General features: G+C 39.6%; 2 protein-coding genes across 2 annotated transcripts; both read left to right on the forward strand.

Moving 5' to 3' along the window:
- Window positions 1-3503: 3503 nt before the first annotated feature.
- LOC138879544 (uncharacterized) lies at window positions 3504-4550 on the forward strand. The gene is made up of 2 exons (XM_070159161.1): window positions 3504-3725; window positions 4116-4550. Exons 1-2 carry the CDS (start codon window positions 3504-3506, stop codon window positions 4548-4550), a joined length of 657 nt encoding a protein of 218 aa, XP_070015262.1.
- A 44181-nt stretch (window positions 4551-48731) lies between these two features.
- LOC104235802 (zinc finger CCCH domain-containing protein 6) lies at window positions 48732-58778 on the forward strand. Its single transcript, XM_009789625.2, has 4 exons — window positions 48732-49106; window positions 53958-54167; window positions 57244-57368; window positions 57510-58778. Exons 1-4 carry the CDS (start codon window positions 49047-49049, stop codon window positions 58576-58578), a joined length of 1464 nt encoding a protein of 487 aa, XP_009787927.1. The 5' UTR covers window positions 48732-49046; the 3' UTR covers window positions 58579-58778.
- The last annotated feature ends 13311 nt before the right edge of the window (window positions 58779-72089 follow it).

Here is a 72089-nt window from a genome sequence, read left to right on the forward strand (position 1 = left end):
GTGTTGTTACCTTCCATAAGTTCTTATAGTTTCACTTCCCTGTTATTTTATTTTATCATTATATATTCTGCTTGATTTCTTATTATTTCCAGTAGGGCCCTGACCTAACCTCGTCACTACTCTACCGAGGTTAGGCTTGGCACTTACTGAGTACCGTTGTTGTGTACACATACTATGCTTTATGCACATGTTTTGTGCAGACACAGGTACATCCTATTAGCCTCGATATTAGAGTGTTGCATTGCTGCTCGGAGACTTCAAGGTATACCTGCTCGTGCCTGCAGGCCTTAGAGTCCCTTTTATCCTGTTCTTTCCTTATTTCTTTACATTTATTAGACAATAATGTATATGAGCATCCCGTACTGTATCTAGAGCTTGTGGCTTATATCTTACCAGGTTTTGGGAGTTGTGTATACACTGAGTTGTTGTTCATTTTATATAGTTGTTGCCCTATTGAGTCTTAAGTTGTTATTTAAGATAATACGCATATTTCGTTAGGTTTACCTAGTCTTAGAGACTAGGTGCCGTCACGACATCCTACGAAGGATAATTTGGGTCGTGACAAGTTGGTATCGGAACTCTAGGTTCATAGGTGTTATGAGTCACAAACAAATTTAGTAGAGTCTCACCTACCGTTACGGAGACGTCTGTACTTATCTTCGGGAGGCTATGGAATTGTTAGGAAAAGCTTCGCTTCTTTGATTCCTTGTCGTGCGAAATTTTTGACTTCAGGATTCTAAACTTTTGTCTTTCTATTCTCTCACAAATGGTGAAGACACGTACAGCTAGATCAGATGACCAGACACTCTCCCCCCTGCTAGCTCCAGTTGAAGCGCAAACACTTGTACTACATGCTTAGTGGAATTACCTTCTTTCTTGATTCCTTATTCATTATTTAATTATGGATTCTTTACTTGAAATTACAATCCTTGAAATATCATTGTTTTATTTGTTATGTTTTGGTTTCCGTGATTATTGTTGAGGTGATTGTTTGGTTGTTGCACGAAGTTTCTGTCATGCGATTGTTATTGTTGCACGAGGTTTCTGTCGTGTTGTGGTTATTATTGCACGAGGCTTCTACCATGCGGTTGTTATTGTTTGCACGAGGTTTCTCTCGTGCTGTTGTGATTAATTATATGTATGCGGTGGTATAAGGTCTAGATGTTGAAACGCATGCGGTGAGATAAGTTGGGCTTGAAACACGTGTCTAGTAAGAGATCTACTAGAAGTCATGTGGTGTGATAAGGTGGGCTAAATACGGGATGATATTTCAGAAAAATGATTTTCAAAACTAATTATAAAGGCTCCCGCCGTGATATAAGGAAAGACTGTAAGATATTTTACCTTTGGGACTACGAGGCGGTACCTCGGGAGTGCCCTTGTTGATTTCCTCTATTTGCTGTTTTTTTGTTGTGGTTTCCTTAACTTGTAAGATTCTTGCTTCTTTTCGTGTTGTAGTTGCTTTTCTTTTATTCTGTGTTGCTACCTTCTGTAAATTTTTATTGTTTCATTTCCCTGCTATTGTATTATATCTTCTACCTTGTTTCTTATTATTTTTAGTAAGGCCCTGACCTGACCTCATCACTACTCTACCGAGGTTAGGCTTTGCACTTACTAGGTACCGTTGTGGTGTACTCATACTACGCTTCTGCACATGTTTTGCGCAGATCTAGGTGCATCTTATCAGCCTCGGTGTTAGTGTGTGGAGTGACTTGCTCATCGGAGACTTCAAGGTACACTTGCCCGCGTCTGCGGGCCTCGGAGTCCCCTTCTATTCTGCCTTTTCCTTATTTCTTTATGTTCTAGATAGAGAGTGATGTATAGGATTGTGAAACATTGTATCTAGAGCTTGTGACTTATTTCTTACTGGGTTTTGGGAGTTGTATATACTTAGAGTTACATTTTTACCTTATACAGTTGTTGATGTTTAGAACTTTTAGATTATTAATTCAATTATTTTGCATGCTTGTTAGGTTTACCTAGTCTTAGAGACTAGGTGTCATCACGATATCCTACGAAGGGAAATTAGGGTCGTGAAAAGTTGGTATCAGAGTTCTAGGTTCATAGGTGTATGAGTCACAAGCAGGTTTAGTAGAGTCTCACGGATCGGTACGGAGACGTCCATACTTATCTTTGGGAGGCTATGGAACTATTAAGAAAAACTTTGCTTCTTTGTCGTGCGAAATTGTTGACTTTGGGATTCTAAACTTTTGTCTTTCCATTCTCTCACAGATGGTGAGGACACGTACAGCCAGATAAGATGACCAGACGCCCGCACCCCTAATAGAGCCTCGAGATGTCGGGGCCGGGGTAAAGGTTGAGAACGTCTATGTGGTGCAGCCAAAGCACCCGCACGAGCTACTACAGAGGAGCCACCAGTAGCTCCAATTGGAGCGCACACACCTAAGATGCTTGTTACTGGAACAAATCTCTGGGAGACCATTGCCCAGTTTCTGAGCTTATTCGGCACTTTAGCTCAGGCAGGGTTGATCCTACTTGCTCTTGCCACATCTCAAAACATGGTAGGAGCACAAAATCTTGTCGCCCGTACCCTCGAGCAGCGGGTTCAGGTCAACCAAGTTCTAAAGGTCATACAAGTGCAACCAGTGGCCCCAATTTAGCCCGAGGTTCACTAGTTTTTGAGGGGGAGCAGCTCAGGCTCGAGAGGTACAAGAGGTACCACCCTCCTACTTTTAGTGGCTTGGCGTTAAAGGATTCCTAGGGATTCTCTTGAGGAGTGCCATCATATCCTCTGTACTATGGGTATTGCAGAGCCTAGTGGGGTTTCTTTCATTACGTTCCAGCTTAAGGGAGCGGCTTATCAGTGGTGGCAAGCAAATGAGTTGGGTAGTCTGACTGAGGCAGCTTCACTCACTTGGACTCAGTTCTCGGATATGTTCTTGAGGGGGTATGTTCCCAGAGTCTTAGAAATGTATGGCGCACAGAGTTTGAGCAGTTGTGCCACGATTCTATGACCGTATCAAAGTATGTGATTCGGTTCGCCTATTTGTCTAGGCATGCACTAGCCTTGGTTACTACTGTTAGAGAGCGGGTCCGTCGATTTATCAAAGGGCTCAACCACATTATCAGATTTAGCATGGCCTGGGAGTTATAGATGGACATCGTATACCAACAAGTAGTGGGGATTTCTAGGAGATTGGAGGGTATACTGACTCAGGAGAGAGAGGAGAGAGAGAGGCCAAGATGTCTCGAGAATCTGGCACATATGGTGGTACTCGTGCCCCAACTGCAGCTCGTCATTGTAGGGGCTATGTGAGTCGCCTTATTCATTCAGCACTTCTAGTTGCTAGTGGTATATCGACACTCCTAGGCCTCAGGCTCCCTATTATGCACCGCCACTGTGTAGTGCACCTCCTACACAGGGTGCTTTCAGCGGTCAGTCAAGCCGATCAGGCCCGAGCTAGCCACAACAGCCACTCCCTTTAAGAGCTTGTTTTGAGTGTGGTGACACTCGTCATATGGTGAGGGATTGCCCCAGACTCATGAGGGGTGCGCCTCCACAGACTACTCAGGTTCTGCGTGCTCCACCAGATCCTCAGGCTATGGTTACAGCACCAGCTACCACTCCACCTGCGCATCCAACTGAAGGTGGAGGTCGAGCAGGTAAAGGTCTCCCTAGAGGAGGAGGCCAGGCTAGATATTGTGCTCTTCCCGCTTTGACGAAGGCAGTTGCATATGACTTTCTTATCACAGATATTGTTCTGGTCTGTCATAGAGATGCATCAGTCTTATTTGACCGAGACTCCACTTATTCATATGTGTCATCTTATTTTGATCCGTATTTGGGTGTATCCTGTTATTCTTTAATTTCTCATGTCTATGTGTTTACACCTATGGGAGATTCTATTATTGTTGACCGTATGTATCGGTCGTGTTTGGTTATTCCTAGTGGTTTTGAGACCAGAGTCAATCTATTATTGCTCAGTATGGTAGACTTTGATAATTTTTTCGGCATGGATTAGTTGTCACCCTATTATGCTATTCTTGATTGTCATGCCAAGACCATGATGTTGCTATGCCAGGATTACCATGGTTAGAATAGAGAGCTACTTTAGATTACCCCTCCCCCCAGTAGAGTTATTTCATTTCTAAAGGCTCGGCGGATGGTTGAGAAAGGGTGTGATACATATCTAGCATATGTCAGAGATGTTAGTGTTGATACCCCTATCGTCGAGTCAGTTCCGGTAGTGAGGGATTATCCAGATGTATTCCCTATGGATATTCTGGGCAAGCCGCCCAATAGGGATATCGACTTTGGTACTGATTTGTTACTGGGCACTCAGCCTATTTCGATTCCTCCATATTGTATAGCTCTACCAGAGTTGAAAGAGTTAAATGAGCAGTTGCAGGAGTTGCTTGATAATGGCTTCATTTGGACCAGTGTGTCGCCTTGGGGTGCTCCAGTCTTGTTTGTAAAGAAGAAGGATGGTTCTATGCACATGTGTATTGATTATTGCCAGTTGAACAAGGTTACAGTGAAGAACGGGTATCCATTGCCACGTATTGATAACCTATTCGATCAGCTATAGGGTGCTAGAGTGTTCTCCAAGATTAACTTCCATTCAGGCTATCAACAATTGAAGATTCGGGAGCCAAATATCCCGAAGATTGCCTTTAAGACTCGACATGGTCATTACAAGTTCCTTGTGATGTTTTTTGGGCTGAGCAATGCCCCAGCAACAATCATGCATTTGATGAATTATTTATTCCAACCCTACCTTGACTCATTCATTATTATGTTTATTGATGACATTCTAGTGTACTCCCGGAGTCGGGAGGATCATGAGCAGCACCTGAGAACTGTGCTTCACACCTTGAGAGAAAATAAGTTATATGCAAAAACATTTAAGTGTGAATTTTGGCTAGATTCGGTGGCATTTTTGGTCATGTAGGGTCGAGTGAGGGGATCAAGGTAGATCTGAAGAAGATTGAAGCAGTGCAGAGTTAGACCAGACCATCCTCAGCTACGAAGATCCGGAGTTTTCTTGGTTTGGCGGGGTATTATCATCGATTTGTAGAGGGTTTCTCATCTATTGCAGCACCTATGACCAGGCTGACCCAGAAGGGTGCTCTGTTCAGGTGGACAGATGAGTGTGAGGAGAGCTTTCAAAAGCTCAAGACTGCTTTGACTATAGCCCTAGTATTGGTATTTCCTATTGGTTCGGGGTCTTATATTATGTATTGTGATGTGTCGTGTATTGCTATCGACACGGTGTTGATGCACAATGGTAGGGTGATCGCCTATGCGTCTAGAAAGATAAAGGTGCACGAGAAGAACTATCATGTCCACGACCTTGAGTTAACAGCTATTGTTCATTACTTGAAGATTTGGCGACACTACTTGTACGGTGTCCCTTGTGAGATCTATACCGATCACCAGAGTCTGCAACATCTGTTCAAATAGAAGGAACCTAACTTGCATCAGCGGAGGTGGTTAGAGTTGCTTAAGGACTACGATATTACCATTCTATATCATCCCAGGAAGGCTAATGTAGTGGTCGATGCCTTGAGTCGTAGGGCGGAAAGTTTGGGTAGTTTAGCATATCTACCAGTAGCGAAGAGGCCATTAATATTAGATGTTCAGGCCATGGTCAACCAATTTGTTATATTGGATGTTTCTAAGCCGAGCCGAGTTTTGGCTTGTGTGGTTTCTCGGTCTTCTCTTTATCATTGTATTAGAGAGTGTCAGTATGACGACTCCCATCTACTTGTCCTTAAGGACATGGCGATGCCAAGGAGGTCACTATTGGAGTTGACGGTGCATTACGGATGTAGGGAAGGTTATGTGTGCCTAATGTAGATGGTTTGTGTGAGTTGATTCTCTAGGAGGCTCACAGTTCGTGGTACTCCACTCATCCATATGCCGCGAAGATATATCAAGACTTGAGGCAGCATTATTGGTGGAGGAGAATAAAGAAGGACATAGTGGAGTATGTAGCTCGGTGCCTAAATTGTCATTAAGAATCAGTGGCTAGGTGGATTTCTTTAGAAGCTAGATATTCTAGAGTGGAAGTGGGAGCAGATCACTATAGATTTTGTTGTTAGGCTCACATGGACTCAGAGGAAGTTCAATGCAGTTTGGGGATTATGGATAGGTTGACCAAGTTGGCTCATTTCATTCTAGTGGTGACTACTTATTCTTATGAGCAGTTGGATCGAGTTTATATCCGTGAGATTATAAGGCTTCATGTCGTGCCAGTATCCATCATCTTTGATAGGGGTACACAATTCACATCACAGTTTTGGAGAGCCATACAACATGAGTTAGGTACTCAAATTGAGTTGAGCACAATATTTCACCCTTAGTCGAATGGATAGTCCGAGTGCACTATTTAGATATTAGAGGATATGCTCCATTCATGTGTGATGGAATTTGGGGGTTCTTGGGATCAGTTCTTGCCACTTGTGGAGTTTGCCTACAACAACAACTGCCGATCGAGCATTCAGATGGCCCCGTATGAGGCTTTTATAGTAGACGGTGTTGGTCTCTAGTGGGTTGGTTCAAGTCGGGCGAGTCTAGGCTATTAGGTACAGACTTGGTTCAGGATGCTTTGGAAAAAGTTAAATTGATTCAGGATCGACTGTGTACAGCCCAATCAAGACAGAAGATTTATATGGATTGGAAGGTTCACGATGTTGCATTCATGGTTGGGGAGCGAGTCTTGCTCCGGGTTTCGCCCATAAAGGGTGTTATGAGGTTCGCGAAGAAGGGCAAGTTGAGCCCTAGGTATATCAGACATTTTGAGATTCTTGAGAGGGTTGGAGAGGTGGCTTACAAACTTGCACTACCACCTAGTCTAGCTGCACTTCACCCAGTATTCCATGTTTCTATGCTCCAGAAATATCACAACGATCCGTCTCATGTGTTAGACTTCAGCTCAGTCCAGTTGGACAAGGATCTATCATATGTTGAGAAGCCGGTGGCCATTTTGTATAGGCATGTTTGAAAGTTGAGGTCGAAGAATATTGCCTCAGTGAAGGTTTAGTGGAAGGGTCAGCCAGTCGAGGAGGCGACTTGGGAGACCGAGCATGATATGCATAGCCGTTTTCCTCATCTTTTCACCAGTTCAGGTATGTCTCTATACTCGTTCGAAGGCGAACATTTGTTCAAAGAGGGGGGATGATGTAATGACCCGGTCGGTCATTTTGAGAGTATTAGCCCTAATCCCTTATTTATTTCTCCCTTTGTGTCATTTTATGGTTACGTGACTTGCCGGGGTTCTTGGTGTCGGGTTCGGGAGCGTTTCGGAGTGGAATGAGACACATAGTCCCTAAATTGGAAGTTTAAGTTGTAGGAGTTGACTATAGTTTGACTTGTGTGAAGATGACTTCTGAATGGAGTTTTGACGGTTCCAGTAGCACTGTATGGTGATTTTGGTCTTAGGAGCATGTTCGGACGTTGATTTGGAGGTCCGTAGGTCGTTTCAGCATGAATTGGCGAAAGTTGGAAATCGATAGAATTTTGGGAAGTTTGACCGGGAGTGGACTTTTGATATCGGTGTTGGACCACGATTCCAGAAGTTAGAATAGATGCATAATGTCAATTATGATTTGTGTACAAAATTTTGGGTCAATCGGACGTGATTTAACAGGTTTCGGCATCGAATGTAGAAGTTAGAAGTTCAAAAGTTTATTAGGCTTGAATCGATATGCAATTCATTGTTTTAGCATTGTTTGATGTGATTTGATGGCTCGACTAAGATCGTATGATGATTTAGGAATTTTTGCTATATTTGGTAGAGGTCCCGGGGGACTCGAGTTCGATTCGAATTGTGATCGGATCATAGTTTGGACTTGTGCAATTACTGAAGCTCCCAGCTGCTGGTGCCATCGCACCTGTGGAGGTTATGACCGGAGGTGCGGACTCGCATAAGCAAGATTTGTGTCGTAGGTGAAAAGCTGGCCTTGCCCATCAGTGGTCGCAGAAGCGGGAATATATTCGCAGAAGCGCCTTCGCTTCTCTAGTGGCAGGTGCGCAGAAGTGCCAGTGGTCGCAGGTGCGATCCTTTTCCTGCAAAAGTAGTCTCACAGATGCGGGCCCTTATCTGCAGAAGCAGAAGCCATGGACTTAAGTGTTTTCCGCAATTGCGATAGTTTTTCCGCAGGTGCGGCATCGCAGAAGCAATTCTTGGGTCGCATATGCAGTTTGACTGGGCATAAAAAGGAAAAATCGAGGGTTTGATTTCATTTTTCACTTTGGTACTTTGAGAGCTCGGATTGAGGCGAGATTTTGAGGGATTTTCAGAGAAAACATTTGAGTAAGGATTCTTGACTAGTTTTATATTCTATTCCACTAAACTATCTTCGATTTCTTTATTTAATTAAGGATTTGGGTTGAAAAATTGGGGGAAAAGTGTAAAAGTTTTTAGACCGAATTGTTGAGTTTTGAAAGGCGAAATGGGATTGGATTTGGATAATTCTTGTATGGTTAGACTCAATATTAAATGGGTGTTCCGATTTTATAATTTTGGTTGGGTTCCGAGACGTGGGCCCGGGATGACTTTTTGGGGTGATTTTCCAATTAATTGCTAAAATCATAATTTCATTATTTAGATTAGTTTCCTATAGTTATATTTATATACTATTTTCAATTTTTGATGCATGTTCCATTTACTAGCCATCGTTTTTGCTTTGCATTTTTCTTCTGCATTTTATGTTCCTATTTTTCCTATGATCTCCGTGATGAATCTAATATTCTCTCCTTTTGTCTTTTTATTATCTTGAGCGGAGGGTCTTTCGGAAACAGCCTCTCTACCCCTTCGGGATAGAGGTAAGGTCTGCGTATATACTGCCCTCCCCAGACCCCAGTTGTGGGATTCTACTGGGTTGTTGTTGTTGTAGTAGTAGTTATATTTATATATGTAATTATTTTTGGCTAGATTTGAGTCATTCGGGGTTGGAGAATCGAGAGAAAGGCCTTTTTATTGATTGATTGAGCTTGGTTTGAGGTAAGTGACTTGTCTAACCTTGTGTGGGGAAATTCCCCTTAGGATTTTGTACTGTTGTGACAATTTGTGAAATGTAAGGGTCGTGTACACGAGGTGACGAGTACGTACACGGGCTAAATGTTGAAATTCCGGTTTTAACTAAGTAGTTTCATTTTTATGCCTTAACCGAGTTGCTTTAGCATGTATAGTCATCATGTTTACCCTAATTTCACAAGTCTACTGTGGGATTCTTTACTTGAAATTATTATCCTTGAAACATCATTGTTTCAATTGTTATTCTTGGTTTCCGTGATTATTATTGAGGTGATTGTTTGTTTGTTGCACGAGGTTTCTGCCATGCGGTTGTTATTGTTGCACGAGGTTTTTGTCGTGCGGTTTGTTATTGTTTGCACAAGGTTTCAGTCGTGTCGTTGTGATTATTGATATACATACGGTGGTATAAGGTCTGAGTGTTGAAATGCATGCGGTGAGATAAGGTAGGCTTGAAATGTATGGCTAGTAGGGGAACTACTATAAGTCATGCAGTGTGATAAGGTGGGATAAAATGTGGGATGATATTTCGGGAAAATGATTTTCAAAACTAATTATAAAGACTCTAGCGGTGATATAAGGAAAGATTGTGTGTCATTTTACTTTAGGAACTACGGGGCGGTACCTCGGGAGTGCCCCTGTTGATTTCCTCTATTGGTTGTATTGTTTGTTGTTGTTTTTCTTAACTTGTAAGATTCTTGCTTTTTTCCGTGTTGTATTTGTTTTCTTTTATTCTGTGTTGTTACCTTCCATAAGTTCTTTTTATTTAACTTTCCTATCATTTTATTTTATCATTATATTTTCTGCTTGATTTCTTATTATATCCAATAGGGCCCTCCTGACCTCGTCACTACTCTATCGAGGTTAGGCTTGGCACTTATTGGGTACTGTTGTGGTGTACTCATACTATGCATCTGCACATTTTTTGTGCAGATCCAGGTGCGTCCTATTAGCCTCGATATTAGGTACGTCCTATTAGCCTCCAGATCCAGGTTTTATGAGTCACAAGTTGATTTAGTAGTGTCTCGCGGATCGGTATGGAGAAGTCTGTACTTATCTTTTGGAGGCTATGGAACTATTAGGAAAAGCTTCACTTCTTTGATTCCTTTTCATGCAAAATTGTTGACTTCGGGATTCTAAACTTTTGTCTTTCTATTCTCTCACATATGGTGAGGACACGGACAACCGGATTAGATGACTAAACACTTGTGTAGCCTGCTAGAGCTGCGAGAGGCCAGGGTAGAGGCCGAGGACGTCCATGTGGTGTAACTAGATCACCCGCACGAGCTGCTACAGAGGAGCCACCAGTAGCTCATGTTGGAGCGCAGGCACTTGTACTACATGTTGTCACGACCCATTTCCATTATAGGTCATGATGGCGCCCAACACCATTGTCGGGCCAGCCAACGCGGAAATATAAACAAGTTCTTATTTTACTTTTACCAAAATAATTGCAGTAATTCCTTAAGTTAAAGTTAAAACAAGTGATAACCAGTAAGGTACCAAAAATAATTATACAATTCCCAAAAGAATATTCTACTAAAGTATGTGCCAAGACCTGGTGTAAACAAGTTGTGGGCAACTAGTAGAATATACAAAAGAATAAATCTATCCTACTGTCCGAAATAGAATAGACAGCAAAAATAAATAAAGAGAGACTCCATCAAGCTGCTAAACGGCACAGGAAGGGGGCAACTCACCGTGGAAGTCTCAGAATATGCTCAGGGATGCGCACCAGATTGATAGCCAAATGTACCTACCTTAGATCTTGTACAATTAAGTACAGAAGTGTAGTATGAGTACATAAATAACATGTACCCAGTAAGTATCCTGTCTAATCTCGAAGAAGTAGAGATGAGAAGACGACTTGACACTTACTATGGTCAAATAATATGAGAGATAAATTATACTGAGCATGGATAAAATAAATAATTAGCAGTATATAGCAAGAACTAACAGGTCCTCTCTTAGATAATGTCACAGCTGGCAACTTCCATTCTAGGACAATTAATAAAATTCAAGTCATAGAAAAATACTGAGTAAAACATGCGCAAGTTGTGCCGAGAACGTACGGCCCGATCCAATGTAAAAGTAAATTGTGCATTGCCAAGGGTCGAACGGCACGAATCATAGATGCATCTATTACCCCGCTCGTGAATCAACCATGTGATGCTGTCAAATGTAATTAAACACAGCAACAAGCAGACAAGAACATATAACTGGGGAGAAATTACTCACTGAATTATCAACTTCTCTTTTAAAAAGGCCAAGAAAGATAATGTTCCTCTTAAGTAGTCTCATTTATCATAATCATCATAATTTAAACAATCCAAATTAAACATAGAGTTGCAAGAGTAGCACATAGAGCATGCTTTTGGGTCCTAAACTACCCGGACTTAGCATAATAGTAGTTACGCACGGACTCTCGTCACCTAGTGCGTACGTAGCCCCTGATTTTAATGGAAAATTATTAGATTACATCACCTATGGGGACAATTCCCTCTTACAAGATTAGATAGGAGACTCACCTCGCTCCAAAATGCACTTCCAATACCAAGAACGAGCCTGAACTCTCAATTTGGAGCTGAACGGTTCAAAACTAGTTAAATGGGGTAAGAATTAGTCAATACAAGCTCACAAGATCACATTCTAACTATTAAAGCAATTTCCCATCCTTAAACACAAGTTTCCTAAAATCCGACCCCGGGCCCACGTGCCCGGATTCCGAATTTTTTCGAAGAAAGTTGTTCTTCATAACGCAAGGATCAATAATATATGATTTCTAATTCATTTCATAACAAATTTCGTGGTCAAATCTATCTTTTGTCAAAACCCTAGGTTTTGCTCTAACCCCATGATTTTACATTAACCTTTGTGTGTTAATCTACCCAAGACTCGAGTATTAAACTAGGAATAGGTAGGATAAACTTACCTCAAGATGCTAGGTGAAGGTCCTCTCACAAGAGCTCCAAAATCACCCAATGGATGAGTGAAAAATGACCAAAATGACTTAGAGCCCGTAATAAATGAAGCTCATTCCGCATCTACAGTCAGGGGACCGCATCTGCAGTCCCGCTTCTGCGAGGAAGAGGCCGCATCTGTGGAATTGGCCAAGCGGGTTGGGACCGATTCTGCAGTCTTGAAGCCGCTTCTGCGGTTTTGGGATTGGCCTGCCTTGGCCGCATCTGTGAGAGGATCACTGCTTCTGCGATCTCACACCTGCGGCTGACCAACCGCAGGTGCGGTTATGACAAAAACCAGAAGCTTTAGCTCTTCTCAACTTTTCCAACTTCACTCGAGCCTTGTCCGATTGACGCTCGGGGCTCCCAGGCCCTGATCGAATATACCGATAAGTTTGAAATCATGAAACAGACCCACTCTAACCTTTGGAACACCCGAAACAACACTAAATCTATGAATCACCCCCTAAAACCAATTGAATCAAACTTATGAACTTCAAGTTCTTAAATTCACTTCTAACGTGCCGAAACGTACTTATACTTCTCGGATTGACACCAAATTTTGCGGGCAGGTCTTAAATGTTATATTGGACCTATACTGGGTTTCAGAACCAACCTACGAGCCCGATACCAATGTGATCAATCATTATTTAGTTTCTTTAAATCCTTAGAATTTCAGTTTAATAATTTTTAATAAAAGTTCATTACTCGGGCTAGGGACCTCGGAATTCAATTCCGGATATATGCCCAGGTCCCATATTTTCTTACGGACCCTCCAAAACTGTCAAAACATGAATTCGGATCCGTTTGGTAAAAATATTGACCAAATGAAATGAGCATATTTCAGCCCAAATTCTTCAAAATCCTGAACTAACCATCCCCGCAGGTCGTAAATTAGTTAAAGCAAGCGTAGGAAGTTTTATTTAGGGCGAAGGGGTTCTAAAAAGCAAACGACCAGTCGGGTCGTTACATTCTCCACCTCTTAAACAAACATTCGTCTTCGAACGGACATAGAAAAGTACCTGAGGTGCTGAATAAATGTGGGTATCTTCTCCGCATGTCTTCCTCAGACTCCCAGGTCACCTTCTTAACCGATTGGCCCCTCCACTGGACCTTCACCGCTAAAACCCTATTGGATCTTAACTGGCGATCCTGTCTATCAATAATGGCAACTGGCTCCTCCTCATAACTCAAGATCTCATCCAACCGAATAGTACTAAAGTCTAACACATGGGACAAGTCGGCATGATACCTCCGAAGCATAGACACGTGAAAAACTGGGTGAACTCCCGATAAACTAGGGGTAAAGCAAGCTCATAAGTAACCTTCCTAAATCGCCTCAACACCTCAAATGGGCTAATAAACCTTGGGTTCAGCTAGCCCTTCTTCCCGAACCTCATAACACCCTTCATTGGTGAGACTTTCAAGAGGACCTTCTCGCCAACCATGAATGATACATCACGCGCCTTCTGATCCGCGTAACTTGTTACAACCCATATCCACACGCGTTAGTTCATGCCATATATTAGTTAACATAAATCCAAGAAGGAATTACCTTTAATATGATAAGAAGTTAATCCTATTGGTCTTAAGTGATACAAGGGTGTATAAGGGTGATTAACAAGTATTAGAAGTTAAACGAATCAAGGATGTTGTGACTCATATTTTCAGGTAAACCTAGAGGTTATTAATACATTCAAGAGGTAATGTATTAAGGTATTTGAATCATATAATATCCGTATCATAAGTCTTGAAGTCAAACGAGTTATGAAACAAAAGTCGACAAACGTTGTCGCAACTTAGGTTCATAATTTTACTTAAACATTAGGTTAAATGTTTCTAAGCTTTTTTCCTAATTTACAAGGAATTACGGGGTGATCTACCCACAAAATTAAACTTCTATGAGTCTAGTTTCCAACACATTAAACCGTTTGTCAATACAATCTCGGAGTATAGAGATATTCATATTTGTGCAAGCCTACGCAGATTGGTAGATGACAAGTAGGTGTATCACCTACTTGCCAAAATGATAGGACAAAATTAAAAGACCTTAGTCGGCCAAGAGAGGACTTTTAAGGGGTTATGAACTCAGTTATTTCATCCATATTTCAGACCCTCAAAACCAAAGTTAACCCCTGAAACTCCTCCCCAAAAATCCCACACAAACCCTAATCGATTTTCCCTCTCTTTCAAGTTCTATTTGAAGGTAAAACCTAGAGTTTGAAGAACCAAGGGAAGAGCTGAGTTATCCAACAAGTAAGGTAAGTTAATTCCATATTTCATACATTTTTCTCTGTTGTGAATTCATGGTAATTCGTTCTATACATGTAAGAACTCACGGGATGGTGATCGGAATCGTGAGTTCGAGTTATTCACTTGTAGCGGACTGTTTTGTGTTGCTATTGGGCTGCGTGTTTTACTACTATTTTGTGGAGTTTTGTAGGTGGAAAGGTGTGGAGAAACATCATATATATGTAGGGTTGTGGTCTAATAGTTATTCGTAACATTTTCGGGTCGTTTGACACAACTACGGTGGTCGTCATATGTATGATATAATTAGGTTGTGCGTGGACTGTTTTGGGAGGCTCAATATGTTTATTATTGATGTTGTTTGGGCTGTTTGGTGATTGTTTTGAATGGTGTGAAGTCATATATATAGGGTAGGTGTTGTCCGTTTCAACGTAAAATAGGTTGTGGTCGATACATAATAGTTATGACGCTTAAATGATAACGATAGTATCGTTTCTCTTATTGTAGACTAAGGAGTTGTGACAATTGCATAGCTTGTGATTGGGGCAGTATATACAAGGTATGTGAGGCTATCCCTTTTCTTCTTTTGCACGACTTCGATTGTACATAAGGTAATGAACGAGCTTCCAAAGATACTCTACTCTTAGAAGCAAGCAGTACTTACATTGCTTTCCCTCTTATGGAATGATTGACGTTAATGTTGCTTCTCTTATTCTTATGTTATCAATGTTGTTGGTACTTCATGATTCTTATAAGGTTCGTAATGAAGAGTTGGTCCTAATAACGTGTACAGAGGATGCCGACCTTACGTCACTCCGAAAGGTTTAGAATGTGATTTCATGAGTCGAGCATGCATTATATATATGTATCTATTTTACTCTACTGAGCCGCGCTATCGTCTATCAGGTACGGCACATATTCTGCAACCATTGATCAGTTGGGTTTTACCGAGCTCTACGTGGCCGGGTACGATTATACCGAGCCTTGTGATGGCCGGGTACATTTTTACCGAGCCTAATTTGGCTGGGTACGATATGATGATGATGATGCCCACAGAGGCATATGTTTTAAATTTTTATGTATACATACATATGTATCATGCATTTCATGTCAGTAGCCCTCAGAGGTACTTAGATGTTCCAGTTTGTATATTCTCTATCCATGCTTACATTACTGTTAGTATTTATGGTTACCTGCCTTACATACTCAGTACTTTATTCGTACTGACGTCCTTTTATTTGTGGACGCTGCATGTCGTGCTGCAGGTCCTGATAGACAGGCAGGTGAAGCTCCTCCACCACAGTAGGCTGTCCAGTTCAGCGGTGATTGGCGAGATCCCTTCTCCGGACTTGCTGTGGTCTTGGTATGCATTTTTGTTGTAGATATTATGGGTATGTCGGGGCCTTGTTCTGGCTATGTTGTAGTACTTATGTTCCTATAGAGGCTCATAGAGAAGTGTCGTCTCATGTATAGTTTGGTATGCCTTGTCGACTGGTTTTTGTTGTATAGTCTTTCATGGTAGCATGGTAGCTCGTACCTTATATGTAATTTCTTGATTGTTTGGTCATCCCCTGCTATGTATGTTCATGCCATCCTATTTTATTGTTGGTTGTCCATGATCCATGTCTACCATTTATACTGATCTCATCAACCCTAAAAGATAATAAAATAAAATAAAAGTTAGATAAAATGTACGTTGGTGCTCGGCAAGTATGGTCGGGTGTTAGTCATGGCACTCCAGTTTGGGTCATGACAAACTTGGTATCAGAGCAAGTCTGTCCTAGGGATTGTCTATGATCCGTGTCTAGTAGAGTCTTAATTATGGATGAGTAGCGCGCCACATTTATAATCAGGAGGATACATGACATCTAGGGTTGTTACCTTCTTCCTGAATCTAGATCGTGCATAGATTTGAATCGTAAGTGTTCGTCTCTAATATTCACCTTGTTTTCTTTTAGCGATGCCTTCGACTAGGAAGAAAACAATTAGTAGACGGCTTGATACAGCTGCAGGAGAGGGTACCAGTTAGGTTCCCTAAGCTAGAGCAGGCCAAAGTGAGGCTCAGAGTGAGATGTCGTCTCATACCTCATTTACCCCGTCTCCTCCAGAGGATATTAGGAGGCACCCAGTACCTCCAGTTCCTCCGTCTAGCACTACAGACCAAGATATGCGGAGTGCTTTGCAGTTATTGACTAGCTTGGTAGCTGCTCAGGCTCAGAGGCAGAATAAAGGTGTTGCTGATAAACCAGTTAGTACGAGAGTTTGTGATTTTATTAATTTTGACCCTCCAGTGTTTACCGGATCAGACCCCAAGGAGGACCCACAGACTTTTATTGACCAGGTTCATCATACACTGCGGGTTATGCATGTTAGTGATACAGAGGCAGTAGAGTTGGCTTCTTATCGGCTACGGGATTTAGCGGTTCTCTAGTATGATAGTTGGGAGAGATCCAGGGGTCTGAACGCTCCTCCAGCTGTGTGGAAGGAATTTTCTGAGGCCTTTCTTCGTCACTACCTGCCAGTTGAGATACGACGAGCTAGAGCTGATAAGTTCTTGAACCATAGACAAGGTAATATGAGTGTGCGAGAGTATAGTATGTAGTTCGATTCTTTAGCAAGGTATGCTCCCCATATGGTGGCCGAGATGAGTGATAGGGTGCAGTTGTTCGTGAACGGATTGGGACAACATCTGATAAATGAGTGCACGACAGCCTTCTTGGTGGAGGGCATGGATATTTCCCGTATATAGGCTTATGCCCAGACCCTAGAGGATCGTAAGCACCAGCAGAGGGCAGATAGGGAGCAGGATAGGGGCCAGCATAAGAGGGCGAGATTTGCAAGGTATTCTAATGACTTCAGAGGCAGCGTCAGGCCCTAGTCTTCGAGGAGTTCGGCGCCACCTGTAGCTAGTGCTCCTCCACAGTTTTGGAGGCTTCGATATGATCGATTTACCCATTCTGGTCCAGGTCAGAGTTCGCAGGCATCAGGCTCGCAACATCACAGGGATACTAGTCAGATGAGACCCATAACACCACATCGTGATCAGTGCGGTAATGCCCACTTTGGACTGTGTCGTCGAGGTTCTGATGCATGTTATTCTTGCAGACAGCCTATCCATATGATGCGAGATTGTCCTAACAGGGGAGGTGATGGTATGGCTCAGCCGACTGGATATGTGTCTGCTTCTTCCTCATCAGTTCGACCTCTAACACGGGGTTTTCAGCAGTCGACAGGTCGTGGTAGAGGTAGAGGTGCAATGCCGAGTTTGAGTGGTGGTCAAAATCGAACCTATGCTCTAGTAGGTCGACAAGATCTCGAGTCTTCTCCAGATGTTGTTACAGGTATATTATCTGTGTTTTCTTACGATGTATATATGCTAATTGATCCGGGATCTACATTATCATATGTTACACCCTTTGTGGCTAATAAGTTTAGCATTGAACCTGAATTGATAAGTAAACCCCTTACGGTATCTACTCCGATAGGAGATTCTGTGATTTCTAGAAGGGTATATAGAGGTTGCACTGTGATGATTTGTAGTCGTCAAACCTCGGCAAATTTATTTGAGTTAGAAATGGTTGATTTTGATGTGATAATAGGAATGGACTGGTTGGCCTCATGCTATGCAAATGTTGACTGCCGTACGAAGATGGTTAGGTTTCAATTTCCTGGTGAACCCATCATTGAATGGAAAGGGAATATTGCTACACCAAAAGGTAGGTTTATTTCCTATCTTAAGGCAAGGAAAATGATCTCAAAAGGTTAAATTTATCATTTCGTTTGCGTTAGGGACGCGGAGGCGAAAGCGCCTACTTTACAATCAATCCCCGTGGTCAACGAATTCCCAGATGTTTTCCCAGATGAACTCCCAGGCCTTCCTCCTCAAAGGGAGATTGAGTTTAGCATTGATGTGTTACCTGACACTCAACCGATCTCTATCCCTCCATACAGAATGGCCCCAACAGAGTTGCGAGAGTTGAAGGTGCAGTTGAAGGACTTTCTAGATAAGGGCTTCATTAGACCTAGCACTTCACCTGTGGGTGCACCAGTCCTATTCGTGCGGAAGAAAGACGGGTCGTTACGGATGTGTATCGACTATCGACAGTTGAATAAGTTTACTATAAAGAACAAGTATCCACTTCCAAGAATTGATGACCTGTTTGACCAACTCCAGGGTGCCAAGTATTTCTCCAAGATTGATTTACGTTCAGGGTATCATCAGGTGAGGGTTAAGGAGAAGGATATTCCAAAGACGGCCTTCCGGACAAGATACGGGCACTTTGAGTTCTTGGTGATGTCGTTCGGGCTAACAAATGCCCCAGCAGCTTTTATGGATCTCATGAATACTATATTTAGGCCCTATCTTGATGTGTTCGTGATTGTATTCATTGATGACATTCTAGTATATTCTCGTTCGGAGGCGGAACATGCGGGCCACTTGCGGATAGTATTACAGATGCTTCAGGATCGTAAGTTATATGCTAAGCTCTCCAAATGTGAATTTTGGCTGAACTCAGTAGCGTTCTTTGGCCATGTGATATCTGACGAGGGTATTAGTGTCGACACTCAGAAGATCGATGCAGTAAAAAATTGGCCGAGACCTACAACACAATCAGAAGTCCGCAGTATCCTAGGGCTAGCAGGATATAATAGGCGGTTTGTAGAAGGGTTTTCCTCTATATCATCACCATTGACTAAGTTAACACAGAAAGCTACCAAGTTCCAGTGGTCTAACACTTGTGAACGTAGTTTTTCAGGAGCTGAAGAATCGATTGACATCCGCACCAGTGCTCACTCTTCCTGAAGGAACAGAAGGTTATGTGGTATATTGTGATGCCTCAGGTATAGGTTTGGGGTGCGTATTGATGCAGCGTGGGAAGGTGATTGCTTATGCATCAAGACAATTGAAGAAGCATGAAAAGAATTATCCAACCCATGATTTGGAATTGGCTGCAGTAATATATGCTTTGAAGATATGGCGGCACTACTTATACGGCGTCCATGTTGACATCTACACAGATCACAAGAGTTTACAATACATCTTCAAGCAGAAAGAGTTGAATTTGAGGCAGCGTAGGTGGCTTGAATTATTGAAAGACTACGACGTCGAGATATTGTATCATCCCGGTAAAGCCAATGTTGTGGCAGACGCTCTCAGCCGTAAATCAATGGGAAGCTTAGTACATATTGAGGCAGGTAGATGGGGGTTGACTAAAGAGCTTCATCAGCTAGCCAATATGAGAATCAGATTGTTAGACTCTGATGACGGAGGTGTTACTGTACAGAATACATCAGAATCATCTTTGGTAGCCGAGGTAAAAGCACGGCAATATGAAGATCCTATCTTAGTACGATTAAGAGAGAGCATTCAGCAGTGTAAAAGTATGGCTTTTGAGATCGGAAGAGATGGGGCACTGAGATACCAGGGCCGATTATGTGTGCCTAATGTGGCAGGGTTGCGAGAGAAGATTATGAATGAGATTCATCAATCCCGATATTCCATCCATCCCGGCTCGACAAAGATGTATCATGATGTCAAGGAGCAGTATTGGTGGGATAACATGAAGAAGTCTATTGCAGAATTTGTAGCCCAGTGTCCCAATTGTCAACAAGTAAAGATAGAACATCAGAAACCCGGTGGATTGCTTCAGAATATAGAGATTCCGACCTGGAAATGGGAGGTGATTAATATGGACTTCATTATTGGATTACCTCGCTCTTATCATAAGTTTGACTCCATCTGGGTGATAATTGATCGACTTACAAAATGTGCCCATTTTCTGCCAGTTAAGACAACTTACACGGCTGAAGATTATGCGAAGTTGTATATCAAGGAGATTGTTAGGCTTCATGGTGTGCCAGTATCTATTATATCAGACCGAGGAGCTCAATTTACAGCTAACTTTTGGAGGTCTTTTCAGAAGGGTTTAGGCACACAAGTGAATCTCAGCACTGCATTTCATCCGTAGACTGACGGATAGGTTGAACGTACCATTCCGACACTGGAAGATATGCTACGAGCATGTGTTCTAGATTTTAAGGGAAATTGGGATGACCATCTTCCACTCATAGAATTCGCCTACAATAATAGCTACCATTCCAGTATTAAAATGGCCCCATACGAGGCACTATACGGGAGAAGATGTAGATCACCAGTTGGATGGTTCGAAGTCGGTGAAACAGAATTATATGGGCCAGATTTGATTCACCAAGCTATTGAGAAGGTGAAAGTGATACAGGAGCGATTGAGGACGGCACAAAGCAGGCAAAAATCTTATTCTGATGTCCGACGTCGTGATCTAGAGTTTGAGGTTGGTGATTGGGTTTTCCTGAGGATCTCACCAATGAAGGGTATTATGCGTTTTGGGAAGAAAGGTAAGCTGAGTCCAAGGTATATCGGGCCGTATAAAATTCTTCGACGGATTGGACAGGTTGCTTATGAGTTAGAATTGCCATCCGAATTGGAATTTGTCCACCCGGTATTCCATGTATCTATGTTGAGAAAATGTATTGGAGACCCTTCTCGAGTCGTCCCTATCAAAGATGTACAAGTTACAGAGGACCTATCATATGAAGAAGTGCCAGTGGCGATATTAGATCGGCAAGTCCGCAAGCTGAGAACAAAAGATGTAGCTTCCGTCAAAGTATTGTGGAGGAACAAAAATATGGAAGAAATGACATGGGAAGCAGAAAAGGAGATGAAGTCAAAATACCCTTACTTATTCCAGAATGAAGATAACAAGGATGCTGGTGGAAGACAGGATACATTGGAAGAAGAAACGGCTCTATGAGGTAAGCAATAATTTGAGAATACTCCTCCTTAATACAAAATGGTGATATGTAGATAATGTAAATACGCATAATGCTTTGTGTAGCCTTGTGAAGCCATATGTTGGGCTTAATTACTTGCAAGTTTTGCTAGTGACCATTTTATAGGGGAAAATTGATCGGAAATTTCCATTGGAATCCACGATGATTTAAACTCCCCATAAACCCTTACATTCGAGGACGAATGTTCCTAAGGGGGGGAGGGTGTTACAACCCATATCCACATGTGTTAGTTCATGCCATATATTAGTTAACATAAATCCAAGAAGGAATTATCTTTGAGATGATAAGAAGTCAATCCTATTGGTCTTAAGTGATACAAGAGTGTATAAGGGTGATTAACCAGTATTAGAAGTTAAACGAATCAAGGATGTTGTAACTCGTATTTTCAGGTAATCTAGCGGTGCTTAATACACTCAAGAGGTCATTTATTAAGGTATTTGAATCATATAATATCTGTATCATAAGTCTTGAAGTCAAACGAGTTATGAAACAAAAGTCGACAAACGTTGTCGCAACTTAGGTTCATAATTTTACTTAAACATTAGGTTAAATGTTTCTAAGCTTTTCTCCTAATTTACAAGGAATTACGGGGTGATCTACCCACCAAATTAAACTTATATGAGTCTAGTTTCCAACACATTAAACCGTTTGTCAATACAATCTCGGAGTATAGAGATATTCATATTTGTGCAAGCCTACGAAGATTGGTAGATGACAAGTAGGTGCATCACCTACTTGCCAAAATGATAGGACAAAATTAAAAGACCTAAGTCGGCCAAGAGAGGACTTTTAAGGGGTTATGAACTCAGTTATTTCATCCATATTTCAGACCCTCAAAACCAAAGTTAACCCCTGCAACTCCTCCCCAAAAATCCCACACAAACCCTAATCGATTTTCCCTCTCTTTCAAGTTCTATTTGAAGGTAAAACCTAGAGTTTGAAGAACCAAGGGAAGGGCTGAGTTATCCAACAAGTAAGGTAAGTTACTGCCATATTTCATACATTTTTCTCTGCTGTGAATTCATGGTAATTCGTTTTATACATGTAAGAACTCACGGGATGGTGATCGGAAGCCGTGAGTTTGAGTTATTCACTTGTAGCGGACTATTTTGTGGACTGTTCTGTGTTGCTATTGGGCTGCGTGTTTTACTACTATTTTGTGAAGTTTTAGAGGTGCAAGGGTGTGGAGAAACACCATATATATTTAGGGTTGTGGGCTGATAGTTATTCGTAACATTTCCGGGTCGTTTGACACGACTACGGTGGTCGTCGTATGTATGATGTAATTAGGTTGTGCGTGGACTATTTTAGGAGGCTCAATATGTTTATTATTGATGTTGTTTGGGCTTTTTGGAAATTTTTTTGAATGGTGTGAAGTCATATATATAGTGGAGGTTCTATCCGTTTCAACGTAAAATAGGTTGTGGTCGATACATAATAGTTATGACGCTTAAATGATAACGATAGTATCGTTTCTCTTATTGTAGACTAAGGAGTTGTGACAATTGCATATCTTGTGATTGGGGCAGTATATACAAGGTATGTGAGGCTATCCCTTTTCTTCTTTTGCACGACTTCGATTGTACATAAGGTAATGAACGAGCTTCCAAAGATACTCTACTCTTAGAAGCAAGCAGTACTTACATTGCTTTCCCTCTTATGGAATGATTGACGTTAATGTTGCTTCTCTTATTCTTATGTTATCAATGTTGTTGGTACTTCATGATTCTTATAAGGTTCGTAATGAAGAGTTGGTCCTAATAACGTGTACAGAGGATACTGACCTTACGTCACTCCGAAAGGTTTAGAATGTGATTTCATGAGTCGAGCATGCATTATATATATGTATCTATTTTACTCTACTGAGCCGCGCTATCGTCTATCAGGTACGGCACATATTCTGCAACCATTGATCAGTTGGGTTTTACCGAGCTCTACGTGGCCGGGTACGATTATACCGAGCCTTGTGATGGCCGGGTACGTTTTTACCGAGCCTAATTTGGCTGGGTACGATATGATGATGATGATGCCCACAGAGGCATATGTTTTAAATTTTTATGTATACATACATATGTATCATGCATTTCATGTCAGTAGCCCTCAAAGGTACTTAGATGTTCCAGTTTGTATATTCTCTATCCATGCTTACATTACTGTTAGTATTTATGGTTACCTGCCTTACATACTCAGTACTTTATTCGTACTGACGTCCTTTTATTTGTGGACGCTGCATGTCGTGCTGCAGGTCCTGATAGACAGGCAGGTGAAGCTCCTCCACCACAGTAGGCTGTCCAGTTCAGCGGTGATTGGCGAGATCCCTTCTCCGGACTTGCTGTGGTCTTGGTATGCATTTTTGTTGTAGATATTATGGGTATGTCGGGGCCTTGTTCTGGCTATGTTGTAGTACTTATGTTCCTATAGAGGCTCATAGATAAGTGTCGTCTCATGTATAGTTTGGTATGCCTTGTCGACTGGTTTTTGTTGTATAGTCTTTCATGGTAGCATGGTAGCTCGTACCTTATATGTAATTTCTTGATTATTTGGTCATCCCCTACTATGTATGTTCATGCCATCATATTTTATTGTTGGTTGTCCATGATCCATGTCTACCATTTATACTGATCTCTTCAACCCTAAAAGATAATAAAATAAAAAAAAGTTAGATAAAATGTATGTTGGTGCTCAGCAAGTATGGTCGGGTGCTAGTCATGGACCTCCAGTTTGGGTCGTGACGTAATTCTTCTGTCTGGACTGAGCTGTGCGAAGCCTCTCCTGAATCAACTTTACCTTGTCCAAGGCATCTTGCACCAAATCTGTACCGTATAACTTAGCCTCACTAGGCTCAAACCACCCGATAGGAGAACGACACCGCCGACCGTATAAGGCCTCAAATGGAGCTATCTCAATACTGGACTGATAGCTGCTGTTGTAAGCAAACTCTACCAAAGGCAAGAACTGATCCCACTGTCCTCCAAAGTCAACCACACATGATCTGAGCATGTCCTCTAAAATCTAAACTGTCCGCTCCGACTGCCCGTTCGTCTGAGGATGAAATGTTGTGCTAAGCTCTACACGGGTCCCCAAATCATTCTGAACGGCTCTCCAAAAATGGGAAGTGAACTGAGGGCCTCTATCTGATATGATGGAAACGGGCACACCGTGCAACCTAACTATCTCCCGAATGTAAATCTGGGCCAATCTCTCTGAAGTGTAAGTAGTCACAACCGGAATAAAGTGCGCCGACTTGGTCAATCTGTCAACAATGACCCATACTGCATCAAACTTCCGCAGGGTCCGGGGCAACCCAACTACGAAGTCCATAGTAATGCGCTCCCACTTCCACTCTGGTATAGGCATCTACTGAAGTAGGCCACCCAGCCTCTGGTGCTCATACTTAACCTGTTGTCAATTCAAACACTTAGCCACATACTCCACTATGTCCTTCTTTATTCTTCACCACTAATAATGTTGCCTCAAGTCACGATACATCTTCATCGCACCCGGATGAATGGAATACCGTGAACTGTGTGCCTCCTCTAGTATCCTTTCCCTCAGACCATCAACATTAGGGACACATAGGCGACCCTGGAGTCACAAAATACCATCCTCGCCAATAGAAACCTCCTTGGAACTACCCTGAAGCACTATCTCTCTGAGAACTGCCAAATGTGGATCATCGAACTGTCGCGCCTTGATCTGCCCCAATAATGACGACTGAGCAACCACGCACGCAAGAACTCAGCTAGGCTCTGAAATATCCAACCTCACAAGTCTGTTAGCCAAGGACTGAATGTCCAAAGCTAGTGGCCTCTCCCTCTACTGGAATGAATGTCAAGCTACCCATACTCTCTGCCTTCCTACTTAGGGCGTCCGCGGCCACATTTGCCTTGCCCGGATGATAAAGAATGGTGATGTCATAATCCCTCAGCAACTCAAGCCATCTACGCTGTCTCAAATTGAGATCCCTCTGTTTGAACAAGTGTTGTAAGCTGTGATGATCAGTATAAACCTCACATGATACCCCATACAGATAATGCCTCCATATCTTCAGAGCATGAATAGTCGCGGCCAACTCCAAATCGTGCATAGGATAATTCTTCTCATGGATCTTCAGCTGATGCGAAGCATATGCAATAACTCGCCCCTCCTGTATCAATACACATCCCATTCCAATGCGTGAAACATCACAATATACCTTATACATCCCTAAACTGGAAGGCAACATAAGAACTGGTGTTGTAGTCAAAGTTGTCTTAAGCTTTCGAACGCTCGCCTCACAATCATCGGACCAACGGAATGGAGCACCCTTCTGGATCAATCTAGTTAGAGGTGATGTAATAGATGAAAAGCCCTGCACGAATCGTCTGTAATAACCTGCTAACCCTAGGAAACTCCTTATCTCGGTCACTGAAGTAGGACGTGGCCAACCCTAAACTGCCTCAATCTTCTTGGGATCCACCTTAATACCTTCTCCTGACACAACATGCCCCAAGAATGCCACTGACTCTAGCCAAAACTCACACTAGGAGAACATAGCATATAGCTTCTGCTCTCACAAGGTCTGAAGCACTACTCTCAAATGTTGCTCGTGCTCCCCAGGCTACGTGAGTATATCAAGATGTGGTCAATGAAGACGATAACAAAGGAATTAATATAAAGTCTGAACACCCTGTTCATCAAGTCCATAAATGCCGCTAGGGCATTAGTAAAGCCAAAGGACATCACCAGAAACTCAGCATGGCCATATCTAGTCCGGAATGCAGTCTTCGGAACATCCGAGTCCCAAATCTTCAACTGATGGTACCCCAACCTCAAGTCGATCTTAGAGAACACCCTAGCACCCTGCAACTGGTCAAACAAATCGTCAATACGGGGCAAGGGATACTTGTTCTTGATGGTGACTTTGTTCAACTGGCGGTAATCAATGCACATCCGCATAGTCCCATCTTTCTTCTTCACAAATAACACTGGTGCACCCCAAGGCGATACACTGGGTCTAACAAATCCCTTTGCTACAACTCCTCAAGCTACTCCTTCAACTCCTTCGGAGCCATACGGTATGGCGGGATAGATATAAGCTAGGTGCCTGGAGCCAAATCAATACAGAAATCAATATCACGATCCGGTGGCATGCCAAGAAGATCAGAAGGGAACATATCGGCAAACTCTCAAACTACTGGAACTGAATCAATCGTCGGAGACTCTGCGGTGGTATCCCGAACATAATCCAAATAAGCCAAACACCCCTTCTTGACCATATGCCGAGCCTTCAGGAAAGAGATAATCCGGCTAGACGTATCAACTATGGAACCCTTCCATTCCAGCCTTGGCAACCCTGGCATTGCTAATGTGATAGTCTTGGCATGGGAATCTAGGACGGCATGATATGGAGATAACCAATCCATGCCCAGGATGATCTCAAAGTCAATCATATCAAGCAACAGGAGATCTGCTCTAGTCTCGAAACCACAGAATGTGACCACACAAGACCGGTAGATCCGATCCACAACCACAGAATCGCCCACAAGAGTGGACACATGAACAGGAGTACTCAAAGGCACAGGAGGAATAACCAGGAAATGAGCAAATAGAGATAATACATATGAATAGGTCTACCCTGGATCAAACAATACCGAAGCATATCTACCGCATACGAAAATAATACCTGTGATGACGGCATCTAAGGCCAATGCATCTGGCTAGAGCGTCGGCCGGCTGGCCTCCACCTGACTGAGCAGTAGCTGACTGAACTCTCCCTGCTTGGCCTCCACCTCTAGGACAACCTCTACCCACCTGTCCCTTGCCTCTAGGAGGCTGAGCAACCGGTGCTGAAATCATAGGCTTCTAACCTTGTTGTACTGCCTTGCCCCGAAGTCTGGGGCAGGTCCTCTTCATGTGACCCGGATATCCACACTCGTAGCAACCCCTCGGCACCATAGCCTGCTGCCCTAAAGTCTGAGTCTGCTAACCCGAATATCCACCAGAAGAACCCTGAATGGCTGGTGGGTGATATGAACTCTCTGGCATGGTACTGAAGTAAGCACTGGAAGAACCCTGATGACCAAAATACCCGCCGAAGGAACCCTGAATAGCTAGTGGGTGGTAAGAACTCTCCGGCATCGCACTGAAATAAGGTCTCACTAGAGCACCTCGGGGAGGTGGTGGTGGTGCTGAATACGGGGGCCTGCTGGGCTAACCTCTCCCCGTGTGCCCCCTACCCCTGGCTGGGGCACCTCTGAACTCTCTGAAAAACTGGACCCTCTTGTCCTGCTGAAACTGCTCTCTACCCCTATGGCGATAACCCTCAATCCTGCGAGCAATCTCCACCACTAGCTGATACTCAGTACCCATCTCTACCTCTCAGGCCATACTAGCTCGAATACTAGGGTGAAACCCCGTAACAAATCTCCACACTCTCTCTGCATCCGTGGGAAGTATCGTAAGTGTATGGCGAGACAACTCAGAGAACCTCGCCTCTTAATAGAAAACCTGCTGGCCTGCCAAGAACATAGGACTGTCACCATCTACGAGCCCTGCCCTCCAACTGAAAAGTAGTGAAGTCAATTCCATGTGACTCCAGTATCCTCATATTGTGCAGTTTATCCATGCACTTATCAATGAAATCCTGGGCATCCTCATGACGTTCACCCCCGAAGATAGGAGGGTGAAGTCTAGTCTATCTATCCAATAACTTCTACATGTCACCATCCGTAGTTGGTTTGGGCTCGGGCACCACTGCAGTGACTGGATGAGCCCCATCTATGGGTAGTGCACCCGGAGTTTGATACACTGTAGCTGCATGACTAGGAGACTGAGCAGTAGGGGTCTATGTTCCCCCTCATGACTGTGATGTAGCTGGATCTGCTGGAAATAAACCAGCCTGAGTCATGGTGTCCATGAACCGCATCATACAGCCCATGACCTCTTGGAAACTCGGTGCTGTCATAAAGTCCGCCGGGATAGGCCCGGTTGCGGGCACCTCGCCCCGCTCCTCAACGATAGGATCTTCCGCAGGATCTGCTGGTGGTGCTACTAAGACAGCTCTGGGACGCCCTCATCCCTTACCTCGGGCCGGTGCCCTCCCCCGACCTCTACCTCGGCCTCTGGCAATGGGGGAGCAGCTCCTACCGGGTATGGAGCATCAGTCGTGCGTGTCCTCACCATCTGTGAGAGAATAGAAGAGGAAAATTTAGTATACCAACCACTGCACGATAGTAAATGAATAAAGAGTAGTTTCCTAACACCCTATAGCCTCTCGAAGATAAATACAAACGTCTCTGTACCGATCTGCAAGACTCTATTAGGTTTGCCCATGACTTGTGAGACTTAAGTGAACCTAGTGCTCTAATACCATGTTGTCACGACCCATTTCCATTATAGGTCATGATGGCGCCCAACATCATTGCCAGGCAAGCCAACGCGAAAATATAAACAAGTTCTCATTTTACTTTTACCAAAATAATTGCAGTAATTCCTTAAGTTAAAGTTAAAATAAGTGATAATCGGTACGGTACCAAAAATAATTATACAATTCCCAAAAGAATATTCTACTAAAGTGTGTGCCAAGACCTGGTGTCACAAGTTATGGGCAACTAGTAGAATATACAAAAGAATAAATCTATCCTACTGTCCGAAATAGAATAGACATCAAAAATAAATAAAGAGAGACTCTATCAAGCTATTGAACGACACAGGAAGGGGGCAGCTCACTGTGGGAGTCTCGGAATATGCTTAGGGATGCGCACCAGACTGATAGCCAGATGTATCTGCCTTAGATCTTGTACAATTAAGTACAGAAGTGTAGTATGAGTAAATAAACAACATGTACCCAGTAAGTATCCTGTCTAATCTCGAAGAAGTAGAGACGAGAAGTCGACTAGACACTTACTAGGGTCAAATAATATGAGAGATAAATTATACTGAGCATGGATAAAACAAATAATTAGTAGTGTATAGCAAGAACTAACAGGTCCTCTCCTAGATAATGTCACAGCTGACAACTTCCATTCCAGGACAATTAATAAAACTCAAGTCATAGAAAAATACTGAGTAAAACATGCGCAAGTAGTGCCGAGGTCGTACGGCCCGATCCAACATAAAAGTAAATTGTGCACTGCCGAGGGTCGAATGGCATGAACCATATATGAATCTATTACTCCGCTCGCGAATCAACCATGCGACACGGTCAAATGTAATTAAACACATCAACAAGTAGACAAGAACATATAACTAGGGAGCAATTACTCACTGAATTATCAACTTCTCTTTTAAAAGGGCCAAGAAAGATAATGTTCCTCTTAACTAGTCTTATTTATCATAATCACCAAGATTTAAACAATCCAAATTAAACATAGAGTTGCAAGAGTATCACATAAAGTATGCTTTTGGGTCCTAAACTACTCGAACTTAGCATAATAGTAGCAATGCATGGACTCTCGTCACCTAGTGTGTATGTAGCCCCCGCATTTAATGGCAAATTATTAGATTACATCACCTATGGGGACAATTCCCTCTTACAAGGTTAGATAGGAGACTCACCACGCTCCAAAGTGCACTTCCAATACCAAGAACGAGCCCGAACTCTCAATTTGGAGCCAAGCAGTCCAAAACTAGTTAAATAGGGTAAGAATTAGTCAATACAAGCTCACAAGATCACATTCTAACTATTAAAGCAATTTTCCAACCTTAAACACAAGTTTCCTAAAATCCGACCCCGGGCCCCCGTGCCCGGATTCCGAAATTTTTTGAAGAAAGTTGTTCTTCATAACCCAAGGATAAATATATATGATTTCTAATTCATTTTATAACAAATTTCATGGTCAAATTTAACTTTTGTCAAAACCCTAGATTTTGCTCTAACCTCATGATTTTACATTAATCTTTGTGTGTTAATCTACCCAAGACTCGAGTATTAAACTAGGAATAGGTAGGATAAACTTACCTCAAGATGTTAGGTGAATGTCCTCTCACAAGAGCTCCAAAATCGCCCAATGGATGAGTGAAAAATGGCCAAAATGACTTAGAGCCCGTAATAAATGAAGCTCACTGCTTCAGTGATTTCCACATCTGCGGTCCCGTTTCCGCGAGGAAGAGACCGCATCTCCGGAATTGGCCAAGCGGGCTAGGACCACTTCTGTAGTCTTGAAGCCGCTTCTGTGGCTTGGGAGTAGCTTCTGCAGTTTTGGGCCTGGCCTGCCTTGGCCGCATCTGTGAGAGGACGACCGCTTCTGCGGTCTCACACCTGCGGCTGACCAACCGCAGGTGCGGTTATGACAAAAACCAGAAGCTTCAGCTCTTCTCAACTTTTCCAACTTCACTCGAGCCTCGTCCGATTGACACTCGGGGCTTCCGGGCCCCCCTAAACATACCGACAAGTCTGAAATCATGAAATTGACTCGCTCGAACCTTCGGAACACCCGAAACAAGCTAAATCTATGAATCACCCCCTAAAACCAATTGAGTCAAACTTATGAACTTCAAGTTCTTAAATTCACTTCTAATGTGTCGAAACGTACTTATACTACTCGGATTGACACCAAATTTTGCGAGTAGGTCTTAAATATTATATTGGACCTGTATTGGGCTTTGGAACCAACCTACGAGCCCGATACCAATGTGATCAATCATTATTTAGTTTCTTTAAATCCTTAGAATTTCAGTTTAACAATTTCTAATAAAAATTCATTACTCGGGCTAGGGACCTCAGAATTCGATTCCGGACATACGCCCAGGTTCATATTTTCCTACGGACCCTCTAGAACCATCAAAACATGAATCCGGGTCTGTTTGCTAAAAATGTTGACCAAAGTCAAACTTAGCCTTTTAAGAAAATCTTAAAGAATCAAATGAGCATATTTCAACCCAAATTCTTCCAAATCCTGAACCAACCATCCCCGCAAGTCGTAAATTAGTTAAAGCAAGCGCGAAAAGTTTTATTTAGGGGGGACAGGATTCTAAAAAGCAAAATGACCAGTCGGGGCATTACACGTGCTTAGTTGAATTACCTGCTTTCTTGATTCCATATTCATTGTTTAACTGTGGGATTCTTTACTTGAAATTGTTATCCTTGAAATATCATTGTTTTAGTTGTTACGTTTTGGTTTCCATGATTATTGTTGAGGTGATTGTTTGGTTGTTGCACGAGGTTTCTGTCGTGCGGTTGTTATTGTTGCACAACGGTTTTTTCGTTCTATGGTTATTGCTGCACGAGGTTTCTACCGTGCGATTGTTATTGTTTGCACGAGGTTTCTGTCGTGCCGTTGTGACTATTAATACACATGTTGTGGTATAAGGTCTGGGTATTGAAACGCATGCAGTGAGATAATGTGGGCTTGAAGCACGTGGCTAGTAGGGAAGTACTAGAAGTCATGTGGTGTGATAAGGTGGGCTAAAATGCGAGATGCTATTTTGGAAAAATTATTTTCAAAACTAATTGTTAAGGCTCCCGCATTGATATAAGGAAAGACTGTGAGATATTTTTACTTTTGGGACTACGAGGCGGTACCTCGGGAGTGCCCATGTTGATTTCCTCTATTTGCTGTTTTATTGTTGTTGTTTCCTTAGCTTGTAAGAATCTTGCTTCTTTTGTGTTGTAGTTGCTTTTCTTTGATCCCGTGTTGTTACCTTTTGTAAATTCTTATTGCTTCATTTCCTTGTCATTTTATTATATCTTCTGCCTTGTTTCTTATTATTTCCAATAGGGCTCTGACCTGATCTCATCACTATTCTACCGAGGTTAAGCTTTGCACTTACTAGGTACCATTGTGGTGTACTCATACTATGCTTTTGCACATGTTTTGTGCAGATCCAGGTACATCTTATCAGCCTTGGTGTTAGTGTGTTGAGTGACTTGCTTATCGGAGACTTCAAGGTATACCTGCCCTCGTCCGCAGGCTTTGAAGTTCCCTTCTATCCCGTCTTTTCCTTATTTCTTTATGTTCTAGATAGAGAGTGATGTATAAGATTGTGAAACATTGTATCTAGAGCTTGTGACTTATTTCTTACCGGGTTTTTGGAGTTGTATATACTTGGGTTACAGTTTTACCTTATACTGTTGTTGACGTTTTGAGCTTTTAGATTATTAATTCAATTATTCTGCATGCTTGTTAGGCTTCCCTAGACTTAGGGACTAGGTGTCATCATGACATTGTATGGAAGGAAATTGGGGTCGTGACATGAAGATAGTTCGAGAGCGAACAAGCAGAAAGTTATGGTTGTCTCAAGAGAAGTACATTGAACGTGTACTAGAATGTTTCAACATGAAGAGTGCTAAGGCAGTCATCATACCTCTTACTAGTTATCTGAAGTTGAGAAAGAAGATGTGTCCTACAACAATAGAGGAAAAGGAAAGCATGACCAGGGTGCTTATTCCTCTGTCGTTGGAAGTTAGATGTATGCAATGGTATTGTAAGGCCCCGTAAAGTTTTTATCTAAAACCCGAGATTTCATGGCGCCGAGGTAGGATAATATGTTTGAGGGTTGTAGAGTACGGACATTTTGGGTTGGACAGTACGTCGGGGAGTTGATGGAAATTTTTGGCAAAAGAAGCGATTCCGCGGTCAAGTTTGCGACCGTAGAACAAATTTGTGGGCTACATATCCATCATATAGCTGAGCAAAAAAATTGTTGAATTTTGCAGGTCATTCTGTGGTCCATTATGCAATCTTATATTCACTTCGCGGACTGCATTTCAATCACAAACTTGGCATGAGGAAATTTGGAAGGTGAATCTGCGGTCCATTCTGCAGTCGCAGAACAGGTCTACGGACCGCAATACTGGTTCAACCAAGTCCATTTCTTGGGCATCATTTTTGCATCCCATTTTGCAGGCCACATATTGATTATGCGGTACAGTCTGCGATCGCAGACCCGGTTTCGACAAGTTTAAGTTTTGGAAATTTTACCCGAACCCATTTTTTATAAAAAGGCTTTAGAGAGAGGTGAGAGTATCTTAGAGAGAGAAAGAGAAGACCTAGCCATTTTGTTCATCATTTTTTTCTCAAGGATTGAAGATTTCACAAGGTCTTTATCTAAGAGGAAAGGTTCCATACCCTAGCTCTTAATTTCAAATTTGGGGTGGAAGATGGTTAATGAAAAGTATGAATCTTGGGTGTGGGAGTGTTATTTATGTATGCATGCACTATCAAGGGTTGTGGAAAGGTCATTGAACTAGTATGGGTGAAATCTTGGTGTTGAATTAGTTGTGGGGTGAAGGAAATATTGTAAAAGAACCTTGTATCTAATTTGCACATGTAGTGTTTGATGAAATGCTTAAATGAGCTGGACCATGAACTTCTTCCTAATTATGGTTCAATCTTGTTATGTTTCTAAATAGATTGAAGTTGCTGAGATTTCTGGAATATTATAGTAATTTAAGAAAGCTTAAAGCGAGGTATGTTGGCTATATCTCTTTCTTAGAACTGAATCCCATGATGTTCTTGTAATTCCCGAGTTGTTCATTATAAATTGGATATTTCGAATAAGCTTGTGTTGAAAGATATATATATATATATATATATATATATATATATATATATATGTTCAATATATATTCCAAATTCTCTTGTCATGTTACGTTATCATTTGAGAATGTGTTCAAAGAATGGGTTGAATAGATTGAAGTTGCTGAGATTTCTGGAATATTATAGTAATTTAAGAAAGCTTAAAGCGAGGTATGTTGACTATATCTCTTTCTTAGAACTGAATCCCACGATGTTCTTGTAATTCCCAAGCTGTTCATTATAAATTGGATATTTCGAATAAGCTTGTGTTGAAAAGATATATATATATATATATATATATATATATATATATATATATATATATATATATATATATATATATATATATATATATGTTCAATATGTATTCCAAATTCTCTTGTCATGTTACGTTATCATTTGAGAATGTGTTCAAAGAATGGGTTGTGTATTAAAAATGTTACGACTTAAAGTCGAGTTCAAATGAAGGCTAATATGCCAAATTGTATAAGAAATCTCAATGTTTTTAAGACTCTGATTTGCTCACATGTGTACTTGATATCCTGAATAGAAATGCCTTGTTATTGGAAATCCATGATGGTGTTGAATGTGAAAAAGATGACCATGAAATATGAAGTATGAAATACGGCCAACATACCAAATAAGAAAGGGGATGTTACAATTGTGACCACTAGTGCCAATAAAATAAAAAGATGTGAAAGAAGAATGAAATGGGATGATTGATAGATAAGGGTGATGTCTCGTATGAGACGGCCTAGCTGATCGGGTCGTGATCGGATGCCATGCCGCATACATGGTGGTGACTGTGTTGGAAATTATAATTGAAATTGTGGTTGTGGTTGATGCCTCGTATGAGATGGCCTAGACGATCGGATCGTGATCGGAAGCCAATGTCGCACACATGGCGGTGACTATGTTGGAAATTGTAATCAAAATTGTGAATAGTGGTATATCGGTACTAAAGATTTCCCAACTTAAAATATGAAAATTTACTTGAAAACTTATCTTATTCGTAATTTGATATTTGGTAATTGTTTGAGGATTTAACTGATATTATGATTGTCCTTACTTGCATTACTGCTCGTTCTTTTGAGAGGGTGTTTAGTCATATATACTAGTACTATTCGACAGTACTAGCGTCCCTTTTGCCGGGGGCACTGCATCTTTAATAGATGCAGGTGGTTCCACAGCAGGAGGCATTGATCAGTGATAGCGGTACACTCTCTTCCCAGCTGACTTGGTGATCTCTACTTGGGGTCACGTATCTTTTTTTCCTCACTTATTGCGTTTGAGGTATAGCCGGGGCCTTGTTGCCGGCACTATCATAGTATTCTTTTGTAACTGTTAGAGGCTCTATAGACAAAGTGTGCGTTGTGTATTGGTGTTGGGAAAATCAAATTCTCATGATGCATTTGAATCAGTTGTTCCATATCCGTATGAAAGTGTATGTATTTTGGGACTTAAAAATAGAGTTAATAATGGAAATGGAAATTCGGGTTATTAATGAAATCCCCTCAATGTTTACTTAATGAGATATATTCTTTCTTTATTCATGGATGAGGTTGGGTAGAAGGCAATCTAATTGGCTTGCTCGTTCGGATTATCTCAGTTGAGCGCTGGTCACGCCCTCCGAGTTCAGGGCATAATAGGTATGCACTAGACCTGATATTACTCACGCAGTTAGTGTTGTCAGCAGGTTTCTTGAAAATCCTGGAATAGAACACTGGGAAGCAGTTAAGTGGATGCTTAAGTACCTGAGAGGTATCGCAGAACACTACTTGTGTTTTGAAGGATCTGTGTCATGACCCCAATTTCCCTCCGTAGGATATCATGAGCCTAACATGTATGCAGAATTTAACTGAGAAATGAAAAAAAGACTTTCAAATTACTCAACAACTATCATAAAAGAACTCTACAACTCAATAGAACAAAAACTCCCAAAATCTGGTGATACCAAGTCACAAGCTCAACAAGAGTATATTGAACATCTCTATACAACAACATTTATAGTAAAAGGAAATAAAATAGAACTAGATAGAGGATGACTCCGAGGCATACGGACGCCGGCAGGTATACCTTGAAGTCTCCAAGTCCGAGCTCGACTCACTCATGCCAAGGCTAGTAAAAGGTACCTGGATCTACACAAAAAGATGTGCAGAAGCATAACACGAGTACACCACAACGGTAACAGTAAGTGCCTAGCCTAACCTCGGTAGAGTAGTAACGAGGTCTGGTCAAGGCCCTACTGGAATAAATAGAAAACTGAACAGGGATATGACGGTATGATAATGAATAATCATGCAAATGAAACAATGAAGAAAATATACCAAGAATAGCTACACTGAACTAAGGTAGTTAAGGCTTCATGGAAGAAAACAAGGAATAATACGCCAAGAAAACAAAGCAACCAAAACACAAGTGATGTAATAGAAGGGTATCAACAAGAATCATTATCGAGGTACCGCCTCGTAGTCTCATATCACAATTCTTTCCTTATATCACCGCGGGAGCCTTGCATTTAGTTTTTAAAATCATTTTTCCCGAAATAGTTACCTGCGCTTTAGCCACCTTATCACACCGCATAGATTCAAATAGTTCCCCTACTAACAACATGTGTATGAAGTCCATCTTATCTCACCGCATGCGTTTCAATCCCAAAACCTTATACCACCGCAAGCGTATCAATATCACAACATATCACAAATTGCACCTCAAGTGACCAACACCACAATTTGCAAAGAAGTCAACAATAATAGTGTTTCCACAATAAATAGTCCATGGCTCAACCACAACAAGAACAAGAGTCTCAACAATAGCAACCGAAAGTGAATAACTCAACAAGAGTGGTATTTCAACAAGTTACAACCTTGCCTCAACGTGAATCACGGCCTTTATAACCTCAAAACCAAATTCACCAATGAGATATTCCAAGAAATAACAACTTCAAGTAAGGAACTCAACGAGTAAATAGAGATTAAGCAAAAAAGGAGAACAATAACTTCAACTAAACATGTAAAAGACAATTAGCAAGTAAGAGATGAGATAAGTATTAAAGATGTCAAGTAAAGCATGTGAAGATAGATTAATGATGATGATTATAACATATTACGACAACTCAATTAAAGGCATGAAAGAAATCTACAAAGCTAAAACAGGTCAATTACCACATTTAGCCCGTGTACACACTCATCACCTTGCGTACATGACTTCCACATATCACAATATCATAAAACAACACCAATCCTAAGGGGTAATTCCCCCACACAAAGTTAGGCAAGATACTTACCTCAAAGCATACTAACCCAATCCACTAGTAAGCCTTTCCCGCGATTACCAACTTTGAACGGTTCGAACCTACCCAAAACAACTTCATACCATAAATATAAACTATAGGAAGCTATTCTGAACAATAACGTTGCAATATTAAAAGAGAAACAAAAGGTCAACCTCGGGCCCGCGTGTCGGAACCTAACCAAACTTACAAAATACGAACACCCATTCAACAACAAGTCCAACCATACAAGAATTATACAAATCCGATTCAAATCGCTTTTCAAATCTCCAAAATTTAGTCTAAGACGTTTCATAATTTCCCCCCAAATTTTCCAACTTAAATCACTAATCAGATGACAAAAATATAGATGGATTCATGTATAATAGACAAATACGAGTTAGATTCACTTACCCCGATGATTTTCTTGAAAATCCCTCAAACAATCGCTACAAACCGAGCTCTCTAGGTCCAAAAATAAAAAATAAGATAAAACCCTTGTAAGCACGTGATTTTTGCTTCACGGACAATCACTCCAAAACAAATCAAAAAAAATAAATGACAAATGACCTCGCTGTACATTATTTCGATTTTACGTTACATGTGCTGGTAGTCATTTGTGGTTATGTCCATTTTTCATTTTAATCTTATCAAACGAAATACAAAATATGTATGTCATGGTAATTAAACCGTAATTCGGTCATTAAAAGAAAAATTCACAAAAAATATATATGCATCTTTTAGGTGGTGATTTAACCTATTTAAATATTTTAATGTGTGTGTGATAATTGTGTTAAAGTGTAAGATTAATGGTTGTTTTAATTTCATTTCTTATTAGAAAACAAAAGCAAAGAGTAGGGAAAATCGGTTTGGGCCAAGAAATGAAACAAAAATAGGCCCAAGACCAGGACACAGATCCAGTCCGAACACAGGCTGCCCGGACACGTCCCAAACGACGTCGTATCAGCGCCTCAATCTGAGCCGTTGATTCATGGCAATCAAACGGTCCAATGCAGCCCCTGCTAAGTCGAAACGACGTCGTTTCAGGGACAGTTAATCTGAGCCATTCATCTATATTGATCCAATGGCCTTTGTTTTCCCTCATGACCCGACCCATTCCCATTTAAACCGACCCCTTACTTAACCAAACGGTACCGTATTGTTAAGCTTCCCCAAATCCTGGCCATCAACTGTAATCGATCCAACGGTCAGGATTGAACCACCCTCCCCCATATATAAACCTAACCTAACACCCCACACCCCAAGCCACACCCCCCTCCTCGGCCACTATTCACCATCGTCCCAGGATCCCTTTCCTCTCAAACCCTAGCAGCCTAGGTTTCCCACCATAAGCCTGGCAACCACAGTTCCGATGACCACCAAAATAACACCCCCGATGCACCCAACCACCCTGAACACGAATCTGTTAACCGTTCACCTCGAATCACCCCGTAGCTTCTCGAATCGTCAATTGAAGATTCGAGCAAAAACCAGATCTACACTGACTGACCCCAAACTCACACCACAGCCCCTCCTGACCTCCCTCACCCCCTGAATGACTTTGGTTTCGTTCAAATTTGACTGGAACTAAACAGATCCTAAATCGAACCTCAAAAACCCTAGGATTCAGGTCTATGGGTTCTGTCCGAATCAGCAACAGGATCAGGGTCCAATAGACTTTTGCCGAGGTGTTCTCAGTTGAGAACACTTCGATTAAAGTCCATTCGACCCCAAATTATCTAGTTCGAGTCCAAGCTTTTTCAGTCTTAGTTTCATTTCCCTGAGGTATTTTTCCTTTTTTCTTTCGTCCTCCTAAATTCTATCCATCGTTCATGTTCTGGTTTGTTTTGTGTCTGTCCATGTCTGTGAGTTTTGAGTTAAATGTTTAGTTTGTTTTACAGTTTTGATGATTGTTTGTTGTATATTATAGTTCGTATAGTCGTCTAAATAGGTGTCGTCACCTAAATTCCAATTAAAAGATTAGAGAATCAGGAGTTGAATTTCAGTATTGATTACTATGACTGTTTCTGTTTGGTATTACTTGTATCAGCATGACCAACCCGTACCCTTTAATTGGCACCCTTGTTTGATTGAATTGGAATCATTGGCTGAATTTAGGCTGAAAATTGATTGTTAGCTATGGAAAACTAACAGATCCACCTGAAGTGAGCATTGAGTTTCAGTTAGGTAATTAGTAGTCAGTAATTAGCTAAAATCAGAAGGATTTATATACTAACTGTTAGGAGTTAGGGCAATACAGTAATATGCAAAGGTTTAGGGGTAGTCTTGGCATAAGACAGGGTCTGATTAGGGATTTAATTTAAGAATATGTCAAGTGGTAATTAAAATACCATTAGCCTAATAACAGTGGGGAACAAAGCATAAGAGTATGGGGGTCAAATGAATACTTTAATGCACCCATAACTCTTGATTAGAGCAATAGGACAGGCATGGGGAGCAGATGCCATTCACTTCAAGAAAGTGCACTTAGGCATGGGGAGTTAAGGGGTATGGGCAGGTTACAACCTGGGGGAGATCCGGGCAGTATGACTGACCTACATTGGCTTATAAATAGAGTTATTTTTAGTTAAGAAAGGGCTGGACATTTTTTAGTCTTGAGAGAAAGAAAGAAACATAAAGAAATTTTCAGAATATTGTAACCAAACACTGTCTGAAAACTGCTTAGGAGTTCAAGTTGGCCAAGCTGTCTTTGCTAATTGTTGTTGGTTACTTGCCGAGCTGTTTGTGATTGTTGAACTGCTGGTGCTGTTATATTGAATACTCTGGTTTTCTGTTGGTTCATCATTCTGTTTCTGGGACTGCTTGTTTGTTGCTCGACCACTTGTGAGCTTCATCATTGTGGCTGGTTGTTGTTGCTGTGTTGTTGATGTTTATCTGCTGTTGCTGTATTTGCTGCATACTACTCAGCTGACCATTCTCCTTCTTCTTTTTCTTTGCTATACCAGGTACACGATTAATAGTGTCAATGTAACTTGAAAGTTGAGCATGAATATAAAAGAGAAGAGCTGAAGATGTTTATTTCATACATAGACTGTTATATTAAACTTCATGTAATGTATAATAGTTTACTTTCTTGTCTAGATACTGAAGCTAGCCTGCATGCCTAGTAGATATCAATGTGTGGTGATAGAATGTTAGTTTGTATATGTGGGTTGATAGATAAAAGTATTCCCAATGCAATAGGTTGTATCTTAGACTTTATCTAATTACGTTTAACATGTCTTTAAATGCATAAAACCGTCCATGTTAGTTAATTTCATTTCCTTTTGATAAATTGCCTCCTTATAATTGGCAAACCATTGCTTTAAAACAAACAGCGCAAGTCTGCACTTCTCAACCTCACGAAGGTCGAGCCCGAATCAAACGAACCCAGCAGGCTTTCATCAGAAAGGCAGTGGCCCAGGCCCAGCCGATACTATGTTGGCTGGGTTTGGGCCCATAATGTTCGATTAGCTGCCCACGTGCATGGCCATGTTTTCTTATTCTGCAAAGGCACTCGGAATTCCGTTATGAATAACTTGCAAGCGTGTAATTAATTAGGACTATCTACCGTTTTCAATTGATAGAGACGAACACGACAAGAAACGTAGTTGCTATAGGATATCCTTTTAAAATAAGAACGAGATGAGCCTCGATGAAAATAAACAAAACACGCAGATGCGGGGCCCTTGTTAAATGTAAATTATTGAAGCATTTAGTTTCCAGGACGGGTTGTTTAGCAAATCTCACAACCCTCCTAAAATAACAACACGTTAGTCTCTTTAGGACACGCTTTAATAAACCTTACCTTCCTAAACTTGGGTGCACATTTATGTGACCCAAATCCAAATCTCGACGGATTCGAAATGTATTTCTAATCACGGGTACATTGATTGTGACGTGGTTCGAGATGCATGTCCATGACGTTGCAAATTCATGTTAAAAAATAAGAATGAGATGAGCCTCGCCGAATAAAATACAAATTGCGGGGCCCTCAGTAAATATTTGCTTTAAAAATTATTTGGACTTCGGGATGGACCGTTTAGTAAAATTCCACGGTCTTACCCAAATTAAACACGCTAGTCGCTTTAGGCGCGCCTTTAATAATTTAATTTCCTTAAACTCGGGTGCACATTGATGTGACCCAAATCCAAATCTCAACGGAGTCAAAGTGTGTCGACGACCACGGGTACATTGATTGTAACGTGGTTCGAGATATATTTTTATAACGTTGCAATTCTTGATAAAAATAACAGTAAATGATAAAAGCGGTTGAAAGATAAAATTTGCACATAAGTTCATATTGTATTTAAAATCAGATAAATAAGCCAAATATAACAGTTGAGCGACCGTGCTAGAACCACGGAACTCGGGAATGCCTAACACCTTCTCCCGGGTTAACAGAATTCCTTATCCGGATTTCTGGTACGCAGACTGTAATATAGAGTCATTCTTTTCCTCGATTCGGGATTAAAATTGGTGACTTGGGACACCCTAAATCTTCCAAGTGGCGACTCTGAAATAAATAAACCAATCCCGTTTCGATTGTCCTTTAATTGGAAAAAACTCCCCTGCGCCCCCGCGGGCGCGGAAAAAGGAGGTGTGACAACCCTCGTTTTGAAATTTTTAATACTGCTGCCCAGTCATCCTCTATCGCGATCGCGGACAAAGACTCACGATCGCGTAGAACAATTTTCTCCAGCTCAAAAAAACATCTTTCGCGATCGCGTGAAGCTAGTCGCAAACACGATGACTAGCTTCCTCCACCCACGTGACTGCATTCGAGTTCACGCGAACGCGATGCACAAGTGTGCCTCAACCACTAGCCTCACTTTCCTTATACGCGAATGTAATATACCTCACGTGTTCTAGTTGAACGAGCTCAGCCGACTTCACGATCGCATCCTAACCTTCGCAAAACTGAAGAGAAAAATCCCAGCAGTCTCTGATGACTCTACGCGATTGCGGGAGAATCCTTGCGAACGCATAGAAGAAAACCTAAACAAAAAACTAGCAACTTCAGCAATCCAATCAAGTCAAAAAATGATCTCATTTCAATCTGATTCACACCTAAGGGCCCCGGGACCCCGTCCAAATATACCAACAAGTTCCAAAACATATAACGTACCTACTCGAGGCCTAAAATCATATCAAACAACATTGATTCTACGAATCCAACCCAATTCAAGCCTATTGAAACTATGAACATCCGGCTTCCAAAAGTAATGCTGATTCATACCAAAACAACTCCGACTGACCTCAAATTTTGCACACAAGTCATAAATGACATGACAGACCTATTCCAACTTCCATAATTGGAATCCGACCCCGATATCAATAAAGTCAACTCCTAGTCAAACTTCTTAACCTTCCAACCCTTCAACTTCCTAACTTTCGTCACTTTAAGCCGGAACGACCTACGAACCCCCAAATAAATATCCGGACACGTTTCTAAGTTGAACATCACCATACAGAGTTATTAAAACCGTGAAAACTCCATTCCGGAGTCGTCTATGCAAAAGTAAAACTACGGTCAATTCCTTCAACGTAAACTTCCAACTTAGGGACTATGTATCTCATTTCACTCTGAAGCTCACCCGAAACTAAAACAAACTACCCCGGAAAGTTACATAACCATAATACAACATAGAGGAAGCAATAAATAGGGGAACATGGCTACAATAATCAAAACAACCTGCCTGATCATTAGAATCTGATCCAATCTTGAAGGGCTATACAAATGTTGATATGGCAGGTGACCTTGATAACAAAAAATCCACCACTGGATATTTCTTTACATTTTTAGGGGGAGCTATATCATGGCAGTCGAGGTTGTAAAAGTGTGTCACACTCTCTACAACTAAAACGGATTATATTACTGCTACTGAAGCTGGCAAGGAGATGGTATGGCCAAAATAGTTCCTCAAGAGCTTAACTTGTATCAGTATGAGTATGTTATCTATTGTGACAGACGAAGTGCAATAGACTTGAACAAGAACTCCATGTACCATGTAAGGACCAAACATATCGGTGTGAGATATCACTAGATCCGAGAAAAGGTAGAGGGTGAATCTTTGCAAGTCTTGAAGATTTTCACAAGTGAGAATCCTACAAATATGCTGACCAAGGTGGTACCAAGGGACAAGTTCGACTTCTGCAAAGAACTTATCGGTATGCACTCAAGTTAGAAATCCGGTATTACCACATTCGGGTGAAATGGGTCTGGAGGGGGAGAATGTGTGATCCATCTCATTAAATAATATAAAAAGGAAAAGAAATAATGATGCCAAATCCAAATTTGGTTGAGGGAAATCTACAAGATTTCAAATTGGCAAATGGTAGGCGTCAAAATGACAAATTGTAACCAACCCTTCATTCTGATTGGTCCAAGGGGTGGTTCTCTCACCTATATAAAAAGAGCATCGTCTCTCATTTTGTACATACCAAACTCAGAGAGAAATATATCTGAGAGCATAGAGAGCAGTCTAAGGTATTCACAGACAGTGTGGTCTGTGAGGAAAAATACAGAATGTGAGGATATTGTAGTGAGGTTGAAATCTCAAAAGATGGTTATTCTTTTAAATGTGTAACGGCCCCTAGAGTATTTTACTCGAGACTGTAAAGTGTAAAATTCCTCATTATAGTGAATTATTTTGCTTTTCTCGGGCCCGTGATTTTTTCCCCTTATTTAGAAGAATTTTCCATGTTAAAAACTTTGTGTTCTTGTTATTCTTTTTGTTGATTACCGTATCTTGATACTACATTACTATTTCGTTGTTATTACCGTAAATATTATTTTTGGAGGGGGTTTAATCCCAACAGATTCAGAGAACATTTCCTATCAACCGCTGGAAGAATTGTCGCTATTATATAAGAAGTTATTCATTCTTAGCCGAATTAATGTTTATTATAGAGATTTAATATCATTATTTTAATTATTTAATTGTATAAAAAAAATTACAAAGTCAGTGCATATATTCTTTAGCCGTCAATGTACAGAATTTATACTATTCCCCTATACCTAGCCTCGTTATTTTTGTTTATTACTCTTCCTTATTCCTTTCATTTTCTTGAGAATTTCATAGATGAATTAATTGGGCTTCCATGTGACTAGGTGTCTTTTTTTTATCTATACTCCATAAGGGCTTGCCCTTAAGGTTTATTAAACTACATTTCATGGATACAACATTACTTCTGCATGAACCACATAATGAATGTCCAGAAACAAAGGGTAGGCCCATATTGCTCCTAGATGTCATGTCCTTAGTATTTAACTAAGTACGCGTGCGGCACTTGACAACTTGCCCACGTTCTTGCACAATTTGTTCACGTTCTCGCTATGCCAAGTCAGCCTTACCACACTCAAGATCGCTAAGGAAATGTTAGAACACAAGAGAACTACCAAAGGAAGCTTTTGTATTAAAGAGAACTTGATTGTTTTTCTTTGTGAATTTACAAATGAATGACCCCCTTTATCTACTAGTCTCTGGTGGCTAGTGAATAAATAAAAATTATTACACAAAGGCCCTTATTATTTATAAGTAAGTCACTTCTCTAGAATATTCTACATAACTAGAATCTTCTAAGGACTTTCCTAGCAATTCCATGAAATTTCTGTATTTCTCTAGAACATTCCCACATGTGCAAGTCTATTTTATATGTAAGCTTTCCATATATCAAAAATATATGTCAAGTGACACCTACGTAGCATAATGATGTGGTGGATCATGACATAGAGCCCTGAAAAAATAATTAGATCAGTTGTATTTCTCTTAATATCACAACTAGCGAATCTTTCACTCTACATCTTGTTATTAAGATCATAGAATATTCTTGTAACTTACGGTTTTAGCTTTACCTAATAAAGCGTTTGACGCCCAGAAGGAGGCAGTCAATAGATCAAACTTAGAGGAAAAAAATTACGAAATATAGTAATATTACAAAAAGACTGTTAGTGGAATCATGTACAGACGGCGGGAGCAATAGATACATGGATCCCCTTTAACTTTTAAACCATCTCCCCTATGATAGAAATATAGGGGGACTACTTTTCTCTTCATTGCCATTTAAAACAAAGAAAAAATCATCCAGATAAGAAACAACATCCCAATTGGCTCAAATGGTTATCAGACAACATGTACACAGACCACAAAAACAACAAGAAAATGGGCATAGTAATAATTTGACGTGGGAATGACAATGGAGCAGATTGAGATTCATCAAGAAATAGATAAACGACGAAAAAGGACTTCAAATTGAGCTTAACCAAAATTGAGGTGCAATTAATTTTGATAAAATTATTTATTACAACCCTACAATATTTACAAATCAAATTGTGGTCTTTGAAATACAACAACAACAACAACTCAGTATAATCCCACTTAATGAGATCTGGGGAGGGTAGTGTGTACGCAGACCTTACCCCTACCCTGGGATAGAGAGACTGTTTCCAAATAGACCCCGGCATCATTCCCTCTAAATAGACCCCCGACATCATCCCCTACCCTTGTGCTTGTCTTTTTGGAATTAAGGTTATTATTTCCAAATAGACCCCCGACATCATTCCCTCTAAGAACTTCCCACCTTGCTCTTGGGGAGACTCACACTCACAACCTCTTGGTTGAAAGTGGAGGTTGCTTACCATCAGAGCAACCCTCTTATCGGTCTTTGAAAATAATAACCTTAATTCCAAAAAGACAAGCACAAGATTTTAGTTTAGTAACGTAAGCCAATAGACACAACCCAAGCCACAAATTGCCTAGCAATTTGATTGTCAGCAGGCTATATTGGTTCCCTCTTGATATCAGTCCTCAAATGGATTCATTAGACACCCAAAAAAGTTAAGTCTTTTTTTTTTTTTTTTTTTTTTTTTAAAAGATTGGTTAATTGACTCGACTACTTAAGATTGTCGAATATGATCTACCTTTTACGACTTAACTTCTAATTTTAAACTATGTACGTCTTGTTGAACGCGACGTTAGTTTGATGTGCCATTTGTGGGCCTTTTTCTATATCTCAATTAATTCCTCTGATCACTATATCTCAATTAATTTGAAGAACTCATGGCTATAATGAAAATTATTCAATATAAGTAAAATTAATATTTTATACTCTATGCCCCAATCATATACTGTCATATGATTTGAGCGTATTTTATATTGATCTTAACATGTCAAAAATATTAAATTTTAAAAATATATAATTAGCTTAAATTATTAGATATTATGAATTATACTTTTATTAAGGGATGATTTGGTAGGATGTATAAGAATAATGCGGAATAAGGTGTATTAGTAATGTATGGATTAGTAATGCATGTGTTAGTAATGCAAACATTAGTTGTGCATGTATTATTTCTTATCTACTGTTTGGTGTGGTGTATTAAAATTATAATGCATTGCATAATTTTTAAGAAAAATAGTTGTTTACAAAAATGTCCTCCATATTCTCTAGCTTTAAAGGATTTTAAGGACAATTTTGTCTTTAAACATACTAATGCATGCATTAAAAGCCTTGGTATTACTAATGCCATGGTTTTCTATGCATTACTAATGCATAGGATAATACCAAGTGTGATGTATATTAGTTATACACATGTTGAAAAAATATACCAAGCAAGGTATTAGTAATGGATAGAGCTAATGCTTGCATTATTTTTTCTAATACCTCCTACCAAACGACCCATAATAGTTAGAGCACTTTGTAGTTTTTCTGAAAGATTCACACACGCGCTAACTAAAGCATTAGTTTTACCATACCTCTCTATGGAAAAATTGGTTACTCGATTTGTTTCTATGTACGTTTGCTTGTGGGGACTCCCTGTTTTACCATACCCCTCTATGGAAATTATTCATAGAAATGCTTTTTCCAAAAAAAAAAAAAGAATTAGAAATAGTACATTTGAAGAAAAATAAATTTGTCTTTGGCTACTAAATCTGAAAAGTACTTTTGTGTTTACTTAACTTTTTAAAAAAGTATTAAGTATCAAATTACGAATAAAGATATGAACAAATTTATTTAAATCGTTAATATTATTTAAGTAGATAAATAATTTGAAATATTTATTATGAAAGATAATAATTAAATTTTTATGAAGTAAATATGAAAATAAAATTAAAAAAATACTTATTCTTTCAATAACTTAAACATATCAAAACATTATTCAACAACTATAAGAGTATTCACCCCAAAAATAACCATATATTAGAAATCTATCTTAAAAATAAAAAAATACATATACATTGGATAATTACATTTAGATTAGTTAAATATTAAGTCAAATTGAGTAAGGTTATTTTGGTATACACAATTTTTTGCTAAGAATACTTTTGCCAAGAGAAAATTTAAAAATAACTTTTGTTTCTTAGGAAAACTACTTTTTTTCAACTTCTAAAAAATAACTTTCTGCTTCTATTCAAAATAACTTTTTTTCCTCCTAAAAAGCCAAACACTTCAAATTTGGAAAAGAAAATTTTTTTGGAGAGAAAAACACTTTTGACCTTGGAGAAGCTTAACCAAACATATTATAAGTGTTGGTTATAATAAGTGATATAGTTAAAATTAAAACAGTTATAAGAAAAATAATCTTTCCCGGCAAGTATAAGTGGTTTTATATTTTTTGATGGAATATATTTTTCTTAAAAAATATTTTCTAATAATCAAATACCAAAAAATGATTGGAAAAATTTCACATAAGAACAACTAGGCTCCCTACTTTTTTAATTTTATAACTCATATTTTAATTTACAATCAACTAGCCCAAAAATAATAGGCTAAGATTTAATATCTAACTCCAATAGGTTCTCGAAATTACTATTTAATTTTTAAAAAAGATTGCTCAAGCTTTTAAGTTAATTTTCGAATCAGTAACTGTGACTCAAATATCAATTCAACAAACCAAATCCATTTGGGGTGGTGAAAATTAGATTTTTAACAAGCTTAAATACGTGGGTTTAAATTTCGAATTTGATTTGTGAGAAATTTGGAGTGGATGTTATTTAGATTTGTTAGAAATAGTATAAAGAGGTTATATATAAAATTTGAATTCATTTAATAGAGATTTGGACTGGTTTTGAACAAGAATTGCAACTTAAAATCGTGGAAGAAGTTCGTCTACAAATGTTTGTATAAAGGTGTATAAACGTGTATAATAGTGTATAAGATGTGTTTATACACTCATATACACTATTATACAAGATTATACATAATTATACAAAAAATTGACTTCGTCTTCTTCCTTGCGTATTTTCTGAAATTTAACTCAAATCTACTCCAAATCACTTCAAATTTAAAATTTGAACTCCTTTAGATATTTTCAATCTATTGGAACAACACCCAATCTAAACAACTAACAAACTCAAAAAAATTATTTTTTCGAAAGCAAAACTTTGAATGACCTTCGATGGTGGACATTTACTCTTCAATTTTCTTACATTGCAACTGGGTGACACATAGAGAGAAGCAGTAATAGCGAACGACTCCTTGAAGCATATGTAGAGGAAGTGAAAAGAAGAGAGTGAAAACAATGGTTGTGAGAACACAAATTTAACTCCATAGCTTTTAAAAACAATTGTTGTAAGAACACATATTTTGAATTTGCACTAGCTTTTAGAATATGTACAATATGAGCCAGGTCAGGTAGAACTTAAATATATGAGTCATTTTTTGTTATGGTGTAATATGAGTTAGGTCAGGTAAAACTTAAAAATATGAGTCATTTTTTGTTATAGTGTGGAGTCATGTATATTTTCTTGTTATTCTTTCAAAATGATTTCCACAAGAATTTTCTTTAAAAAAAAAGCTTTTGTCATACCAAACACATCCTTAAACAAAAACAAAAAAGGGAAAAAGAGAAGAAAAAGGAACAAACGCTGACCAGGGCTCTGTTTCCAGTGATAAAATCATAAAATAGTGAGTGAACAGTTCATAATTAGAAAAAAATAAAAAGGGGGCGCAGAAAAAGATCGGAGGAACTAGTTTTCTTAATTAGGGTTACCTTTGATCTCTGCTCCTCTCTCTCTGTACTCATATGTACGATAAGTTAATACTTCCGCCAAAAGATCCTTCTTCATATCGGGTCGCAGTCAGATCAAATTAGCTCATTTTTTTAGGGTTTTTGGATACTGATAAGTCGGCGAATTTGACTGTTGTGATTTGATAATAAAAATCTCTATTCATCCATTGGATTTAAGATTTATATTTGATTACCGAACCGATTTATTTTTCATTTGTAAATATGCGAGGACAGCAGAAATCAAAAAGAGTTACTTGGGCTTCAGATGTAAACCTTTGTCAGGTAAAATCTTTATAAGGATCCATAATTTTCCTCATTTCTTCTGTAATTATCTGTCCAATCCCAGTGTTAAATAACCAAAAAAAAAAGAAAAAATAATAATTGAAAACTAATGAACTCAAAGTGTTGATAAACAATTTCGTTTTGCTCAAATTGGAATGAAATGGGTCCAAAATCGGAATGGATTTTGATGACGTTTTGCTCAAATTTCCTTGTTTTTGTTATTGGATTTACCTTTTAATCCCTATTTCTGAAATTTATCATTGCTTGTTAAATTAAAATTGTTCAGTTTTGAATGGTATAAGGAATGGCATGACATTAGTTTCTCAGTACTTTCAACTTTGTTTCAGAAGTCATATGTTTAAGGCATCACCAGAATTTATCAGTTCTGCAACCGAAAGCTAATGTTAACATTTCGAAAGCCAAATTAGTTTGGAGTTGAGGGGTAGTTGATTGATGTATTTATTGATTGTTTGATGGAAAACTAATTTTATCAGAAAGAGAAAGCTATATGATTCAATTTAGTTTGAAACCAAAGAATCCAGTAGTATGTGTTGATCAAACTTTCTCAAGTGTACTCGTCCAAAAAATTGAGGAGAAGAGAAAAAGTAGATATAGTCTTCAGCTTTAAGTGCTTGGTCAAAAAATGGTCTTCAACTTTAATTGAAGTAATACTTTCTAAATTTATTCTACTTTGCTTCTGTATGCTTAGACTTTGCATGAAGCTAATCGCCACTTAATTGCATAAATCAATACAATGCATAAGCTTAGTGATAAAGAGAAGAAGAGTATACAAGTGAACAGATTCTTCTTCTTCTTCCTGGTTAATGGTGGTGTCTAACTAGCTTGTGTGCACATTGACTACTCCACTAGATACTCATTCTCCCACCGATGTAGTTACTTGTTAACTTCACCAACCAAGGTTTAGATAGACACACTAGCATTCCGGACTAATTCTCTTGTTGTAGAATGTTGACAAGTTTTGATAATCTACCATCAGAAGCTAGTTAAAAATGTAGAGAACCTCTAGGGAATTCCTAGTATGTCTTAAAAGATAAATTATTTGGTTGTTGAAATGGAATCAATCCAAATTGAGCGGGATGCATTTTGAGGATACATATATCTGGCCTTTAGGTTTGACACTTAACTGTTGTTGTACCCTTAAAAGCTACATGGAGAAAATTTCTTCTCAGATGTTTCATGCTTGTTAAATTTACACTTGATAGTCACAGAACTTAAAGATATCTCCTTTTTCCATTAAAAGAATTAAAATAATAAAAAAGAAAATAGAACTTAAGGATCACCAATTTTCCCGAAAGTTAGTGGAGAGCATAGACGAGTAGAAGAGGACGAATAGGGAGTGCTATATGAAGGTTAGGAAAGATGCGAAGTTGGCGGTTTCGGTGGCCAAGGCTACAACGGTTGGATGTTTGTATCAAGAACTAGGAGACAAAGGCGGGGACAAGAAGCTATCATGCTGCCAATATGAGAGAGAGGAAGGCCCGAGACCTGAATTAAGTGAGGAAGGCAAAGTTTTGATGGAAGAGGCACTTATTAGACGAAGATGGCAGATGTACTTCCATAAACTCTTGAACGAAGATGGGGACAGGAACATTGTGCTGGGTGTGTTGGAGCACCTCGAGAGCAGTCAAGATTTGGGTATTGTAGGCGTATAACAGTTGTGGAGGTTGAGGGGGCTATGCATAAGATGAGCACGGAAAGAGAAATGGGGCCAGTCGAAATCCTGGTGGAGTTTTGGAGGAACGTGTGCAGTGCCGGCTTGGAGTGACTTACTAGGTTGTTTAATGTCATTTTTAGGACGAAGAAGATGCCCGAAGAGTGGAGGTGGAGTATGATGATTACGTTGTATAAGAATAAGAGTGATATCCAAAATTGCAACAATTATAGGGGTATCAAAGTTTTAAACCATACTATGAAAGTCTGGAGGAGGGTGGTGGAAGTGAGGGTGAGGTGAAGTGTATTTATTTTTGAGAACTAATTCGGATTCATGTCGGGGCGTTCTACTACGGAAGCTATTCACCTTATTAGAAAATTGGTGGAGCAGTATAGGGAGAGGAAGAGAGACTTGAATATGGTATTCATTAATCTGGAATAAGCATACAACAAAGTCCTTATGGAGGTCTTGTGGAGATATTTGGACGCTAGAGGTGTTCTAGTGGCTTATACTGGGGTGATAACGGACATGTATGATGGAGCTATGACCCGAGTAAGCACATTGGGAGGAGATTCGGAACACTTTACTGTTATGATGGGGTTGCACTAGGGATCAGCCCTTAGCCTTTTTTTATTTGTCTTGGCGATGGACGCAGTAACACGACACATTCAAGGAGAGGTGCTATGGTGTATGCTATTTGTAGATGACATTGTATTGATTGACAAGACGTGAGTTGGGGTGAATGCGATATTGGAGGTTTGGAGATAGACCCTGGAGTCTAAAGGTTTCAAACTGAGCAGGATCAAGACTGAATACTTGTAGTGCAAGTTCGTGAGTCATGAAGCGGCTGTGGACGTAAGGCTTGATACATAAGCCATCCCCAAGAAAGGAAGTTTCAAGTACCTTGGGTTAGTGATTCATGGTAATGGAGAGATTGACAAGGATGTTACTCATTGTATTGGTGCGAGGTGGATGAAGTGGAGGCTCGCATCCGGTGTTTTGTGCGATAAGAATGTACCACTAAAACTTAAAAGTAAGTTTTATAAAACGGTGGTTAGACTAACTATATTGTATGTGGCTGAGTGTTGGTCAGTCAAGAACTCTCACGTGCAGAGGATGAAGGAAGCAGAAAGAAGGATGTTGAGATGGATGTGCAGACCTACCAGTTTAGATAAGATTGTGAATGAAATTATATGGGACAAGGTGGGCGTAGCCTCCCTAGAGGACAAGATGCAAGAAGCGAGGCTTAGATAGTTTGGGCATGTGAAGAGGAAGACACTGATGTCCCAATGAGGAGATGTGAGAGGTTGACCTTGGTGGATTTGAGAAGAGGTAGAGATAGGCCAAAGAAGCATTTGAGAGAGGTGATTAGGCAGGATATGGCGCTGCTTCAGCTTGCCGAAGACATGACCCGTGATAGGAAGATGTGGAGGTCGAGAATTATGGTAGAAGACTCGTAGGTAGTCATGCGTTTCCCTGTCCAAACCAGTAGTACTAGGGTTACTGCATGTTATTTCTTCTACTTTGGTTTGTCTTGTTATTTTGCCGATGTTGGATTTGTTGCTACTGCTTCTTTTTGCATCTTTCCTTGTGCCGAGAGTCTATGAAAACAACCTCTCTACCTTCTTAAGATAGGGGTAAGATTTGTGTACACACTACCCTCCCCAGATCCCATTCGTGAGATTATACTGGGTTTGTTGTTGTTGTATAGATAGAAACTTGTTGATAATTACATGCTGGCATCCCATATATGTTAGGTTACCAGCAATGAGATTGACATATGATGGTGGGAAAGACAGAAGAGCAGAAGGAGATGAGTTTTCATTAGTCTGATCATGCTGAAATGATGTTTTACTTCAAAGGGTCTAAACTATTGTACTTTTGAAGTGGCCAGTTGTCTTTTGCATCAGTTTGTAATAGGGTTTAGAAGCTGTTGCAGTGACAAATGAATGAAGTAAAGGTCTTCCTTTGGTTTGATTTATGGTATCAGAAGTCATGAAGAGGAATCATGTAGCGTGTGTACTTGTTATATGTGAAGAAGAAGAAAAACAAAAGGTCCAGTTAAATACGCCGAGTATGATAGCATGATCATATAGTCTTAGTGTTTTAAAATGTAAAGGTCTCACGTCGGATATAAGTCTAGGAAAATGGGTAAAAGAAGCACTTGGAGGGGGGGGGGTACCAATGACAAGCCAAAACACAATCAAATAAAAAAAATACCAATGATAAGCTGGGTTTGGCGGACTCAATTTTGCAATTACTGGAGAAGAGTAGTGGAAGCCTATATTGGTACAGATGCTAGTTTAGCCACCAGTTCTCATGCATATTAGGTTGAAACCATTTAATCTAAAGAAAAATTAGTCCCCAAATTCTACTGCAACAAGTATTTCATGAAAGCAAGAAATGTTTGTGTTAATTATCTCTGAGATCACGGGTTACTTGTCTCGCTGCTATTGAAGTTACCTTGTCTCTTTTAAGTTTGTCCTAGATTGCTATTTCTTTCAGATCGTACTTCTCTAATGTGGTAATATGCAGCTTTCTGTTTCTCTGGTTTGTTCTTATCTGTTTCCTCATCCTTCGGTTAGTCAGGGACTTTCTTCTTTCCTTATCTTCCATTGTGCTTTATTCTTATTGTTTTTTTTTTGTTTTGTTACGGGAGTTGGGAAAGGGAAGTAGTGGGTTTCAAATTTCTTGTTTGAGTTGGGCTATAGTGGGAAAATCACAGTTTTCTGTGCGGAGGCAAGAAAGAAGTTGCACACGTTCTCACTTAGGTAGATGATTGAATAAACAGATGAAATTGGTATGTAATTACTTAAATTTGGTGATATATTTGAGTGAGGTTGTGTAAGTGCATCACCATCATTCAAAAAGCCAATGCAGAAGGTCAAATTGTGGGAACAATGCAGGTTCTAACTGCAGGAATTTCCATTTTGTTTTATGCACTTTTTTGCTAGGTCAGAGTCTCACCTCAGATCTTCTATGGTATATTCGTCTTATATGAGATAAACTAGTTAATATTCAGTGATTTTTACAGATCAGTACCTGTATTTGAATAATGATGTGGTCTGGAACCTATCTTAATCAACCTTTTCTCTGAATTGGGTATATATGTGTTGATTGACTGATGTTGCTGAATTGATTGCTTTTCTTTCTAATAGGATAATTCTTTCTTTTAATAGGTAAGACTTTTCCTTTCTGAAGAATCCCCTGCCCAAGTTGGATTAGGAGCTCAAGATCACCTCCAAGCAAAGATATCATGTCCTTTGCACGCAGGTATTTTGGTGTTTGATGATAATTTACCACCAGGCTTCGAAAGTGCACAGCCTGCAAGCCTCTGGAAGAATAAATTAGCTCAAATCCCTGTGATCAAATGGACTCGTCCTCCCTCTGTGAGTTCTTTTCTTTTATTTATTTCAGATAATACTTTATTAGTAAGCACCGTTTGGGGTGTCGATCATTGCAGTAATAGTTATGAGTTATGACTCTCCTCATGAATGAATTAAAAAAACTCTCCTTTAGTCTAAAACTTACCTTAATTAATGTCGGTTGAAATTTTCTCATTTCATGTAGTTTACATTTTTGTTATGTCATTTTTGTCTAATTTTTTTTAAGAAGCCCTCTCATATGATGTTCACCAACTCAATTGAATAAGAGTTTTGTTTTTTCCTCTTCCCTTTTCGTGCTTCTTCGTTCTCCATCACTAAATTGGATGTTTGTGTTATCAACCAGAGAGTTATTCCCTCTGTCACAATTTGTTGTTGCTATTTGATACCAACAAAACCAAAAGTAACCTTCTAGGGTCTGTAACAAATCTTGTCAGATCCTAGAAGAGCATCTCATTAAGGTCAAAATGAAGTGTAAACATTAGAGGCTTCTAAATATTGAAAGGTGGCAGTCTTTCTTGACAGACGAAGAAGAAAAGAATGCCAAACAAATTGGGATAGAAGGAGTAATATATAAGTGGGGGATGAAACTAGAAAGATGTATCTCCAACCCATGTCAGATTTCAAAATGATGACTTGTTTCCATCTGTGTAGCCAATTGGAACAAATAAGTCAGTACTTGGATACAGATTCCAATATACAACTTGGATATATATTTTTTCTGGTGAATATACACCACTTGGATAAGGTCAGATTTTCATTTTGCATTCTACTAGCTTTGACAGAGGCTATGAATCACCTTAGACTTTCTTTTTACCTTTCTCTAAAAATGAATCGCCTTTAGACCATATGGATAATGCAAAAATACTAATGTAACTTCGGTTACACAAGAATTGTATCTCGAACCCATATAGCCTCCACATTCCTCCTTTGACCTGCTAACCATTCCCTAGTAAAAATGTTCTTTTCTTCTTCTTATTATTATTATATTATATTTTTTTTTGATAAAGTAAGCATAATTTTATATATGGCATCCAGAAGATGCAAGGTGTACAAAAGAGAGTACTTAAAAAAACAGTCAGCTATGAACAAAAAGGAGCTAAGCAAGAGCTAAAGAGCTGACAAAATAAAAAAACTTATATGACAGTCATTAGGAACTAAATTATGCCAACTATACAACCATAGAAGACATCTAGCCATAAGCACCATAGGAGGAGTTGATATCCCGTCAAAACACCTGCGATTCCTTTCTGACCAGACACACCAAAAGATGCAGGCAGGAACCATCTGCCAGATTTTCCTGTTGGACTTATCAACTTTCCAAAGAGACCAGCATTCATAGGCTTTTTTGATGCTCTGTGGCGTAACCCAACTGATGCCAAAATTGCAAGGAACATGTACCAGATATCTGCAACAACTGAGCAGTGAAGTAGAAGATGGCTGTTAGTTTCTAATTGCTGCAGACACATGAAGCATCTGTTAACAGTCGGAATGCTTCTTCTGCTTAAATTATCTTGAGTTAATGCAGCCTCGTGCAAGGCTATCCAGCTAAAATATTTGACCTTTGTCGGGAGTTTTGTTTTTCAGATATATTTCCATGGCCATCTGTCAATAATCTCATTAAAAGAGCACAAATGAGAGTATCCTGCTTTTACTGAATAAAGACCATCCTTCCACTTCAAGCTATCAGCAGATTCTTGCACAAGTGAATAGCCCCCCAATTTTTCCAGAATGTTGAAGTAGTTTGGTAGCTCCCAATCTTGGAAGTTTCTCCTGAACTGAATGTGCCAACAATTATCTTGCCAATTATGGGAAATGGTTGAGTTCTGGTCACTAGCAATATGGAAAAGGCTTGGAAACTCATTCATTAGGATGTTCTTTTCTTATTAGTTCCTCATCGAACAGAATCACATTATTACCTCTTAATCCTGAGAGTATTTCTCTTTGAATCCTGATCAAAGGTATCATAGAGAAATGCTGAGGAGAGTGGAGTATGGATCTAAGAACTCCATCCTCCTACCTTATTAAAAAGAGAAAAAGTACTCCATCTTCCTACACAATCCAGTTGCGAAGATCCTGACAATACAAAAGGCAGCACAAATATTGTCAAAACACCAAGATTCCACGTTATATCTGAGACATTTCGCTAGATCTTTAAGTACTGGGAGAAAATCAGGAGCAACAACAACAACAACCCAGTGAGATCCCACATGTAGGGTCTGGGGAGGGTAGTGTGTACGCAGACCTTACCCCTACTTCGGAGGAGTAGAGAGGCTATTTCTGGTAGACCCTCGGCACAAGAAGAAAAGAAACAATGTATCAGTAGCAGCAAAGGAATCCTAACAGATAACACCAGCAACACAATAACCAGAAAATAGAGAGCAAAGTATTAACACTAAGCATCAACAAAGGCTCAATACCACATACGCAAGGGAATAATATGTACATACAGGGCCGCTAAACATACTATAGCCTAACTTTCGACCCTAAAGAAGTATTAAGAACACAACTGAAGCCCCTAGCAGCCTAAAACAAGACACTATCATACAGGGAGAAAATACCTTGTCCCTAAATTATGTTGATTAACAAGAATGGAAGAGCAGAAATTAAAATGAAAAGTTGGTAGTTTACTCTGTGTGTGGTATTTATGTGTTGTACTTGAAGTTCTGTCTTGTTTTCCGTGACTTCGTAATGTTGAGGACACATAAACATCAGCTGTTGAGAGAGTATATGTGTTGGAATTAATAGTTTATCTCAAGCAGTATTGAGGGGAAAAGAAAAAAGAAGAAAGGAGTCATGTTATGTCAGATTGTGGAACATTTTTTATTTCAAGCATCGTCGGCATATTGTTTCTTCTTTTCCGTTTTTTCCTTTTTCCTTCTGATGATATAGATTCACATTAGAAATGCACCCCCCACCCCCCCACCCCCACCCCCCAACAATACAAATAATTAAAAAAAGTTGCCAAATGTAAAAACATAATGGTGACATTGTCCGTTTGTTGACCCTTAAGCATGCAACTATGCAGCAGATAGTCATAGTATCAGTGTATTAATTTCTACACTGCCCTTGATTCTAACAGTTTGTACTCGCTACAAAGTGGCGAGTGGTTGCCGGTGAAGAAAGCAATGAAATGGAGGTTCAGAAACAACGGGAGATGAGAGTGCTTGAAGCAATTTATCCACGTGAATCTTCCATTCCTCCAAAGTATGATACTTCAATCTTGTTGGAATTTTTCTATTTTGGTTTCTTCTTCTGATAATATTTTGCTGCTTTTTTTCCCCCTGTTGATCTCCATTTAGTTCTTGATGTTGCTTCTTCTAAAATTGGCTTTTTACTTCCACGCAGTCCTTCAATGGTTCCTGGAGAAGAGACTGTTCATATTGAGCAGAACACACCTGTTATACCCATAACTCCTGTTGAAGAGGAGGAAGTAGCAGATCCATCATTTGGTACTGTGCTACCTTCTAATGCAGTTAGCTCAAAGGCCCAGGTAATGCAGTCTGGAGTTCCTTTGTCCAACAAAAGTGCCGGAAATAACCTTCCAGCCCCTGGAATTTCATCGGCTGGAGTAGTTCCTGATGTGGAGCCTGATGTTGTAGCAGCAGCTCAGGCTGCTTTAACTGCACTCATGGCAGACAACGGCCAAGGAAATCTGATCGACCATGAGCTGCTCATAAAAATTTTGAGTGATCCAAAAATTGTTGGGCAATTGGTTACACAGCAAGGAGTAGGCACCAGCTCCCATAGCGTGCCACCTACAAGTACCCAAAATATGTCTGCTGCTAGTAACGTGCCCAACCCAAGGCCACATGCATCAAGTAGTACTGCTCCACCTCAGGCTGTAGTCAGTCGAGCTGATCCATCTTTCATTCATACAGGTAGAACAGATCCTCCTGCAGGTCAAGTCAGTAGAACAGAACTAGTTATGCCCTTGGTGGCAGGTGCTTCTAATGGGCCCTTCCACTCTGCTCCAAGTAGGATAGGACCCATTCCCAGTTTGAGGCCTCGTGTACCTGAGGTCGTATCAGCTCCTTTACCTTCTGTAGGAGCTCCAGTACCAACCGTGTCAACACCTTCTTCGTCTATGCCAGCACCTGTAGCTAGGGACATCAACTATTACAAGAGTCTCATTCAGCAACATGGAGGAGAAAGACAAGAAACATTGCCACAGTATAGCAACCGAAACAACCAACATTTAGGTTCAGCTCAAGAATCAATAAATGCCTCTAATTTTAGAGATTCAAAACCTAAGATAATGAAGCCTTGCATCTATTTTAATAGTTCAAAGGGATGCCGCCATGGCGTGAACTGTGCATATTTACATGATGCATCCTCACAACAGAGAGTTGGTAGCTTGCCAGAGGTGCAAAATTCAAAGAGAATGAAAATGGATAGGGAGATTACTGGTACATAGTAATGCAGTTGGCACTTCCGTGTACATTATTTTTTTCTCAAGAGGAATTGCCTGTTGCAGCTCGGCCATTTTCCCCCCTTTTTACCTTCTTTCTTTATTCCCTACAATTAGTCAATTTCGTTAAATACTTTATCAAGATATGTCGGGTTCTTGCCCCAATTACTTTAAAAATCAGTGATAAATGCCTTCTCTTTTCTTTATTGGTTCTTTTATTATGATGCATGATGCCCAATACCTCCAATGAAGTTATTCTTTTATGAGTTATGCGTTCTAGTGTTATTCTAATGGCTGGACCTAAGCATTTCGAGTCTTCTTTGCAACCCCCCCCCCCCCGGCAACTCCCACCCCCCATTTGTATAATGCTACCCATCAGACTTGTAAAGTACCTATAAAGAAGTTGATATAAACACAAGTTTGATATGTGGGGGTAACGTGATCTTTTATCACCACGACAAAGTACCTATAGTTAATTTGACTAATGTTAAGAATAAAACAATTTAACCCTTCAAACTTTTGTGTTCTATTGAAGAAGACAACATCTAACTCGAGGTGTCTTAGCAAATGAAGACAATGGTTAGGTGGAGTAACAGGAAAATTCATAGCTGGACATTTTTGAAGTGTTCAAATATTGATAGCCATAATGTACTCTTGTAAAAAAGTAGCTAAATGCTACGCTAAGTATAGTTAGTAGATGGAAGTTTAGTTGTTGTTGGATGAACATATCTCAGGTTCTGTAAATCTTGACAAGGTAGTTGGCTTAGATGGTGTAACTTGTCTTAGTTACAGAATTTCACAAGAAAAAGAAAATGAAAGGTATCAAGAAATCTGAGAAATTACAATGGAGTGAAGAAATTGCAATGGCCTAATAAATTTTTAACAGATATATACTGATGGTGAAGCGAATTATAATATATTTTAGTAGGTTATCTCTTATATTTCATGTGAATAATCTCACTTATTATGGTTGTGATTCTCTTTTAAGTTAATAAACGTTTCTACATTCTTTTACACAATCAACGTAAAGAAAGACTAAAATAAATTGCATAGGCCTACTATTTGCCCTGATTTAACTAATATACACCGTCAATATTATTTTTTTACACTTCCGTAAATTTTAGCTCGCGATAATAGGCTAGTTACTATTTGTACTAGATTAACAATTAATATTTATAAATCATCAATATAGCAAACTTACAAGAAGAATTTACCTAAATAGTCGGTCACCCCCCTTAAATTAAAAAATAGTTGGCGGATGAATAACACATGTATAAACATGTGTAATCAATATATACTGACTAAAAAAATAAATAACCAACTCAACCGACTATTTGTATAAAGATCTATTAGAACTCATTAGGCCTAGACAATTTCTTAGGACAGGTGCTCATATAGTCATTCTCAGGGATACAATTTAGGGATTAATCAGTATTTATTTTGTCCTGAAATTTTAAAACTATAAATTTGAACTTCAAGATAACCGAAGACATTTTTGTCCTGAAAAATTGAACTGAAAAGCTGAAATTCAGGATGCACTGGCTAATTTCTAAATAACAACCCTTTAAAGTGGTTACCTGGTGTCATTTCTACCAATTTCTCTTAGGTTGTTGGGTCTACTGGATGGCCCAATGTTCTTTGAGGACCCCTCCACTTGAGGATTTGTTGTAAAAATAACATGGTATAGCCAGTTTTCGGACTGATCATTCAAAAATAGCCAGCGTTTACGAAGTTAATGAAAAATAACCACTACTTTGCTGCAACAGAGACCGGTCCAGCATAATATACCGGAGTTCGGTGCATCTGTGTATGAACTCCAACATATTATGCTGGACCGGTATACTTTGTTGACTCCAGTATAATATACTGGAGACTGGAGCACCGGTGCTCCAAACTCCAGTATATTATACTGGACAATTATACTTGCTAGAACTCCAGTATATTATGTTGGAGTTCTAGTGTACTTATGCTGGAACTCCATCATATTATGCTGGAGTTCCAGCATACTTATCCTGGAACTCCAGTATAATATACTGACGTATTTTCCGGGTTTTGAACAATATTTTTGCTCAGATTTATCTTTACATGAAAAGTGGCTAAATTTCAATTACTTTTGAAACTGGGCTATTTTTGAACAACCAGTTGTAAATCTGGCTATTTTTAAATTTCTCCCGGATTTGTTGCTACAGATATCAAGGGAAGGTCTAAAGGATGTTTTAAGTTATTCTCTCCATTTAATTATATGTGGGTATGTTAGAATGCTATAAAATCGTCATTAATGGTAAAATAGAAACTTTAAGATTAAGTTATTTTTAATTTTTTTCAAAGGAATAAAAGGAAAATAGTGTTCTTTAAGAATGCCAATGTCAAATTTAAAAATAAAAATTTATTCAAAATTTATCTATTGTAAAATTAAACATATATATTTGATATTATATTCAAAATATTATATTTTCAAACTAATAAACCAAACATCTATAATAAAAAGTATATCCAATAGATATTTTCTTTATTATTTAATCTACATATTATAATCCTTACATTATAATTTTTATATTACTTATTTGCAAACCAAACGACCCCAAGATATATAAAAAGTAAACCCAAAGAAGATGTGTTAGTTTACTCAAAATCTTACGAGATTAGGGGTCCTAGATGCATTACGTTTGAGCCCTGTTATCAATGATTACTCAATGACTTGCAACAATTTCACTTATTATTATTATTATTATTACTATTATTATACAATCTTTAAATCTTAATATCGGTTAGTTGGTTTCATTATATCCCTTGATATAGGCCCCCAAAACAATATTATATGTCTAAAGTAGGCCGTAGGGCCCCTCCAGAAAATCCAGATGAAAATGAAAGTAGTCTATGGCTGACGTGAGGCATGAGCCTAACAAATAAAAAAATTGGCTGTTGTTTGAGGTTCGGTAAATTAATGATGCAGGTTGGATCGCTGGTTGATGGAGTTTATAAGTTTGAGGTTCATCTTAATCCGATACTTTTTATACGAAACATAATATATTAGGAGGAAATTTATAAAAGAAAATTAACAAATATAATATTTGTATTCATTATTTAAAAGTGCGATACTTCAATGATAAGAACTTTAAAGGCTGAATTCATCAAGCTTAAATATTTTTTTTATAATAAAATAATATAGAGAGGGGGAGAGAGAGCTGAAGAAGGAAAGCGGACCTAAAATTAATTTGTAGTACTATGTGTGTTTGGTGTGAAAGAATAAAATGTTTTCTGAAAAATGACTTATTTTTTGTAAAATATTTTTTTGGAAAAGTAATTAATATGGAGTTTGGTTGGTTTGTATGAAAATTACATATTAAATCAAAAATAGAAAATAATATTAGCTGTCAGCATAAGGATACCGTTTTCTCAAATTTTTGTATATTGATAATGATATGCATTATATAAGTGTTCGCTATATATAACAACATCTGAAGTTACAATTCATACAGTTATGAAAGGACTCTTGGGTAACGGTAAAGTTATTTTTATATGATCTATAGGTTACCGATTTAAACCGTATAAATAGTCACTATGCAACTTTTTTTTATCTTCATTTGATAAAATAAATTTTCCGACAACCAAACACTTGCTTTCGGGTAAATATTTAACTTGAACCTTAACATATTTCCATGTGCTCTCTCTCTTTCGATCCTGCTTTTCTCTCTCTTAATGATCACAGAATCAAAAGAAGTCCATATCTTGATAGGATTCTGTGAGCAAGTAGTAGTAATACCTTTTTGTTTTCGAGGAACGGCGAATCATAACGAGTACAGTATATTATATTATGACAAGAGAAAAACAGTTGGTTAGCCTCTTGAATCTTTGTCTGGTTTAGAATACAGATTTTAAAATTTTGACATTCTGACAAACACGATTTCAAAGATCTTTACCGATATGAATGAAAGCATCTTCATATTTTTTTTTGTTGAAGTTTTAGAAGGCTACTACCATATGCCATATGCATAATAGCGTAAGAGACGGTATCCTTGGTTTGTACATATTAGGTTATCAGTGTCATTCGGTGTTAATAATAGGAAATTCTGGCTTCTTGCTGTTTTAGCTAATTAACGTTAGATGTGTTTTTCGGTTCCATTACGTGCATTGAGCCCCAATTAATCGAGATTTTCCTTGCATACTTCCCAATAAAGAGGATAACCCTCCTTACCATGATTTTTATATTACCATAGCTCGAACGTGAAGTAATCTTGGGTTTCTTAGCCGGATGAGAAATACAGAGAAATAGAGATAGAGAGAGACAAAGAAGAAGATAGCAAAATAGAAAAATGATCTGTTATTTTTCTCTTAGCTTTGGAGAATAGATACAGTGTGTTTATATAGCCATATTAGAGGCTAACCATCATTAACAAACTTAACAGCTATTAGACTCTTAACTAACTATCTTAACTGACTAATATAACTAACCGATATTGAAATGACTAAACTACTCTTACGACTTATTATGTTACACCTTCCTTTACATCCCCCTCAAGCTAGGTACCGAGAAAATATTCAGAATTCATAGCTTGGAAGATAGGTATTGGTGCTGAGCTTTGTTAAGTCCTTAAGTCAGAATATTTGCAGGTTGTTCCTTGGTGGCAATGTATGTTGTCTTGACTAATCTTTAAATGATTTTCTCCCTAATAAAGTGATAATCGATTTCAGTATGTTTTGTTCTTTCATGGTAGATAGGATTTGCTGCAATCTGCACAGTTGCTTTATTATCACTGAAGATTTTAATAGATAGTTCAAATTCAATACCAATTTCCTTCAGAAAACATTTCAGCCAAATAACTTCTGCTACTGTAGAAGCAAGACTTCTATACTCAGCTTCAGCTGAACTTCTTGAAACCGTGGTTTGCTTTTTTTTTTTTTGACTTTCATGTTATTAGTGAGTTCCCAAGTTTAATTAAATAACCTGACATTGATTTCCCAGAATTTGGACATGCTGCCCAATCAACATCACAATATGCTGACATTGTGTTGTTGTATATGCTGGAGAGTAGAATGCCTTGCCCAGGTAGATTTTTGATATACCTCACAATTCTTAGGGTTGCTTCCATGTGAGACTTCTTAGGCCTTTGCAAAAATTGACTGAGTGTTTGTACACTGAAAGAGATATCTGGTCTTGTCATTGTAAGATATAGAAGTTTACCTATCAACCTTCGGTATGGAGCATGATCCTTTAGTTCTTCATCTAAGAAAGTAGTGGACTCAGTCTTCTTGATATGTTCATCATATTCTTTGGTGGTAAGTTTTATGTTGAAGTCCAGAGGAGTTGTTACTGGTTTAGCAGCTGCGAGGCTAGTTTCAGAAATAAGTTCTAATGCATATTTCCTTTGATGCATTAGTATTCCTTGTTTAGATCTAGTAAACTCTATGCCTAGGAAGTATTTCAGTTCTCCTAGGTCTTTCATTTTGAAGGCTTATTGTAGGCTTGTGATCACGCCCAACTATGCCTTATAAAAAAGACTAAGCGGTCGTTGCAAATATAATCCGGTTTACAAGTCCGAAGTCGAATCCCACAGAGAACTAAGGCTTAGCTACAACTGTTCACTATCACCAAGAAGACAAGCTTGAATAATTCCTAACTTATAGATATTAAGATTCTTATGTTTAACTAATTAACTAACAAATTAAAATAGTAAATTAACAATTAAAGATACTAAGGGTTAGAGATAAGATTAAGGAGGTCTAAAGTTATGATTTTCCTAATTGTTGGAATCCTTTCGGCTATGTTTTCTATAAATTCACCTAAGTATTCTCTACCGATCATGAGTGCTCTGACTGTCGTAGTAACTCTCTCCCGAGTAATTACCACAATTTACTAGACATATTCTCCCGAATTACACTAGCGAGCAATAAGTATGGCTCACTCAGATCGCACCTAAGGTTTCGTTATCCTTAATCCTACCTTTAAACCCTTCGTATTGATCCCTCATATACGTTAGGAGTGACGTTGTTCAACAACTACCTAAATATGCACTCTCTCTCGAGTAATACACACTGAATAGGTACAGTTGATTGAGAGCTCTTCAACCAACCACAACATAAACGTAGTTGAACAAATAGAGAAAAAGCTACAACAAATCTATATTAACGTAATAGGAAAATCATCCTCCAATAGGTTCTATCAAAACCATAGATAACAAATTAGCTATTTATAATAGTATGCAAAACTACAATACTAGAATTCATAACCAATAATAAAAATAGGAAGAAGGAAGTGAAAAACTGGTAGAAGAATTCTCCGCCTTGCTCTTAGTGTATTCTTGCCTCCTTAGGTCTAATCCACGGTCTCCTTAGCCTCCTTAGGTCTAAATTATGTCAAAAGTATATCCCCTTACTCAAAATAGCATTTTTACATGTATTTATACCTCGTAGGATCGGGCCCAGACAAAAATACTTTCTCCCGCACGAAATTGGACAATCACTCTATAAAATTTGCACTACCGCACTGTATGGGGTGATGCACCATGTGGGGCGGCAGTGGAAAAGTTCAGATTGCTGATTCTGAAAGGCTGTAGAAAATTTTCACAGGCGCACCGCGCTTCATTTTATGCACCGCGGTAGTGGGAATGCATGAAAATGCAAAACACAAAAGTTGTAGCCCTTTCAAATATATTTCCAACAACATATTGTGGAGCCCAAACGAAGTTCTGAGCGATAAGGTATGTGCATTTTACTAGACAATGCGTTGTATGCCTGCTCGATTCTTTGTTTCATTCTTAGCTATCATCCATTGATCCCAGAACACAATCCCAGCTTAATTCCTTGGGATTTTACTCAGACTTCAAAGCTTAAAATCACTTGAATTCCTTTTATAATATTTACATAACTCGAAATCACTCCTACAAGGCATAAAATACATAATTCGTGTAAAACACTAGCGATTAAAGCTCAAACTCAATTAAAGTGCAGTACATTAGAGTGTAATAAGCGACTAAAATATGCAATTATAGCCAATCATCAACACCCCACACTTAAACCATTGCTCGTCCTCGAGCAATCAAACTATACTTTATATAAACACGACCTTTTAAAGCAATTCTCCTAACTCATCACACCAAGAATATTTAAAATAGACTAAGCACACAAGCGTAACATCTTCACATCAAGAATTGACTCAGAAGTATCAAGCATTATTAACAACTTACTTACTTACTCTAACATAGAGATCACTGACATTACCTTTCCTTCATGAATCAAGTGCCCTCACACAACAAAAGAGAGTAGTTCCACATAACATAAACTTTAAGAACAATTAGGAACTCAAGATAAAAAGAATTCACTCACTCTCAGAAATAACATTCATATGCCATAAAGATGCACCATAGGCTTGCCCGTAGTGTACTACTCTACTAATCGAGATCATTCAGTCTAGGATAAAGTAGGTGCCACGACCCCAGTTCTCCCTCCGTGAACTATCATGACGACACCTAGTCTCTACGACTAGGTAAGCCTAATAAATGCGGAAAAGAAATAATTTGCTAAAAAATATATTATAAAACCGAAATAACAAAATGAAATGGTGTTTAAGATGCCGCCTGGCACATAACAATACAAGAATTTCAACCCAACACTTCCCAAAATCTGGAACCCCATGAATCACAAGCTAAGAGATACATAAGAAGCTCTAACTCCAGAAATGTCTAACAAAAGGAAAATACTGAAGGGCTATACTATTACAGAAAGATAGAAAGGGACTCCTCGGTCTGCGGACGCGGAAGATATACCTCAACGTCTCTACAGAAGCACCTCACCTCAAGAATGATAAGACTAAGTAGAAGTACCTGGATCTGCACATGAAAAACATGCACAGAAAGGACATGAGTACACCACATCGGTACTCAGTAAGTGCCAAGCCTAACCTCGGTCGGGTAGTGACGATGAAAGTCAGGGCCCAACTGAGGTTAAATGAAATACAAGGTATAACAATGTAAAAATAAGACAGTATAATAAGTGCAACAGTAAGGAGTAACAAAAAATAGAAAAAAACAGCAACAACTACTACAGAGGCAAAGTAAACACAGAGAGAAATACAGCTCAACACAGAAATAACAACCGGGGATCTCCCAGGATATCGTCCTGTAGTCCCAAATATAAATATCTAGTGGATCTCCCGGGATATTGTCCCGTAGTCCAACTCATAATGCGAGGGGATCTCCCGGAATACCGATTTATAGTCCCAAATGTAAATACTCAGTACAGGGAGAATCTACCGTGTGCAGTCCCGTAGTTACAATGTAAATGTGCAGGGGGATCTCCCAGAATACCGTTCCGTAGTTCCAAAGTAAACATACAAGGGGATCTCCCGGGATACCGTCCCGTAGTCCCAAAGTAAATACACAAGAAGAACAAGAAGAATACATAGTTCAATTCAAATTTCATACCAAGGTAAAACATGTGTTTCTAGCCTAGCATGCTGCATGTAATCCAAATAAGGTAGTTTGAGCAAGTAAAGCAATTAAGTCAATTAGACATGCTTCCCTAAGCTAACAACATGTTTAAATTGCAAGTAGTATAAACAGGAAAAAATAAATACAATTAAAATTACTTAAAGAAAAACCAAAATTTTCAACAATTAGTAGAAGTACGCACTCGTCACCTCACGTACAAGGCATTTCAAATATCAATTATACCAAATCTTAAGGGGAGTTCCCCTCCACAAGGTTAGGCAAGCCACTTACCTCGAACCGACTCAAAATCAACCTGAAACCACGTTCTTGCTATGAGTACTCGACTCCAAATGACCCAAATCTATTCAATTAAATTGCATAATATAAATAACATTTCAAGTAACTGATTCTACAAATAAATGCTAAGCTAATACGTGAAATTAGGTAAAATGACCAAAATGCCCCCGGACCCACATCTCAGAATCAGGTAAAATTTACATTTTCAAAATCCTCATACTCTCACGAGTCTAATCATACCAAAATTATCCAAATCCAATGTCAAATCCTCAATCAAAACTCGAATTTTTGGTCTAAGAACTTTCCCCCAATTTTTATACAAATTCCGAAATTAAATGATGAATTCATGTTTAGATTAATGGGTTACAAGAAAAAGGAGTTAAGAATCGTTACCCAATCGATATCTCTGATAATCCCTCAAAACCTCGCTCAAATCCGAGCTCCCAAGCTCTAGTTTTCACAAAAATGGCTAAACCCTCGATTTTGAACTTATACATTCTGCCCAGGCGTGTTCTTCTTCGCGAACGCGAGACAACGATCGCGAACGCGATGCACCAAAGTTCTACTGGCCAGTCTCCTTCTTCGCGAACGCGATGCCCGAGCCGCGAACGCGTAGGCACAAGGTTCCACAGCCCCGCGAACGTGGGAGATCCTTCGCGAACGCAAAACGTTAATTCTTCACCAGCCCCAGCTCCTCTTCGCGAACGGGAGACCACACTCGCAAACACGAAGAAGGAAACCAGAACTGACTGATTGTTTCAGCAATTTCTAAGTTCCAAAAATGACCCGTTCAGCATCCGAAATATACCCGAGGCCCCCGGGACCTCAACCAAACATGCAAACCAATCCTAAAACATCATTCAAACTTTTCCAATCTTCATAACGCTCAAAACATCATCAAACACCAATTAAACAATGGATTCAATCCTAAGAACTCGAAAAACTCTCAAATTACGCTTTCGATCAAAAAGTCTATCAAACCTCATCCGAATGACCTGAAATTTTGCAAGCACGTCACATTCAACACTATGGAGCTACTACAACTTCCAAAATCCTATTCTGACCCCGATATCAAAATCTCACTATCGAAACGGAAACTTCAAAAATTTGACTTTCGGCATTTCAAGCCTAAATAGGCTACGGACCTCTAAAACACAATCCGAACACGCCCCTAAGCCCGAAATCACCCAACGGAGCTAACGGAACTGATAGAATTCCATTCCGATACCATCTTCACACTGCTCCAACTACGGTCCAAATTCTAAAGTTTAAGCTCTCATTTAGGGACTAAGTGTCCCAAAACACTCCGAAACTCAAAACCAAACATCCCGGCGAATTAGAATAGCAGAAACAAACACAGGGAAAGTAGTTAATAGTGGATCGGGGCGTTAATTCTTAAAAAAACCAGTCAGGTCATTACATCCTCCCACACTTAAATATTCATTCGTCCTCAAAAGAGCATAGAGACAAACCTAAAGTAGTGAGAAGATAAGGGTAATGGATGCGCATTTCCTGCTCGGTCTCCCATGTCGCCTCCTCGACTGGCTGACCCCGCCACTGAACCTCACTGATGCAATGTTTTTTGATCTCAGCTTTCGAACCTGCCTGTCCAATATTGCCACTGGCTCCTCAACATAAGATAGATCCTTGTCCATCTGAACTGAACTGAAATCCAACACGTGTGATAGATCACCGTGATACCTCCGCAGCATCGAAACATAAAATACCGGATGAACCCCTGCCAAGCTGGGAGGTAAGGCGAGCTTATAATCAACCTCCCCAACATGCTTCAATATCTCAAAAGGGTCAATAAACCTCGAACTCAACATCCCTCTCTTCCCAAACCTCATAACGCCCTTCATAGGCAAAACCCGAAGCAAAACGCGCTCTCCAACCATATAGGAAACATCACAAACCTTCCGATCCACGTAACTCTTCTGTCTGGACTGGGCTGTGCGGAGTCTATCCTGAATCACCTTAACCTTTTCCAAAGCATCCTGAACCAAGTCTGCGCTCAATAATCTAGCCTCATCCGAATCAAACCAATCCACCGGGGATCTACACTGCCTACCATATAAAGCCTCATACGGTGCCATCTGAATGCTGGGCTGATAGCTGTTGTTGTAGGCAAACTCCGCCAATGGAAAGAACTGATCTCAAGACCCCCCCAAACTCAATCACACACGCACGGAGCATATCCTCAAGAATCTGAATAGTGTGCTCGGATTGTCTGTCCGTCTGAGGGTGAAATGTTGTACTCAACTCCACCCCAGTACCCAACTCATGTTGTACAGCCCTCTAGAACTATGATGTGAACTGAGTACCTCTATCTAAAATGATGGAAACTGGAATACCATGCAAGCGAACAATCTCTTGGATATAAATCTCCGCTAGACGCTCCAAAGAATAGGTAGTACACACAGGAATGAAATACGCGGACTTGGTCAGCCGATCCACAATCACCCAAATGGCATCGAACTTCCTCAAAGTCCGTGGGAGCCCAACTACAAAGTCCATGGTGATCTGTTCCCACTTCCATTCCGGAATCTCTATCTGCTGAAGCAACCCACCCGGTCTCTGGTGCTCATACTTCACCTGCTGACAATTAAGGCATCGAGCTACAAACCCAACTATATCTTTCTTCATCCGCCTCCACCAAAGTGTTGCCTCAAATCCTCGTACATCTTCATGGCACCCGGATGAATGGAATATCGTGAACTATGGGCCTCCTCTAGAATCAACTCCCGAGCCCATCAACATTGGGTATACAAATCTGATCCTGCATCCTCAATACCCCGTCATCACCAATAGTCACATCTTTGGCATTACCATGATGAACCTTGTCCTTGAGGACAAAGAAATGAGGGTCATCAAACTGACGCTCCCTGATACAATCAAATAATGAAAACCGAGAAACCACGCAAGCTAGAACCCGACTGGGCTCCGAAAGATCCAATCTCACAAACTGGCTGGCTAAGTCCTGAACATCCATCGCCATAGGCCTCTCCGATGCTAGTAAATAATCCAAACTCCCCAAACTCTCCGCCCGGCAACTCAAAGTATCAGCCACTACATTAGCCTTGTCCGGGTGATACAAAATAGTGATATCATAGTCCTTTAGCAACTTTAACCACCTCCTCTGGCAAAAATTTAGATCCTTTTGCTTGAACATGTGCTGCAAGCTCCGATGATTAGTATAAATCTCACAAGGAACACCGTACAAATAATGACGCCAGATCTTCAAGGCATAAACAATAGCAGCTAACTCGAGATCATGAACAGGATAATTCTTCTCATGTACCTTCAATTGTTTGGACGCGTAGACAATCACCCTATCATCCTGCATCAAAACCGCTCCAAGTCTAATCCTCGAGGCATCACAATAGACAGTATAAGACCCCGAACCTGTAGGCAATATCAAAACTGGGGCTATAGTCAAAGCTATCTTGAGCTTCTGAAAGCTTGCCTCACACTCTTCCGTCCACTGGAACGGAGCACCCTTCTAGGTCAGCCTGGTCATAGGGGCTACATTCGATGAAAACCCCTCAACAAAATGATGGTAATAACCCGCCAAACCAAGAAAATTGCGGATCTCTGTAGCTGAAGATGGTCTGGGCCAACTCTGCACTACTTTCACTTTCTTCGGATCCACCTGAATACCCTCACTCGATACCACGTGGCCTAAGAATGCCACAGAATCCAACCAAAACTCACATTTCGAGAACTTAGCATAGAACTTCTTTTCCCTTAGAGTCTGGAGCACTGTCCTCAGGTGCTGCTCATGATCTTCCTGACTCCGGGAATACACTAGAATATCATTAATAAAGACAATGACGAACGAGTCAAGATATGGCCCGAACACACTATGTATCAAATGCATAAAGGCTACTGGGGCATTGGTCAGCCCAAATGACATAACAAGGAACTCGTAATGACCATACCAAGTCCTGAAAGTAGTCTTCGGGATATCTGGCTCCCGAATCTTCAACTGATGGTAACCTGAGCGCAAGTCAATCTTAGAAAACACCCGTGCGCCCAGAAGCTGGTCAAACAGATCATCAATACGAGGCAAAGGATAACAATTCTTCATTGTAACTTTGTTCAACTGGCGATAATCAATACACATACTCATAGAACCATTCTTTTTTCTTAAAAAACAAGATAGGAGCACTCCAAGGTGATACACTGGGCCAAATAAAACCTTTATCAAGCAATTCATGTAATTGATCCTTCAACTCATTCAACTTAGGAGGGGCCATACGATACAGAGGGATAGAAATAGGCTGAGTGCCCGGCAACAGATCAATGCCAAAATCAATATCTCTATCGGGAGACATGCCCTGAAGATCAGCTGGAAACACATCAGTAAAATCACGTACTACTGGGACTAAATCAACTGTAGTGGTATCAATACTAACATCCCTCACATAAGCTAGATACGCGTCATATCCCTTCTCAACCATTCACTGAGCTTTAAGGAAAGAAATAACTCTACTGGGAGTGTGATCTAAGGTACCCCTCCACTCAACTCTCGGAACACCTGGCATAGCCAGTGTCACAGTTTTGGCGTGATAATCAAGAATAGAATAATGGGGCGACAACCAGTCCATGCCCAAGATAGCATCGAAATCTACCATGCTGAGCAATAACAAATCGGCTCTGGTCTCAAAACCACTAAGAGAAATCAAACATGATCGATAAACATGGTCCACAACAAGAGAATCTCCCACAGGAGTAGAAACATAAGCAGGGGTATTCAAAGAATCCCGAGGTACACCCAATTGTGGGGCAAAA

The sequence above is a fragment of the Nicotiana sylvestris genome, chromosome 10 (assembly GCF_000393655.2).
Source record: "Nicotiana sylvestris chromosome 10, ASM39365v2, whole genome shotgun sequence".
NCBI classification, from domain to species: domain Eukaryota; kingdom Viridiplantae; phylum Streptophyta; class Magnoliopsida; order Solanales; family Solanaceae; genus Nicotiana; species Nicotiana sylvestris.

Excerpts from the sequence above, each read along its gene's own strand:
- LOC138879544 (XM_070159161.1), top strand. The coding sequence starts at position 3,504 with ATGAGGGGTGCGCCTCCACAGACTACTCAGGTTCTGCGTGCTCCACCA. Across the intron at positions 3,726-4,115 it reads TTATCACAGATATTGTTCTG|GCTCGGCGGATGGTTGAGAA; the intron begins GTCTGTCATAGA and ends TCATTTCTAAAG.
- LOC104235802 (XM_009789625.2), top strand. The coding sequence starts at position 49,047 with ATGCGAGGACAGCAGAAATCAAAAAGAGTTACTTGGGCTTCAGATGTA. Across the intron at positions 54,168-57,243 it reads AATGGACTCGTCCTCCCTCT|TTTGTACTCGCTACAAAGTG; the intron begins GTGAGTTCTTTT and ends TGATTCTAACAG. Across the intron at positions 57,369-57,509 it reads GAATCTTCCATTCCTCCAAA|TCCTTCAATGGTTCCTGGAG; the intron begins GTATGATACTTC and ends ACTTCCACGCAG.